This window comes from Haliotis rubra, unplaced genomic scaffold, assembly GCF_003918875.1.
Source record: "Haliotis rubra isolate DU_JTF1 unplaced genomic scaffold, ASM391887v1 Scf203, whole genome shotgun sequence".
NCBI classification, from domain to species: domain Eukaryota; kingdom Metazoa; phylum Mollusca; class Gastropoda; order Lepetellida; family Haliotidae; genus Haliotis; species Haliotis rubra.
In genome coordinates, this window is record NW_025766037.1 from 1,274,804 (window position 1) to 1,342,831 (window position 68,028).

At 44.7% G+C, this 68,028-nt stretch overlaps 3 protein-coding genes across 3 annotated transcripts; all 3 read right to left on the bottom strand.

Moving 5' to 3' along the window:
- Positions 1-946: 946 nt before the first annotated feature.
- LOC124275803 (epidermal growth factor-like protein 7) lies at positions 947-25,890 on the bottom strand. Its single transcript, XM_046711478.1, has 8 exons — positions 25,634-25,890; positions 13,685-13,816; positions 13,063-13,181; positions 7,404-7,499; positions 4,454-4,554; positions 2,779-2,867; positions 1,993-2,194; positions 947-1,311 (listed from the first exon to the last, which is right to left on the bottom strand). Exons 1-7 carry the CDS (start codon positions 25,741-25,743, stop codon positions 2,185-2,187), a joined length of 657 nt encoding a protein of 218 aa, XP_046567434.1. The 5' UTR covers positions 25,744-25,890; the 3' UTR covers positions 947-1,311; positions 1,993-2,184.
- Positions 25,891-33,131: 7,241 nt separating this feature from the next.
- LOC124275844 (1-acyl-sn-glycerol-3-phosphate acyltransferase alpha-like) lies at positions 33,132-41,721 on the bottom strand. Its single transcript, XM_046711524.1, has 6 exons — positions 41,157-41,721; positions 37,884-38,017; positions 36,568-36,747; positions 35,682-35,777; positions 35,029-35,101; positions 33,132-33,501 (listed from the first exon to the last, which is right to left on the bottom strand). The coding sequence occupies exons 2-6, from the start codon at positions 37,932-37,934 to the stop codon at positions 33,353-33,355; spliced, it is 549 nt and encodes a 182-aa protein (XP_046567480.1). The 5' UTR covers positions 37,935-38,017; positions 41,157-41,721; the 3' UTR covers positions 33,132-33,352.
- A 7,548-nt stretch (positions 41,722-49,269) lies between these two features.
- On the bottom strand, positions 49,270-63,213 carry LOC124275845 (1-acyl-sn-glycerol-3-phosphate acyltransferase alpha-like). The gene is made up of 6 exons (XM_046711525.1): positions 62,488-63,213; positions 59,360-59,492; positions 58,967-59,142; positions 54,919-55,014; positions 52,509-52,575; positions 49,270-49,566 (listed from the first exon to the last, which is right to left on the bottom strand). Exons 3-6 carry the CDS (start codon positions 59,132-59,134, stop codon positions 49,442-49,444), a joined length of 456 nt encoding a protein of 151 aa, XP_046567481.1. The 5' UTR covers positions 59,135-59,142; positions 59,360-59,492; positions 62,488-63,213; the 3' UTR covers positions 49,270-49,441.
- Positions 63,214-68,028: the final 4,815 nt, after the last annotated feature.

Sequence of the window (68,028 nt, forward strand, 5' to 3'; positions counted from 1 at the left end):
TACGATGGCATTGGAAATGTGCTGCCACCTGTTGTTGGCTCATTCCTGCTCGAACCATTCCAATGGCTTCATGACGTTGAGCAGATGTTAATCTTGGCATGATGTGCATGTGACTTCTCATGTGGATTTGTGAACGTTTGAATGACCAAAGATCAAGCTTTCGACAGTGACAGCAATTTCAGAATTTCACATGTTGTGTGCAGCTGCACGGGCTGCACGTGCAGTAACACATTGCAAGGCCATAGGCCACCGTCAATGACGTCACATCGCCTGGCACGTGCATGAGCGTTTGATTGTCTCAATTACTTGCTATGTTCACAAATGTAATTATATATAAAGACGCTGTGTGCCTATATTTATATTTTCTATGTGCACAGTTTCTTTATGTGGCTAGTATATATATTCAGAGACTAAGCGGTAGTCTAAAGGCAATCATGAGCATCTGTGTGTGTATGTAGGTCATGTTTGTAACTATAGAGTACGTCAATCATTATACCTGATTTGACTGGAGGGTACGTCACATGGACGTCCAATATTATACATACTTGTGACGGGAGTGGACATGTATGTGACCGATATACAGTCGAACCCCAATGTCTCGAAGTCGGTTGCGACGAATTCTCGGATGTGTCGAACTCATCTCTCGGTCCCTGCCGATTTCCTTATATTTATCATTATTTCTATGCTGACGGATGTGTCGAACACTCGGATAAGTTGAACTGTTCCCTTGGTCCCGACGAGTTCGACACAACAGGGTTTGACTGTACTTGATATTCCAGCACGCGGGTCCAGATTACATCACATAGTGCTCCCCATGCCGACCGTTTCACGGGTACCGAATGAATGAACGAACGAATGAATAAATGAACGGATGAACGCACGGATGAACGAACGAACGGAAATATACTGTGTTATATGCGTATATGATAAAGAACAAACAAATAGCTGAATACAGATATTTACTGTCTAAAACGTTAACGATCACACGTATGAGTCTCTATCAAGGGATGAAGCCTCACCCTCATCAGCAGCCTATAGCATCTCGTGGCAACCTGCGTGCTGAGGTAGGGTTAGATGAGGAAGTATACCAGTCCCCACTGGAGAGGACCCGCCCACACGTTCCATCCACCATGTCCAGCTACTCACTCATCCATTACATTAAGCACCATGACATGGGGACGCGGAGTGGTCAGGAGGGGTGGGGACGGGGGAGTCTGGTCACTGACCCCATCTATCTAACCGTATCGGAGTCTTGACCTCCCCGGAACCCGGACATCGCCGTCATCTTGCCCGACTGTTTGGTGCACGTGCCTGGAAGACGATGGGGTGTACATATGCAGTTCAGAAATTCAGCCAGTATCTACCCATCATGAATTCCTCCACCCACCCATCAATTCATTAAACTATCAATTCGGATATAACAGAACACAGCCCATTTGTCCATCCGCTAAATCACTCATATACCATCCACCTGCCTATCCATTCTTTCTTCAACCCACAAACCGAGTCCCTGTCTGTCTATCCATGAGACAAACCGCCAGCCACCTACCTGTCCACCCATCCATTGACCCATCCTTCAACCCACAAACTACACAACTATCAGTTCATCCATGACCTAACCCACTTACCACCCTCTTACCTGTCCATCCATCCTACAACCCCCATATCTATTTATGTATATAACAGTGCAGCAGTCAGCCATATCCACGAACCCAGACCAAGAAATCTGTACCCGGACTTACAGACATCCAAGATCCGGGTTAGAATTGATCTTCAGTAACCCATGCTTGTCGTAAGAGGCGACTAACGGGATCGGGTGGTCAGGCTCGCTGACTTGGTTGACACATGTCATCGGTTCCCAATTGCGTAGATCGATGCTCATGCTGTTGATCACTGGATTGTCTGGTCCAGACTCGATTATTTACAGACCGCCGCCATATAGCTGGAATATTGCTGAGTGCGGCGTAAAACTAAACTCACTCACTCACTTACAGACATCCAGTCTCTCCTCCAGCATAGCGATCTGTTCGCTCAGTGATGACAGGTAGGTGTTGACGTCCTCAATATTCTGCTCGGGGGTGGGCGTGGCTGAGGTAGGAGGGCGTGGCAGATCCTGTATGGGCGGGGACGTGGGCAATGTTGACAGTGTCCGCAAATCTTTGTGAAGCTTGGTCAAGTTCAGCGTCAGTATGTCCTGGAACGTTAAGCTGTCACTTATTCTGGTAAAATTACCCGTCGTACCTGTTGATGGATACTGCTACTCGACACAAGGTGAAGTCTGTTATCTGCTAAGTAGGATTCAAGCGTTACATATTCGACACAGAGTGACGTCAGGCACGTGCATCAAGGCGTTAACTTACGTGTAGCACGTGTATTACGGGTTGTAACGTACATAGTCTAGCACGTGTACATAAGGTTGTTACATATATCGTCGACATAAAGTGACATATAGCACGTGTAACAAGGCTGTTACTTATATCGTCGACATAAAGTGACATATAGCACGTGTAACAAGGCTGTAACGTACATTGTTGACGTATAGTGACTTCTAGCACGTGTAACAAGCTTGTTACTTATATCGTCGACATAAAGTGACATCTAGCACGCGTAACAAGGCTGTAACTTAACTTGTAGACATATACTGACGTCTAGCTCGTGTATCAAGACTGTAACTTACATTGTCGACATATAGTGATGTCTAGCACGTGTATTAGGGCTGTAACTTACATTGTCAACATACAGTGACGTCAAGCACGTCTATAAAAGCAATAAACTTACATTGTCGACGTGTATGGTGTTGACAGTGTGGGTGAGATGTTTCTGGTCTTGTAACATGGTCGTGAACTCATCCGTGCAGGACAGGCAGACTGAAACATCGACACAAGCATATGGGTTTCTGGGTGTTTGTACCATATGTACCCTGTGTACCCGCAGGTACTACAGAGTCAAACATCAACACAACCATACGGTTTCTGGGTATTTGTACCATATGTACCCTGTGTACCCGCAGGTACAACAGAGTCAAACATCAACACAACCATACGGCTTCTGGGTATCTCTAGGATATGTACCCTGTGTACGCACATATACAACAAAGTCAAACATCAACACGGCCATATAGGTTCTTTGTAACCGTAGTAATTGCATATTCATATATTAACACAATTACAAGGGACTCCCTGTAATCTTTACGAACTAAAGAGTTAAATATTAACATTATCACTGGAGCCTCTGTGTACCCATAATAAATACACATTTAAACAGTAATAAACTGACGCACAAAAGAAAGTAACCACCTGGTGTTTGGGGATTATTTTTCGAAACACAACGTTAATATTTTGTAAAGAGTTTTGTTTGTGACTTACAAGTCATAAAACTTTGGGTACCTGTTGCCAAAGCGCCACAGATATCTTTTACAATGTTGTGCTTAGGATATCAAGAAAATGATGATTTTATTTAAACGGACGTGAATGTTATGCGCCAAAAGTATAAAACACCATCGACTGAGATTGTTAGTGGTATACCTGTTAAAGGCACATTTCCAAATTTGAGTGAGTGAGTGAGTGAGTGAGTTTAGTTTTACGCCGCACTCAGCAATATTCCAGCTATATGGCGGCGGTCTGTGATTAATCGAGTTTGGACCAGACAATCCAGTGATCAACAGCACGAGCATCGATCTACGCAATTGGGATACGATGACATTTGTCAACCAAGTCAGCGAGCCTGACCACCCGATCCCGTTAGTCGCCTCTTACGACAAGCATGGGTTACTGATCAGTTCTAAGCCGGCTGTTCACTGGTTGAACGAGAATGAGCGATTGGAAATATCGCATATTGCTAGGGTGTGAGAGTTTGGATTTACGCCGCTTTTGAGCAATGTTCAAGCAATATCACGGTGGGGAACACCAGAAATGTTACACATTGTACCCAATTGGGGAATCGAACCCGGCCGTATCAGAGGAATGAAACGCGCCATTGACATCTGACAGTCCCAGAACTGGAAGACGGAAAGAAACCTTATGCGCAACCGAATCCTAACAGAGGCGTCATCAACATGAACAGCATCAACAGCGATTGGCCACCGATCAGCAGCAACACAGAGGTGAGACATTGCGTAAGGAACACGAGAAACGCCGGCGACGTGTAAGTCACATTCAAATCACTTTTCAAAATATTTACACTGTTGTTTTCAAAAAAATGATCGTAGCACACCAGATGTGGACTTTCTAATGTACGTCAGATTATTGTTATTTGGTTCCCAACAACACGAACGCACCATTTGGACTAACACACGTAAACATTAAAATGGCCTATGGGTCCGTTTGTAGGGATCAGCAGATGACATTATCAACACAATCGTATGGGTGATCCGTAGCAGTGTGTGGCTGTATATTTACAGTTGAAGGAAAAGTTGGCCTGAAACAAGGGGACCCGACGATGTCCACGTACTCACAAGTGCAGGTGCGACCGTCATCACGGTAACCTGGCAGTCGCAAGCTCCGTCACTGGTGACGCATCTCTGCTCACATGGGCTACTCTGGCATTCGGAAACAACACCACAGAGGGCAGCCTCGTTAAATACTCATGCCAATAATGGTTGTCACCCCTTTTTTTTTAATTGGAGAGGGGTGTGGGATGGGTGTGTGAGGTGTGTTTGGGGTTGGGGTGGGGAGGGGGGTGACAACCATTATTGGCATGAGTATATATCAGAACTTCAGAAACATACAGATACGTTACAGACATGACCTTCAGAAACGTATAAACGCGTTGAAGGCATGACCTTCAAAAACATATAGACATGTTACAGACATGACGTTAAGAATCATACAGATGTGTTACAGACTTGACCTTCAGAAACATACAGATATGTTACAGACATGACATGCAGAAACATAGAGACATGTTACAGGCTTGACCTTCAGAAACATACAGATATGTTACAGACATGACCTTAATTAACATACAGATATGTTGCAGACTTGACCTTCAGAAACATACAGATATGTTACAGACTTGACGTGCAGAAACATACAGATATGTTGCAGACATGACCTTCAGAAACATATAGACACGTTACAGACATGACATTCAGAAACATAAAGATATGTTACAGACTTGACGTGCAGAAACTTTTCGATTGTTCTAAGCGCTAGGCATCTTAGAAACACAGATACGCATTTTAATTAAAAGCACATTATTATTGTATAGAGAAATGAATTAAACACTCGTACACACGCAAACATTTTTAAACTGGAACGTATGATTTTGTAATCAGATGATTCATGACGAATGTACTTGTGAAGATCAGAGTCATAATTGGTCTTCAGCAACCCATGCTTGTCCTAAGAGTTTTTTGGCATGATTTGGTTGTTGAACGCCGCACTCAGCAATATTCCAGCTATATGACGACGTTCTGTAAATTTTGGAGTCTGGACCAGACAATCCAGTGATGAACAGCATGAGCATCATCCTACGAGTGTCGTACGAGGCGACTTTGGGGATCGGATGGTCAGGTTTGCTGACTTGCTTGATGCATGCCATCTCAGTTGCGTAGATCGAAGATCGATATTACTCCTTGGATTATCGGATCTAGATCGATTGTTTACAGACCACCGTTATAGCTGAGTGAGCAGTCAAACAACAAACAAATTTAAACAAAAAAACTTTATTCTTATTCAGGAATTTTCAATCGTTTGATATCTAATCTGTATGTGCTTTAAACGGCACGTGAAATAATGATTAACGGGTTGATATTCCCCACACTATCATATAACTGAGAAGTAAATACCATTGTACTGTTGGAAACGCGAGAAAAATGTTTTTCTGTCTTCATCTAATAGATACGTACACCAGTGAAGATGTGGGTTAGAACTGGTCTTCAGGAACCCATGCTTGTCGTAAGAGGCGACTAACGGGATCGGGTGGTCAGGCTCGCTGACTTGGTCGCCACATGCCGTCGTATCCCAATTGCGTAGATCGATGCTCATGCTGTTGATCATTGGAATAATTGTCTGGTCCAGACTCGATTATTTACAGACCGCCGCCATATAGCTGGAATATTGCTGAGTGCGGCGTTAAACAACAAACAAACGTTTTTCCTTATTCAGGAAATTTCAATAATTTAATATTTAATCTGCATTTGCTTTAAACGACACGTGAGCAATGAATACTAAAGTACAGTCGGAAATGCGAGAAAAATGCTTATCTGGCTTCCTGTAATAAACACGAATAATGAGGCTATGGAATGGTATTAATCAAGATAACACAAAATGCTTTTCGACCCACTAAAATGACCGCTATTTTCCTGACGGTACCAAGGGTGCTTTTCTACAGTAGTAGACTCATTCTTATTCAGCCGGGTTTCCATCAAGGAATATATTCAGGAAGCAGTGACTGCGAGAGGCGATAGTCGTGGCGCGGAGATACGGTGACTTCATTAACTGTATGGAATATTTTTCACCGAAAATTGCTCTGTCATCACCACGTGCAGCGTATCGAAATCCCATCTTAAGTAGAGCAATAATTAAAGTAGCTCGGGGAACATTAATGGTATCTTTAATTTCCTTCCCGAATCTACTACAAGTCTGGGTCAAATTCTCCTCTCGTACATTGTATACCTAATTATACCTCGTTATGAAAGCTGTCAAATATCCGTTCAAATCCCGGATTTGTTTTGATACGTCCCCTTAAGTTTTTGTTATAATTTATCATTCCGTAGACTTGTTGGTATGGAAGCCTAAGGGCCTTGGCAGTTGCGTTTTACACCCAATCTAAACTTACAACTGGCTTCTCTATATCTTTCTCAAGTGTAATGAACTTACCCGTATCCTATTACAGACTCCATGTCGCGAATCTTGGCTGTGGTTGTATGCAAGAGTGATGTAACATGCAATGTTGACAAAACACATGCAGCGTCATTTCATTTTTTTGGATGCATATCTCGAATTTTCTCCCATTAACTTTTTTTTGTGGATTTGACGTTTAAGTGCCGTTTCACTGAAAAACATACATTTTAGTGCCGTTTCTGGTGATCTTGTTTCTGCATATGTTATTGACATATGGCATACATATGTCCTCACGTGGATAGACGCTTAAGTTAGATGAGAACTATGCGTGTTACAGGCCTTTTGATGCGCGGGGTAGCCTAGTGGTTAAAGCGTTCGCTCGTCACGCCCAAGACCCGGGTTCGGTTCCCCACATTGGTTGAATGTGGACCCATTTCTGGTGTCCCCCGCCGTGATGTTGCTGGAATATTGCTAACAGCGGGGTCAAATTTAACTCACTAACTCACTACAGTCCTATACTTTTACGCGATGAAGCTAATTTTGATAATGACCTAAGGCATTGTAAACAGAGTTGTGATGAAGATACGGTTGATGCATGAATCGGCCCGAGGAACTCACCAGACTCACAAGAACTGCCGCTCCATCCGTCCAGACAGTTGCACGTGTTAGGCACGTGACATTTGCCGCCATGTTGACACGCAGGAACGCAGACAGCTGTGGAAAACAGATGAAAAGATTCTTTATTATCCATGTCTTAATATATTCAACTACGTGGTATGTGTACCTGTGTGTGTAGACCTGGGGCATTGAGGCATACATATAAAAATTTGAGTCAACTGAAAAATTTGTTTTGTTCTGATACATTAGTCCTTTGGAAGATGCATACACCTGAGTGAGTGTGTAAGTTGGGTTTTACGCCGCTTTTAGCAATATTCAAGCAATATCATGGCGGGGGACACCAGAAATGGGCTTCACACATTATACCCATGTGGGGAATCGAACCCGGGCGTTCAGGGTGACGAGCGAACGCCTTAACCACTAGGCTACCCCACCGCCCCGGTTACAACTGAGGAACATGCATTAATCACGTACCTAATGTGCATACGTATACAATGCTAGGGAAGGATGCCCATAAGTAACTGTAAATATATGGTCTCAAAAGTTTAAGAACCTTGAAAACGACCCAGTACTGGAGTGAGTGAGTGAGTGAGTGAGTGAGTTGGGGTTTACATCGTTTTTAGCAATATTCCAGCAATATCACAGTAAGGGACACCGGAAATGGGCCATGTGGGGAATCGAGCCAGGGCCTTCGGCGTGACGAACGAACGCTTGAACCACTAGGCTACCCCACCGCCTCCTTGTACTGGAAGGCGTGTCATGTCAACAACACCAGAGGTAATCAGGAAGACCCTCGATATGTTGATGACCGACCGGCGATTGACTCGGGAGCATATTGTCTGTTCAGAAGTCGGTTCCGGGAAGATATTGAGACTACATAACACAGGAAGCTCTAAAAAAACGTGTGTTTTTTCACCAGGAAAAGGGGAAAGTGCTCGAATCTGTCACTGCCACGACTAGAACCCTCGAGAGTGAGATTGAACTCCTCCAGATCATGGGGTATTCGCCTGTTCCATCTGAGACAATATTGTCGCATCTCGCGAGTTTGAGCACAAGATGTCGGTGGGGTATAGTAGCCTTGTGGTTAAAGCGTTCGCTCGTCCCGAAGGTCCGGGTTCGATTCCCCACGTGGGTACAGTGTGTGAAGCCTATTTCTGGTGACCCCGCCATGATATTGCTGAAATATTGCGAAAAGCGGCGAAACACTAAACTCACTAACTCACTTGAGCAAGAGATGTTCCGAAACGTGAAGAAAGGTCCATGCGGTAACCATTTTAACTCGAAGAACGCTCACGTCAAAACTGTGGAAAAACATTTTGAACAACCAAGAGAAGGACTAATCCTTTCAACAACGTTGACAAAAAAATACATCAGTGAGCAGGCTGACTGTTGAAATAAATTTATAAATCAGAATACTGTCGTTGGGTGAAGTCTAGTCCGTTTCAGTCCCTGAACCACATTGTTTCCCCTTTTGCCTAGCCCTCCTAGACTAAGGCTTAGTCTCTGAATATATATAATTTTGATAGTAACAAACAAGCCCATTTATATGAAAAGGAGCCCTAGGGAGACCAGAGATTCAGAACCTGAGGAAATCTAGACTTGCTTTATTTAGAGCTTTAGCACTGCAGAGAGGGCTTGGCAGTAGGGAAATTAATGTGGTTCAGGGACTGTGAGACAGACTATAGCCCTCCCTGCAGTGCTAATTATATAAAGGCCAAAATGAAGCAAGTCTACATTTCCCCAGGTTCTGAATCTCTGGTCTCCCTGGGGCTCCTTTTCAACTTAAATGGGTTTATTTGTCACAATGTTATTATTAAAATTATATGTAAATTCAGAGACTAAGCGTTAGTCTATCACAGTCCCTGAATCTCACCCCCACCCACAATATCACGGCGGGAGACACCAGAAATGGGATTCACACATTGCACCCCTGTGGGGAATCGAACCCTGGTCTTGGGCGTGACGAGCGAATGCTTTAACCACCAGGCTACCCCGCCGCCCCTTATTTTACATTAATGAACCTGTGAATGCATAAGGCACATGTCGATCTGCCAGTATAAGTGTGAACATGGTGTCGTTCTTCAGATGGGAGTGTCAAGTGTCGCTGGTAAGGCAGCTAGCATGGGTCTGCACTGGTGTGTTTGCCAGAGCTTACATATCACTTACTGACACAACATATATTGTTACGTGTGAGACACCACTGCTTAACGTGGATGTGTGATTGCAGAGGCCACTGCGTCCTTGTGTGCTGTGGAATGTGTGCTTGTGCTAATCGTCATTAAGCATCTAATTAGTGTAACGACAACAAACTCTTCTTGACCCTGGCTCATAGCAGGTCACGTGTGCACAACATACATGTGCAGCTCATTAATCAGTATGATTATAATAACATACGTGGCGTTAATTGCCCTCTAAACCCACCACCTAATTCCAGATTCCAAGTCCCCATGCTTACTATCTGACCCGCTCCCCATGTATGCACTGCCACTAGTGAGTGAGTTTAGTTTTACGCCGCTTTTAGCAATATTCCAGCAATATTCTGGGCTTCACACATTGTACCCATGTGGGGATCGAACCCGGCGCTGTGAGGCAGGTTAACCCTACTGTCCTCTTCTCTTGATATGGTCGTGACCCGTGAAGGTCCGGGTTATAACTGATCTTCAGTAACCCATGCTTATCGTAAGAGGCGACTAAGGGGATCGGGTGGTCAGATTCGCTGACTTGGTTGACACATGTCATCGGTTCCCAATTGCGTAGATCGATGCTCATGCTGTTGATCACTGGATTATCCGGTCCAGACTCGATGATTTATAGACCACCGCCATACTGCTGGAATATTGCTGAGCGCGGCGTAAAACTAAACTCACTCACTTGACATGGTCCTAACCCCTGCGCCACCCAACCCACCCAAACACCCTTTGTGTGAGTGATTACGGAGTCACTCCTGCTTGGTGTAGTGGTTACAGCGTCCGCCCGGAGAGCGGAATGCCACGGGTTCGATCCCCACCGCGTCATACCAAAAGACGTTAAAATATGGTACTTGTTGGTCCCTGCCTGGCGCTCGGCATTAATGGGTACAACAAGGACTGGTCGGTTCGGAGTCAGTATAATGTGTCTGAGTGGGGTGTTCATGCTTAACTGCGGCATGGTATCTCAGTGAGCTAGCACTATAAAACTAGCTTAAGTCTGGGCTAGTACAAGCAGCCGCACATACACATACACACGCATGCACATCGTCATATGAGCGAAATATTCTCAAGTACGACGTTAAATCCCATTTCACCTCACCTCCTGTAGATGACCGAGCTGTATTGTGTTGTGAGACACTGACTTACGCCTGTAAATGAACGGGATGAATATCTTGTCTTACACGACACAAACTAGTCCGTCTCGCAATCCCTGGATCATATTATTGTCCCTACAGTCTAGCCTTTCCTGCAATGCTAAAGCCCTCACAAAAGCAAGTCAAAATTTCTCATCTCTGTCTCCCTGGGCCTCCTTTTCAATTTAAATGGGGCGGTGGGGGTAGCCAAGTGGTTAATGCGTTCGCTCGTCACGCCGAAGACCCGGGTTTGATTCCCCACATGGGTAGAATGTGTGAAGCCCATTTTTAGTGTTTCCCGCCGTGATATTGCTGGAATATTGCTAAAAGCGGCTTTAAACCATACTCACTCATTCACTGACTCAATTTAAATGGGTTTATTTGTTACAATCAAAATTATATATATTCAGAGACTAAACATTAGTCTAGACAAGACTTAGTCCTCTAGATGAACCAGGACACAACATGATCACACCTGAACATCAACCAGCTGTACATATTGTGTTGTGTAACATAGGGTCGGTCACTCCAGTCAGAGACCATCGGTATATGGTCTCTGCTCCAGCAGATCAACCAGCTGTACATATTGAGTTGTGTAACATAGGGTCGGTCACTCCAGTCAGAGACCATCGGTATATGGTCTCTGCTCCAGCAGATCAACCAGCTGTACATATTGAGTTGTGTAACATAGGGTCGGTCACTCCAGTCAGAGACCATCGGTATATGGTCTCTGCTCCAGCAGATCAACCAGCTGTACATATTGAGTTGTGTAACATAGGGTCGGTCACTCCAGTCAGAGACCATCGGTATATGGTCTCTGCTCCAGCAGATCAACCAGCTGTACATATTGTTTTGTGTAACATAGGGTCGGTCACTCCAGTCAGAGACCATCGGTATATGGTCTCTGCTCCAGCAGATCAACCAGCTTTACATATTGAGTTGTGTAACATAGGGTCGGTCACTCCAGTCAGAGACCATCGGTATATGGTCTCTGCTCCAGCAGATCAACCAGCTTTACATATTGTGTTGTGTAACATAGGGTCGGTCACTCCAGTCAGAGACCATCGGTATATGGTCTCTGCTCCAGCAGATCAACCTGCTTTACATTGTGTTGTGTAACATAGGGTCGGTCACTCCAGTCAGAGACCATCGGTATATGGTCTCTGCTCCAGCAGATCAACCAGCTTTACATATTGTGTTGTGTAACATAGGGTCGGTCACTCCAGTCAGAGACCTTCGGTATATGGTCTCTGCTCCAGCAGATCAACCAGCTTTACATATTGAGTTGTGTAACATAGGGTCGGTCACTCCAGTCAGAGACCATCGGCATATATATGGTCTCTTCGCTAGTAGATCAACAAGCTGTACATATTGTGTTGCAGGACATTGAGTAACTCATGTACATGAAAAAGCTGTATATATTATGCTGCACCGATGTTTGTAGGTGAACCGGTACAGTTAAAGTTACGCTGCTTTAATAGTGAAGCGCTACATGGTTGACCGACATGACAGCACGAGTGATCTCCCTTGACATAATTCATTCTACAAACATCACCCGAAACAGAACCATTTGCTCCAGTCCGAGATAACCGTGATGCTGGTACAGACCATGGTATTCTTTAGTGAGAAACTAGAACAAGGTACAGGTGGCTGTATCGTCACTAGTTGATAGCGATCCATAAACACATGCTCATGATATAGTTGGAATCGTACACGTGACTGCTTTTTGGAGAGATTTATGGACGTGGAATGGTCTTTAGTTGATTATATCTATTAATGAGGTGACGTGAGGTGAAATTGGGTTTAACGTCGTACTGGAGAATGTTTCGCTCATATGACGATGTGCATGCGTGTGTATGTGCGGCTGCTTGTACTAGCCCAGACTTAAGCTAGTTTTATAGTGCTAGCCCACTGAGATACCATGCCGCAGTTAAGAATGAATACCCCACTCAGACACATTATACTGATTCCGAGCCGACCAGTCCTTGTTGTACCCATTAATGCCGAGCGCCAGACAGGGACCAACAAGTACCATATTTTAACGTCTTTTGGTATGACGCGGTGGGGATCGAACCCGTGACCTTCCGCTCTCCGGGCGGACGCTCTAACCACTACACCACAGGGGCGGTCTCTATTAATGGGAAACCTGCTAGATCGTATAGGATTCTGTCATGTGAAACTCAGTTATGTTTATCCTGGCGTGAGAATCCTGGAAGATCTCATTGTATTCTGTTTTTTCTGTGTTCTGGTATTCTGGCGATTTCACAGTATTTTGTTGTAAGAAAGCTGTACAGGTTATGAACAGATCGTCGCATTATTAGAAACCAGATGACTTACGTTCCAGACAGGCGTTTTTCTGGGCGTCATATCCCGTCCACCCTGGGCAGCAGGCGAAGCGGGTATTGTACTGGGGCCTCATCTCAATCAGTCGCCTCATCTCCATCCTGTAGGACAGTCTACAACAGAAAGTCCCACAACACCACGTATACAACAAGGAGTACGGTCAATAACACAAAGTCCAGTATAATACAGGGAGGTGGGAACTTTCCGTTCTTGACATTTGCATAATTACACACATATTGTACCTTCCATACATGACAGCGACTCGCACTGCTTACAGATTCTCACCCCACTCTTGCGCCCCCCCCTCTCTCTCTCACTCTCTCCATCCCCACCCTCCCTCCCTCCCTCTCTCGCTCTCCCTCCCTCCCCCTCTCTCTATCTTTCTTTCTCTCTCCCTCCCTCTTACTCTCTCGCTCTCTTTCTCTTCCTCCCTCCCCTCTTTCTCTCACTCTCTCACTCTCTCTCCCTCTTACTCTCTACTCTCTTTCTCTCTCTCCCTCCCTCCTCTCCTCTCTCTCTCTCTCTCTCTCTCTCTCTCTCTCTCTCTCTCTCTCTCTCACACACACACACACATGTAGCATCGTTTATTATTTGTTTGGATTGGTTGTCCTCTCACCTGAAATGTGGACAAACTCCCGTCTTGTTTCCTCGACAAGGTAGATAACTCCTTTGGTAATACGGAACACAGACGGATTTTGTTGTGGGTACTGCTTTCATGACAACTGCATCTTGACGACAGATGTGAAGTCTGGGATGAGATAAGTAAAGGGAGACTATCATACAACTTATAGTACCTGCAAACCCAGGACATATTTTCATTTTGGGAGGGTGTTGTACTGGAAGGAATGTATACAGAATGTAGTTTTGAGTGAGTGAGTGAGTTTGGTTTTCCGCCACTTTTAGCAATATTCCAGCAATATCACGGTGGGGGACACCAGAAATGGGCTTCACACATTATACCCATGTGGGGAATCGAACCCGGGTCTTTGGCGTGAGCGATGTAGTTTTGAGTTCATAGCAGCATTTGGAATACCTAGACAACACACGGATGAGTACCTCCAATATTCGCTGAGCAGTTAACCTCTGAAAACGACGGAGGATGAGGTTGTACATCCTAACACTGGCAGAACTGTTAACCTCTTAAGACGACGGAGGATGTGGTTGTACCTCAAAACACATGGACCCGAATTGATCTTCAGCAACCCATACTTGTCGTAAGTGTCAACTAACTGGATCGGGTGGTCAGGTTCGCTGACGTAGTTGACACATGTCAACGTATACCATGTAGATGGATGCTCATGTTGTTGATCACTTGATCGTCGAGTCCAAACTCGATTATATACACACCGCCGACATATAGCTGCAATATTGCCTTAAACACAAACACCCAAAATAATATCAAAACACATGGAGCCACAGTTGGCCTACGAGGGGGGATGTGGTGGTTCCTCCCTCTGAAGTAGTCAATTACGGACCATGTTGTTGCATGGTTTGATAACCGCCGTTTATAGCACGAGTGTCTTAGCACCTGCAGGTTAAAGCTTTAGTTCCGAAAGACGTGACACTGGATATTTTATTAGATCCCTCTCGATTATGAGTCTAACCTAAGCAAGCTGTATATACACTTGTAAACAGTTAAGACCGCAGGCTAGATTGGATGCGTCTATCTGGATGAAGCTGATAAGAAGGAGGCATGGAGGCAGGCATAATTGTCCGCGGAGCAGCATAAACCTGTCTGCCTTTTTCCTGTAGCGGGAATTATGCTTGAATTTATGCCGTACACAAGTTTAGAAAAGCTATTTCAATTACAGTAAATTGCAATTATGCACACCCTTATTTATAGACATGTATTTTATCTGGCAATACAATGCCAGTGACTCGATGTACTGTAGCAGAAAATCTTGGTACAACACCTTGGCGTGTTCTCTCACGTAGTGTACATCTTGGCGCAGACTTGCTACACCCTGGCGAGAACACTTGTGTGATACAACTGACGGACTACACTCACATCCTACACTAAAGTCAGTATACCCACAACCTACACTTAAGTCAGTATACCCACGCTCTACACTTAAGTCAGTATACCCACGCTCTACACTTAAGTCATTATACCCACGTCCTACAATTAAGTCAGTATACCCACACCATACACTTAAGTCAGCACATCTACGCCCTACACTTAAGTCAGTATACCCACGCTCTACACTTAAGTCATTATACCCACGCCCTACACTTAAGTCAGTATACCCACGCCCTACACTTAAGTCATTATACCAACGCCCTACACGTTAGTCAGTATATCCACGCCCTACACGTAAGTCAGTATACCCATGCCCTATACTTAAGTCAGTATATCCACGCTCTACACTTAAGTCAGTACACTCACATCCTACACTTAAGTCAGTATACCCACGCCCTACACTTAAGTCAGTATACCCACGCCCTACACTAAAGCCAGCATACCCACATCCTACACTTAAGTCAGTATACCTACGCCCTACACTTAAGTCAGTATACCCACGCCCTACACTTAAGTCAGTATACCACGCCCTACACTCAAGCCAGCACACTTACATCCTACACTCAAGTCAGTACACTCACATTCTACACTTACGTCAGTATACCCACGCTCTATACTTGAGTCAGTGTACCCACGCCCTACACTAAAGCTAGTATACTCACACCTTACCCTAAAGCCAGTGCACTCACATTCTACACTGAAGCCAGTACACTGACGTCCGACACTTAGGCAAGTGTATTTATGTCCTACGCCAGGTGTTCACAAAACTTGACAGTCAAGAGTGTACTCATCATTAGACATCTGAGAAGACAGGATAATCTTGGTGTAATCAACAACAACAACCAAACACGGCAAGAGTGATGTACTCAATACCAGGGCCTAGATTTTCGAAGCTCTCTTAGGGCTAAGATAGTTGCAAGTTAATGTTAATGAATGGCACTTACGACTATCTTAGCACTAAGAGAGTTTCGAAAATCTAGACCAAGACATCTAAGAAGGACAATGGTGATGCACTCAACACAAGACGTAACAACTGTTTACGCCAAATTAGACATCCAATAGATTAGTTTGGACGCAGCTATTTAGAAATGTTTACCAAGAAGAAAATGAAACCATTATTGCCTTCTTAAATTTTAAAAAGCACTTGACATTACTTCACTGGTATTTCTTGGATTCAGTTGGTTTAAGAGGTGAAAATGACGTTGCCACTTAAAAATAGTTATGTTTTATGGAAAAGCATGTCTAGGATATAATAATGTTTTTTGAGTGCCTAGTTAGTTTAAGACAAGGTTGCGTATTGGGCCATTGGTATTTTCATTTTCCATAAACGAGCTATCAATATTACAATATGGGTATTTATGGAGTTGGACTTTTTCAAGACACGTTAGAAATCCTGCTACTTAAGATTGCTGATGATATCATTTTGTTATCTGATGCAATTTCTGGATTACAGAAGCAACATCTACATTCTTGACACGCAGATGTGTGTGGTCTAACAGTTAATTTAGAACAGACAAATATTGTTGTATGTAGACGAGGTGGACACTAAAAGACAAAAGAACCGTGGTTCATAAAGGGAAGCAAGCGTTATCTTTATATACATGTAAATATTTACGAATTCCTTTCTCTTGGACTCAACGGTGAATATATGCATTGAAGGCGTAGTCGTAAGAGGTAAACGTGCTCTATTGGAAGTACTGCTAATTTAATTTAGTCGAACGTGTATTTTTAATACATGATATACAATTACACCCAGTTGTGGTTTTGATGTGTGTGTTTTATAAAGATACGGCAAAATAAGACATCGACATTTAAAGGCTTGTGGAATCAACACTAGACAGCCAAGAGAGCGGCGATGTACTCCACACTAGACAGCCAAGAGGCAGTGGTTTACTCAACACTAGACAGACAAGATGGCAGCGGTGTACTCGATACTAGACAGCCTTGGGGTAGTGGTGTACTCAACACTAGACAGCCAGGGTGCAGTGGTGTACTCAACATTAGGTAGCCTGGGGGGTAGTGGTGTAGTGGTGTACTCCACACTAGACAGCCAGGAGGGTAGTGGTGTACTCAACATTAGGTAGCCTGGGGGGTAGTGGTGTAGTGGTGTACTCCACACTAGACAGTCAGGGTGCAGTGGTGTACTCAACACTAGACAGTCAGGAGGGTAGTAGTGTACTCAACACTAGACAGACAGGGTGCAGCGGTGTACTCAACACTAGACATCCAGGAGGACAGTGGTGTACTCAACACTAGACATCCAGGAGGGCAGCGGTGTACTCAACACTAGACATCCAGGAGGGCAGTGGTGTACTCAACACTTGACTGACAGGAGGACAGTGGTGTACTCAACACTAGACTGACAGGAGGGCAGTGGTGTACTCAACACTAGACATCCAGGAGGACAGTGGTGTACTCAACACTAGACATTCAGGAGGACAGTGGTGTACTCAACACTAGACATCCAGGAGGACAGTGGTGTACTCAACACTAGACATCCAGGAGGGCAGCGGTGTACTCAACACTAGACAGCTAGGAGGACAGCGGTGTACTCAACACTAGACAGATAGGAGGACAGCGGTGTACTCAACACTAGACAGACAGGGTGCAGCGGTGTACTCAACACTAGACAGTGAGGGTGCAGTGGTGTACTCAACACTAGACAGATAGGAGGACAGCGGTGTACTCAACACTAGACATCCAGGAGGGCAGTGGTGTACTCAACACTAGACAGCTAGGAGGACAGCGGTGTACTCAACACTCTACAGATAGGAGGACAGTGGTGTACTCAACACTAGACAGCCAGGAGGGCAGTGGTGTACTCAACACTAGACAGCCAGGAGGACAGTGGTGTACTCAATACTAGACAGATAGGAGGACAGCGGTGTACTCAACACTAGACAGACAGGGTGCAGCGGTGTACTCAACACTAGACAGCCAGGAGGACAGCGGTGTACTCAATACTAGACAGATAGGACAGCGGTGTACTCAACACTAGACACACATGGTGCAGCGGTGTACTCAACACTAGACAGCCAGGAGGACAGCGGTGTTCTCAACACTAGACAGATAGGAGGACAGCGGTGTACTCAACACTAGACAGCCATAGTGTTAGAGGTATAGTCATCACTAGACATAGTGGAGGGCTGGTAATTGTATCACCGTCCTCTCAGATCTGCAATGGGCGTCAACCAAAGATATGTTCGTGCCTGTTTAATGAGGTCAGGGGTCACGAGAGACACACTTTTTTGGTTCAAACTAATGATCACAGTGTGTTCCTACAATAATTTCCCCGTAGTTCCAAAGTCACGTGACATCAACTTAATCTGTGCATAACCATGTAATGAGGAAGCGTGGCGTAGCTGCCGGCGCCTTGTGCAAATACTGCATGATTATTTAATGTAAAAATCGTGTGCTGCCGTCAAATAAACATGAAAATATGATGCCTCTCATCAGCAGATGTGCTTCGGTTTAGACCTGGAGTTTGTTCGTGTGAAACACTCAGCTAGGTGTGGAGCACAGGAGGGAGAGATAGGAGGGGTGGAGATTTTGCTGATGGGTGGGTGGGGTTGGATGGAATGGGGGTGGGGTACGCTGGTCCTTGGGGATGATGGGTGGGGTCGGGGTGAGATGTGGAGATGTGATTGAGTCATCTGCGAATTTACTTTAATGCTGAGTAGGCCTGGAGTCAACGATCGTGGGAGGAATTTCAAACAATAACACTCCAAGCTACGGCGTGGCTTTCAAGTAAAAAACTGCACCTCAAACGTAAATACATTAAACATAAGTATATAAAACATAAACCATTATTTCAGCAACCCCACGGCGGGGGGACACCAAAAATCGGTTTCACACAATGTATCCATGTGGGATAGTAAACCCAGTATGACAAATGCAGATCCGCTAAATGCATCCTGTCTTCAGGAGGGTGTTCAATTAATACAGGAGAAGGTGGTGTAGCCTAGTAGTTCAAGCGTTCGCTCGTCAAGCCGAAGACCCGGGTTCGATTCCCCATATGGATACAGTGTTTGAAGCCCATCCCCGCCGTGATATTGCTGTAATATTGCTTTAGGCGGCGTAAAACCACACACTCGCTCACTCAATCAGTACAGTTCTGCCCACATATGAAAGGTGACTGAAAAGTTCTGAGCCGAACTACAAGAGTAGTGCAGTAGACCTTAAACATATTGCAAATATGAGTGAGTTTAGTCTTACGCCGCTTTTAGCAATATTCCAGCAACATCACGACGGTGGAACACCAGAAATGGGCTTCACACATTATACCCATGAGGAGAATCGAACCCGGGTCTTCGGCGTGACGAGCGAATGCTTTAACCACTAGGCTACGCCATGGGCCTAACATAGCCAATACAGTTGGCAGCTCTCATGAGCTATTTGTAAACAATCACAGGTTTGAACATTTCACGACGAAGGTTTCAACAAAATGTGTTCGTTTTCTGACTATTATCAGTAATCAAACTCGTTTCACCATCATTCATGAAGACGTTACATCGTCCTGAAGCAGACGATGTTCAGTTTGTTGTGCACTGCCCACATATGTCGACAATACAGTTAAAACACTTCCGCCAAGTGTATTTACAAAGAAGAGACCGAAATCGAAGCTTAATATTGGGAATAAGACGGTTTACATCATGCAACGGTCAGTCAAATTGTTATTTCAGTTGACAGTGATAGTGACAATGAGAATATTTCATATTAGAAGTTTTGAGACTATCCCTGTGTTTTTAGATGTTCTGTTTCTTGTGCATGCCCCCTTAAGCTTGCTACCACAGTAATTAAATCACAAACAATTCTACATGGTCGTTTGTTAAACCTTTCCTTCTCTTTATGCCCATGTCTGAAGTTATAGTGACGAATGTATGGAATTATAGTGACGAATGTATGGAATTATAGTGACGATTGTATGGAATTATAGTGACGAATGTATGGAATTATAGTGACGATTGTATGGAATTATAGTGACGATTGTATGGAATTATAGTGACGATTGTTTGGAATTATAGTGACGATTGTATGGAATTATAGTGACGAATGTATGGAATTATAGTGACGATTGTATGGAATTATAGTGACGAATGTATGGAATTATAGTGACGATTGTATGGAATTATAGTGACGAATGTATGGAATTATAGTGACGATTGTATGGAATTATAGTGACGATTGTATGGAATTATAGTGACGATTGTTTGGAATTGTAGTGACGAATGTATGGAATTATAGTGACGATTGTATGGAATTATAGTGACGAATGTATGGAATTATAGTGACGATTGTATGGAATTATAGTGACGAATGTATGGAATTATAGTGACGATTGTATGGAATTATAGTGACGAATGTATGGAATTATAGTGACGATTGTATGGAATTATAGTGACGATTGTATGGAATTATAGTGACGATTGTATGGAATTATAGTGACGATTGTATGGAATTATAGTGACGATTGTATGGAATTATAGTGACGATTGTATGGAATTATAGTGACGATTGTATGGAATTATAGTGACGATTGTATGGAATTATAGTGACGATTGTTTGGAATTATAGTGACGATTGTTTGGACAAATGACTAATGTTCATGCCATGTAGACGATTTGTTGCTTTCCAATGAATATTTATTTGCCATTTCATCGGTAGGATTTTGCAGCAAACGGACTATGTATAATATTTCTAATAGTATTATGCTCTGTATATAACCAAATTATAGTTAATGCTCTGTATATAATCAAATTATAGTTAATGCTCTGTATATAACCAAATTGTAGTTAATGTTCTGTATATAACCAAATTGTAGTTAATGCTCTGTATATAACCAAATTATAGTTAATGCTCTGTATATAACCAAATTGTAGTTAATGCTCTGTATATAACCAAATTGTAGTTAATGCTCTGTATATAACCAAATTGTAGTTAATGCTCTGTATATAACCAAATTGTAGTTAATGTTCTGTATATAACCAAATTGTAGTTAATGTTCTGTATATAACCAAATTGTAGTTAATGCTCTGTATATAAGCAAATAGTAGTTAATGTTCTGTATATAACCAAATTGTAGTTAATGCTCTGTATATAACCAAATTGTAGTTAATGTTCTGTATATAACCAAATTGTAGTTAATGCCCTGTATATAGTCAAATTATAGTTAATGCTCTGTATATAACCAAATTATAGTTAATGCCCTGTATATAACCAAATAGTAGTTAATGTTCTGTATATAACCAAATTGTAGTTAATGCTCTGTATATAACCAAATTGTAGTTAATGTTCTGTATATAACCAAATTGTAGTTAATGCTCTGTATATAAGCAAATAGTAGTTAATGTTCTGTATATAACCAAATTGTAGTTAATGCTCTGTATATAAGCAAATAGTAGTTAATGTTCTGTATATAACCAAATTGTAGTTAATGCTCTGTATATAAGCAAATAGTAGTTAATGTTCTGTATATAACCAAATTGTAGTTAATGCTCTGTATATAAGCAAATAGTAGTTAATGTTCTGTATATAACCAAATTGTAGTTAATGCTCTGTATATAAGCAAATAGTAGTTAATGTTCTGTATATAACCAAATAGTAGTTAATGTTCTGTATATAACCAAATTGTAGTTAATGCCTGTATATAAGCAAATAGTAGTTAATGTTCTGTATATATAACCAAATTGTAGTTAATGCTCTGTATATAGTCAAATTATAGTTAATGCTCTGTATATAACCAAATTATAGTTAATGCCCTGTATATAACCAAATAGTAGTTAATGTTCTGTATATAACCAAATTGTAGTTAATGCTCTGTATATAACCAAATTGTAGTTAATGTTCTGTATATAACCAAATTGTAGTTAATGTTCTGTATATAACCAAATAGTAGTTAATGTTCTGTATATAACCAAATTGTAGTTAATGCTCTGTATATAAGCAAATAGTAGTTAATGTTCTGTATATAACCAAATTGTAGTTAATGCCTGTATATAACCAAATTGTAGTTAATGTTCTGTATATAACCAAATTAATAGTTAATGCCCTGTATATAACCAAATAGTAGTTAATGTTCTGTATATAACCAAATTGTAGTTAATGCTCTGTATATAACCAAATTGTAGTTAATGTTCTGTATATAAGCAAATAGTAGTTAATGCTCTGTATATAACCAAATTATAGTTAATGCTCTGTATATAACCAAATTGTAGTTAATGTTCTGTATATAACCAAATTGTAGTTAATGTTCTGTATATAACCAAATTGTAGTTAATGCTCTGTATATAACCAAATTGTAGTTAATGCTCTGTATATAACCAAATTGTAGTTAATGCCCTGTATATAACCAAATTGTAGTTAATGCTCTGTACACATCCATACAGCAGTTTTATATTCTGTACATACCAATATCGTGGTATAATGTTCTGTATATATCCAAAGTGTAGTTGATGCTCTGTACACACCCATATAGTAGTATAATGTTCTGTACATATCCAAAATGTAGTTGATGCTCTGTACACACCCATATAGTAGTATAATGTTCTGTATATATCCAAAGTGTAGTTGATGCTCTGTACACACCCATATAGTAGTATAATGTTCTGTATATATCCAAAGTGTAGTTGATGCTCTGTACACACCCATATAGTGGTATAATGTTCTGTATATATCCAAAGTGTAGTTGATGCTCTGTACACACCCATATAGTGGTATAATATTCTGTATATATCCAAAGTGTAGTTGATGCTCTGTACACACCCATATAGTAGTATAATGTTCTGTATATATCCAAAGTGTAGTTGATGCTCTGTACACACCCATACAGTAGTATAATGTTCTGTATATATCCAAAGTGTAGTTGATGCTCTGTACACACCCATATAGTGGTATAATATTCTGTATATATCCAAAGTGTAGTTGATGCTCTGTACAACCCATATAGTAGTATAATGTTCTGTATATATCAAAGTGTAGTTGATGCCTGTACACATCTATATAGTAGTAAAATGTTCTGTATATATCCAAAGTGTAGTTGATGCTCTGTACACACCCATATAGTAGTATAATGTTCTGTATATATCCAAAGTGTAGTTGATGCCTGGTACACACCCAAATAGTAGTATAATGCTCTGTATATATCCAAAGTGTAGTTGATGCTCTGTACACATCTATAAAGTAGTAAAATGTTCTGTATATATCCAAAGTGTAGTTGATGCTCTGTACACACCCATATAGTGGTATAATATTCTGTATATATCCAAAGTGTAGTTGATGCTCTGTACACACCCATATAGTAGTATAATGTTCTGTATATATCCAAAGTGTAGTTGATGCTCTGTACACATCTCTATAGTAGTAAAATGTTCTGTATATATCCAAAGTGTAGTTGATGCTCTGTACACACCCATATAGTAGTATAATGCTATGTATATATCCAAAGTGTAGTTGATGCTCTGTACACACCCATATTGTAGTATAATGCTCGGTACACACCCATATTGTAGTATAATGCTCTGTATATATCCAAAGTGTAGTTGATGCTCTGTACACATCTATAAAGTAGTAAAATGTTCTGTATATATCCAAAGTGTAGTTGATGCTCTGTACACACCCATATAGTGGTATAATATTCTGTATATATCCAAAGTGTAGTTGATGCTCTGTACACACCCATATAGTAGTATAATGTTCTGTATATATCCAAAGTGTAGTTGATGCTCTGTACACATCTCTATAGTAGTAAAATGTTCTGTATATATCCAAAGTGTAGTTGATGCTCTGTACACACCCATATAGTAGTATAATGCTCTGTATATATCCAAAGTGTAGTTGATGCTCTGTACACACCCATATTGTAGTATAATGCTCGGTACACACCCATATTGTAGTATAATGCTCTGTATATATCCAAAGTGTAGTTGATGCTCTGTACACACCCATATAGTAGTATAATGCTCTGTATATATCCAAAGTGTAGTTGATGCTCTGTACACACCCATATAGTAGTATAATGTTCTGTATATATCCAAAGTGTAGTTGATGCTCTGTACACACCCATATAGTGGTATAATGTTCTGTATATATCCAAAGTGTAGTTGATGCTCTGTACACACCCATATAGTAGTATAATATTCTGTATATATCCAAAGTGTAGTTGATGCTCTGTACACACCCATATAGTAGTATAATGTTCTGTATATATCCAAAGTGTAGTTGATGCTCTGTACACACCCATACAGTAGTATAATGTTCTGTATATATCCAAAGTGTAGTTGATGCTCTACACACATCCATATAGTAGTGGTATAATATTCTGTATATATCCAAAGTGTAGTTGATGCTCTGTACACACCCATATATAGTAGTATAATGTTCTGTATATATCCAAAGTGTAGTTGATGCTCTGTACACATCTATATAGTAGTAAAATGTTCTGTATATATCCAAAGTGTAGTTGATGCTCTGTACACACCCATATAGTAGTATAATATTCTGTATATATCCAAAGTGTAGTTGATGCTCTGTACACACCCATATAGTAGTATAATGCTCTGTATATATCCAAAGTGTAGTTGATGCTCTGTACACATCTATATAGTAGTAAAATGTTCTGTATATATCAAAGTGTAGTTGATGCTCTGTACACACCCATATAGTAGTATAATGTTCTGTATATATCCAAAGTGTAGTTGATGCTCTGTACACACCCATATAGTAGTATAATGTTCTGTATATATCCAAAGTGTAGTTGATGCTCTGTACACACCCATATATAGTAGTATAATGTTCTGTATATATCCAAAGTGTAGTTGATGCTCTGTACACACCCATATAGTAGTATAATGCTCTGTATATATCCAAAGTGTAGTTGATGCTCTGTACACACCCATATAGTAGTATAATGTTCTGTATATATCCAAAGTGTAGTTGATGCTCTGTACACACCCATATAGTAGTATAATGCTCTGTATATATCCAAAGTGTAGTTGATGCTCTGTACACACCCATATAGTAGTATAATGTTCTGTATATATCCAAAGTGTAGTTGATGCTCTGTACACACCCATATAGTAGTATAATGTTCTGTATATATCCAAATGTAGTTGTACACACCCATATAGTAGTATAATGCTCTGTATATATCCAAAGTGTAGTTGATGCTCTGTACACATCCATACAGTAGGTTGATATTCTGTACCCACCTATATCGTAGTATAATGTTCTGTAGTTATTTTTTATACGTTACCACGTTGTAGATGATGTTCTGTTGTTGTCGCAATTGTTTGTTGTTTTACGCCGCACTCAGCAATATTCCAGTCATAAAGAGGCGGCCTGTAAGTAATCGAGTCTGGACCAAACAATCCAGTGATCAACATCATGAGATACCATGACATGTGTCAACCAAGTCAACGAACCTGACCACCGGAACCCGTTTGTCGCCTCTAAGGCAAGCATGGGTTGCAGAAGATCAATTCTAACCCGGATCTTCACGGTTTTATGGTCTACAGATATCCTGCTGGTAGAATAATGTTGTGTACATACCCAGGTCGAAGTATATTCCCATGTGTAGGTCGTGGTATTGCGCTCTGGTTCAACGTTGTCACTAACACTACTTCGGCCACAAACGACAGCATCCACGTGGTGAAAATCATGCCGATTTGTATGGTCACACTCAGTGAATACAGGGAACAGGAATTGTCATCACAGACATCTCTCGCATCTACCGTGAAAAAACCATCCTCACATTAAATACATCCCCCTGCCTACTCCAAGCGTCAGCCTGCATCGACTGTGCACGGCAAAAGCAGCGAGTCAAATGTGTGCATTAACTTCTGTTCACTGTCGAGAGGCAGACACTAACTATTGTGAAAACGTCGCTGACAAAATATGGATTTCAACATCATCTTCTCAGTCCCTACTGTCCGCTTGATACCTCAGTCACCATCCCTACTGTCCACTGTCCTCCTGACTGTCCCATCCCCCTGTCCACCTCAGTATGACCATCCCTACTGTCCACTGTCCGCCTGATGTCTGATGTCTCAGTCACCATCCCTACTGTCCACTGTCCGCCTGATGTCTCAGTCACCATCCCTACTGTCCACTGTCCGCCTGATGTCTGTACACCATCCCTCAGTCACCATCCCTACTGTCCACTGTCCGCCTGACAGTCACCATCCCTACTGTCCACTGTCAGCCTGATATCTCAGTCCCTACTGTCCACTCCCTGATATGTCTCAGTCACCATCCCTACTGTCCACTGTCCGCCTGATGTCTCAGTCACCATCCCTGATGTCTCAGTCCATCCCTACTGTCCTCCTGATGTCTCAGTCACACCATCCCTACTGTCCACTGTCCGCCTGATGTCTCAGTCACCATCCCTACTGTCCACTGTCTCAGTCACCATCCCTGTCCACTGTCCGCCTCGCCTCCATACCATCCACTGTCCACTGTCAGCCTGATGTCTCAGTCACCATCCCTACTGTCCACACTGTCCGCCTGATGTCTGTCCACTGTCCGCCTGATATCTCCCTACTGTCCACCGTCCGCCTGATATCTCAGTCACCATCCCTACTGTCCACTGTCCGCCTGATGCCTCAGTCACCATCCCTGTCCATTGTCCGCCTGAGTCACCATCCCACTGTCCACTGTCCTGATGATCTCAGTCACCACTGTCCACTGTCCGCCTGATGTCTCAGTCACCATCCCTACTGTCCACTGTCCGCCTGATGTCTCAGTCACCGTCCCTACTGTCCACTGTCCGCCTGATGTCTCAGTCACCATCCCTACTGTCCGTCCGCCTGATGTCTCAGTCACCATCCCTACTGTCCACTGTCCGCCTGATGTCTCAGTCACCATCCCTACTGTCCACTGTCCGCCTGATGTCCGCCTCTCAGTCACCATCCCTACTGTCCACTGTCCGCCCAGTCCACCATCCCTACTGTCCACTGTCCGCCTGATCTCAGTCCCTACAGTCCACTGTCACCTGATCCTCAGTCACCATCCCTACTGTCCACTGTCCGCCTGATGCCAGTCACCATCCCTACTGTCCACTGTCCGCCTGATGTCTCAGTCACCATCCCTGTCCGCCTGATGTCTCAGTCACCATCCCTACTGTCCACTGTCCGCCTGATGTCTCAGTCACCATCCCTACTGTCCACTGTCCGCCTGATGTCTCTCATCCCTACACCACTGTCCGCCCAGTCACCATCCCTACTGTCCACTGTCCGCCTGATGTCTCAGTCACCATCCCTACTGTCCACTGTCCGCCTGATGTCTCAGTCACCATCCCTACTGTCCACTGTCCGCCTGATGTCTCAGTCACCATCCCTACTGTCCACTGTCCGCCTGGTGTCTCAGTCACCATGTTTATGGTGTGATTTTGGGCAATGTCTTCTGCAGTGGATGATGGTGTGTGTTTCAGAACGTCTTCTGCAGTGTTTGTTGAAGTGTGTTTTAGACTGTCTTCCGGCTTGTATAATATCTTCTGACCTATACAATCGTATGCGCTGTGGACTTGATCTGTACGTATGTTGTGAAGTGTCTTCTTCAGTTTTTGACCTGTGTGTTGTGTTTGTCAACGCCGAAAGTGTAGAAACAATTGTTGCTAATCGTATTTTTCAGTTTGTCACTATGTAGACATTTCAAAAAGTATCGCAACGATTACGAGTTTAACCCCCATATAGCCATTCATATTTATGTCACTTGTGTTTGAAGCAAGCTATTGTTTAGGACCCTCAGCGCTCAGGTCGACCGGGAGTGGCAACTTCTAGGGAAGATACAGCTCTTCTCAGAATCGCAAGACTTCATCCGTTCATGTCAAGTAGCGTGTTCAAAAACAAAATGGCTTCCATATCGTCGTTTGTCCAACGGATGGTCCGATACTCAAAGTACCATTTGGCGGAGATTCATTTACGGTGCGGAGTGTCCCCCACGTGACTGTAAACTTGACCTTATGACGATCAGACAAAATCTGAATAGACAATGGTAATCATTGATATCCTAGACAGTGTTGTACCACCATTTCAGAACATAAGGCCTATCGTCATGAACGGCTACACAACGAAACATCATGCAAAATGCGGTAGCAATTCCCCCTTGGCCCTCCAGGAGTTCAGATCACAATCCCAGAGAACATGTTTGGGACATAGTGGGTCGAGGAACCGTCCAGTACAAAATCGTGATGTAATGAGACAAGCTCCCCATAAAGAAAGGGAAAGCAATACCTCAACGTCAAATCCAACGTCTGATACAGTCAATGAGGAGGATGGTCAGGGATGTTATTCCAGTTGTGCTCATGTGGGGAATCGAACCCGGGTCTTCAGCGTGACGAGCGAACGCTTTAACCACTAGGCTACCCCACCGCCCCTGATGAGCGTGTTATTTTAGGAGGATTGTATGCCAGAATCTTGAGAATGGACGCATTTATTAACGCCATACGACTGTAGGTATCAGCACAACAAAATGAGTTAATTCATTGCCTTGCTTGCTTCTCTCAAATACAGGTTTTCGTTCTTTTTTTTTAGATTTGGCATTTTGTTATTCCTTAAGGGTCAATATATCCACATAATATGTTAATTTTAGGTTTGAATAAGTTCCTTTGTTACGGTTAATGGTAACATTGTGGTACTATGTAAATATTGGTTGTTGCGATACTTCTTTCCATGTGTATATGTTGGCGCGTGTCTTGTGTACATGTAGCGAGTATTTGCTGAGTGTGTTCAAAGCTGATGCAGCACGGCAGGCGACGGAATCAAGTGGAGGTTCCTGTTGCTAAACTGTGCCACTCTTTCATCTGGCAGCCGTGGAATTTATAAAGTCTTTGACACGTCCGTCATTGCCTCTGAGCATTTCCTGGTCCAATACTAGGGCTGGGTTTACACAGTGGGATATGCTTGATAACATGTAGTTCTACATCGTTCTATCCTTGTTTTGACGGTCATCGTTTTGTTGAAACGTCAGACCGCTTGTCAGCCAACATGGTCTACTGTGTTTAGCGGCAATGTGTGGTGAAGGGAGACATGGACAGGGATGGGATTCGGCAATGTGTGGTGAAGGGAGACACATGGTCTGGGATGGGATGCTGCAATGTGTAGTGAAGGGAGACACGTGGTCTGGGATGGGATCCGGCAATGTGTGGTGAAGGGAGACACGTGGTCTGGGTTGGGACACGTGGTCTGGGATGGGATGCGGCAATGTGTGGTGAATGGGAGACACGTGGTCTGGGATGGGATTCGGCAATGTGTGGTGAAGGGAGACACGTGGTCTGGGATGGGATCCGGCAATGTGTGGTGAAGGGAGACACGTGGTCTGGGATGGGATCCGGCAATGTGTGGTGAAGGGAGACACGTGGCCTGGGATGGGATGCGGCAATGTGTGTAGTGAAAGGGAGACACAGGGCCTGGGATGGGATCCGGCAATGTGTGTGGTGAAGGGACACGCATGGCCTGGGATGGGATGCAATGTGTGGGAAGGGAGACAGGGCCTGGTATGGGATCCGGCAATGTGTGGTGAAGGGGAGACGCATGGCCTGGGATGGGATGCGGCAATGTATGGTGAAAGGAGACGCATGGCCTGGGATGGGATCCGGCAATGTGTGGTGAAAGGAGACATGGCCTGGGATGGGATCCGGCAATGTGTCGTGAAGGGTGCCTGGGATGGGATGCGGCAATGTGTGGTGAAGTGGATACAGGGCCTGGGATGGGATCCGGCAATGTGTGGTGAAGGGGGAGACAGTGGCCTGGGATGGGACGCGGCAATGTGTGGTGAAGGGAGACACATGGCCTGGGTTGTGATCCAGCAATATGTCGTGAAGGGAGACATGGCCTGGTATGGGATTCGGCAACGTGTGGGGAAGGGAGACATGGCCTGGGATGGGATCCGGCAATGTGTGGTGAAGGGAGACATGGTCTGGGATGGGATTCGGCAATGTGTGGTGAAGGAGACACGTGGTCTGGGATGGGATTCGGCAATGTGTAGTGAAGGGAGACACGTGGTCTGGGATGGGATTCGGCAATGTGTAGTGAAGGGAGACACGTGGTCTGGGATGGGATTCGGCAATGTGTGGTGAAGGGAGACATGGTCTGGGATGGGATCCGGCAATGTGTGGTGAAGGGAGACACGTGGTCTGGGATGGGATTCGGCAATGTGTAGTGAAGGGAGACACGTGGTCTGGGATGGGATTCGGCAATGTGTAGTGAAGGGAGACACGTGGTCCCTGGGATGGGATCCAGGGGCAATGTGTAGTGAAGGGAGACACGATGGTCTGGGATGGGATCCGGCAATGTGTGGTGAAGGGGAGACACACGTGGTCTGGGATATGGATCCGGCAATGGGCACGTGTGGTGAGTGAAGGGAGATGTGGTGAAGGAGACACGTGGTCTGGGATGGGATCCGGCAATGTGTAGTGAAAGGAGACACGTGGTCTGGGATGGGATTCGGCAATGTGTGGTGAAGGGAGACATGGTCTGGGATGGGAAGGGAGCAACGTGAAGGGAGACTGGTCTGGGATGGGGATCGGCAATGTGTAGTGAAGTGGGGGAGACACGTGGTCTGGGATGGGATCCGGCAATGTGTGGTGAAGGGAGACACGTGGTCTGGGATGGGATTCGGCAATGTGTGAAGGAGACACGGGGTCTGGGATGGGATTCGGCAATGTGTGGTGGGGAGGGAGACACGTGGTCTGGGATGGATCCGGCAGCAATGTGTGGTGAAGGGAGACACGTGGTCTGGGATGGGATCCGGCAATGTGCAAGTGAAGGGAGACACGTGGTCTGGGATGGGATCCGGCAATGTGGTAGTGAAGGGAGACACGTGGTCTGGGATGGGGATCCGGCAATGTGTGGTGAAGGGGAGACACGTGGACCCTGGGATGGGATCGGCAATGTGTGGTGGAAGGGAGAGACACGTGGTCTGGGATGGGGATCCGGCAATGTGTAGTGAAGAGACACGTGGTCTGGGATGGATTCCGGCAATGTGTAGTGAAGGGAGACACGTGGTCTGGGATGGGATCCGGCAATGTGTGGTGAAGGGAGACACGTGGTCTGGGATGGGATTCGGCAATGTGTAGTGAAGGGAGACACGTGGTCTGGGATGGGATCCGGCAATGTGTAGTGAAGGGAGACACGTGGTCTGGGATGGGATCCGGCAATGTGTAGTGAAGGGAGACACGTGGTCTGGGATGGGATTCGGCAATGTGTGGTGAAGGGAGACACGTGGTCTGGGATGGGATTCGGCAATGTGTGGTGAAGGGAGACACGTGGTCTGGGATGGGATCCGGCAATGTGGTGAAAGGGAGACACGTGGTCTGGGATGGGATCCGGCAGTGTGTGGTGAAGGGAGACACGTGGTCTGGGATGGGGTCCGGCAATGTGTAGTGAAGGGAGACACGTGGTCTGGGATGGGAGTCCGGCAATGTGTGGTGAAGGGAGACACGTGGTCTGGGATGGGATCCGGCAATGTGTAGTGAAGGGAGACACGTGGTCTGGGATGGGGTCCGGCAATGTGTAGTGAAGGGAGACACGTGGTCTGGGATGGGATCCGGCAATGTGTAGTGAAGGGAGACACGTGGTCTGGGATGGGATCCGGCAATGTGGTGAAAGGAGACACGTGGTCTGGGATGGGGATCCGGCAATGTGTAGTGAAGGGAGACACGTGGTCTGGGATGGGGTCCGGCAATGTGTAGTGAAGGGAGACACGTGGTCTGGGATGGGATCCGGCAATGTGTGGTGAAGGGAGACACGTGGTCTGGGATGGGATCCGGCAATGTGTGGTGAAGGGAGACACGTGGTCTGGGATGGGATCCGGCAATGTGTGGTGAAGGGAGACACGTGGTCTGGGATGGGGTCCGGCAATGTGTGGTGAAGGGAGACACGTGGTCTGGGATGGGGTCCGGCAATGTGAAGTGAAGGGAGACACGTGGTCTGGGATGGGATCCGGCAATGTGTAGTGAAGGGAGACACGTGGTCTGGGATGGGGTCCGGCAATGTGTAGTGAAGGGAGACACGTGGTCTGGGATGGGATCCGGCAATGTGTGGTGAAGGGAGACACGTGGTCTGGGATGGGGTCCGGCAATGTGAAGTGAATGGGGAGAAATGTGGTGAAGGGAGGATGGGGTCCGGCAATGTGTAGTGAAGGGAGACACGTGGTCTGGGATGGGGTCCGGCAATGTGTAGTGGTGAGGGAGACACGTGGTCTGGGATGGGTCCGGCAATGTGTAGTGAAGGGAGACACGTGGTCTGGGATGGGGTCCGGCAATGTGTGGTGAAGGGAGACACGTGGTCTGGGATGGGGTCCGGCAATGTGTAGTGAAGGGAGACACGTGGTCTGGGATGGGGTCCGGCAATGTGTGGTGAAGGGAGACACGTGGTCTGGGATGGGGTCCGGCAATGTGTGGTGAAGGGAGACGTGGCCTGGGATGGGATGGGGTCCGGCAATGTGTGGTGAAGGGAGGTCTGGGAAGGGTCCGGCAATGAATGGTGAAGGGAGACGCCAGGGATGGCATCCGGCAATGTGTGGTGAATGGAGACGCCAGGGATTAAGACACAGATCCTGGTGTTGGGTCTGCCAATGTGAGGTGAGTTGAAATTTGCTTGAGAATATTTCGCTCATATGACGACGTGCATGCATGTGTATGTGTAAGTGTAAGTGCGGCTGCTTGTACTAGCCCAGACTTAAGCTGGTTTTATAGTGCTAGCCCACTGAGATACCAGGCCGTAGTGAAGCATGAATACCCCACTCAGACACATTATACTGACTCCGAGCCGACCAGTCCTTGCTGTACCCATTAATGCCGAGCGCCAGGCAGGGACCAACAAGTACCATAGTTTAACGTCTTTTGGTATGACGCGGTCGGGTATCGAACCCGCGACCTTCCGCTCTCCGGGCGGGCGCTCTAACCATTACACCACGGAGGCGGTCGGGTCTGCCAATGAGTGGCAAAGGGAGACATATGACCTGGGTATTTGATCTGGCTGGGAGACACACAGTTTTGAAAGGGTCGCCCAACGGCTGATAATAAATCTAATACGAGCAAACACTCACAAGCCATGGAAGTATTTATTACATGGACAGTATGTACACAGTTCATTTTTTCCCCAGGTACGACCCAACCTCGCATGGCCTAGTCATGTGTTCATTCCAGGCCTCGCTTTCATTCTATCCCAAATGGGAACGGTAGCCACCCGTCTTGTGGAATTCGGGTCATGTTAGAAACACCAAACAACATAAAATTAGTTCAACTTCCGCAGAACTTCCGCAGAACTATCAGTGCGAGCTGCCACCAGATGGAGCTGGTGACGTCCGGTTATAAACCTCCAACATCCGGTTATAGATTTTGTCTGTCAGCCCCGCGACATCATCTGACGTCATCCCGGTAGTTTGGACGGGAGGCAGGCACGTGATGGTGAACCGCCCTGTTGGGAGGAGGTCAGAGGAACTTGGTCAGTGAGTGAGTGAATTTAGTTTTATGCCGCACTCAGCAATATTCAAGCTTCATGGCAGCGGTCTGTAAATAATCGAGTCTGGACCAGACAATCCAGTGATCAACAGCATGAGCATCGATCTGCGAAATTGGGAACCGATGACATGTGTCAACAAAGTCAGCGAGTCTGACCACCCGATCCCGTTAGTCGCCTCTCTACGACAAACATGGGTTACTGAAGATCAATTATAACCCGGACCTTCACGGGTCTTGGTCAGTGACATAAAGCAGGACTAAAATCACGAAATGGAGCTCTGGAGCATAAATATACACAACACCACATTCTACACAAGTCAGTGAGTTTAATTTTGCTTTAAGCAATATTCCATCAATATCACGTCGAGGGACACTAGAAATGGTCTTTTCGCATTGTACCCATGTGGGGACTCGAATCCCGGTCTTTGGCGTGACGAGCGCACGCTTTAACCACTAGGCTACCCCACCGCCCCTTCTACACAAGACATCAACACTCAACACAACATGATTCTAAGATGTGATAAATACTGTGACCTTGACACATACTCACCTGGTGTTCTATATGTGACCAAGAGATACTCACCTGGCGTGTTATATGATGTGACTAAGACACATACTCACCTGGTGTGCTATATGATGTGACCAAGACATACTCACCTGGTGTGCTATATGATGTGACCAAGACATACTCACCTGGCGTGTTATTTGATGTGACCAAGACATACTCACCTGGTGCGCTATATGATGTGACCAAGACATACTCACCTGGTGCGCTATATGATGTGACCAAGACATACTCACCTGGCATGTTATTTGATGTGACTAAGACACATATTCACCTGGTGCGCTATATGATGTGACCAAGACATACTCACCTGGCGTGTTATTTGATGTGACCAAGACATACTCACCTGGCGTGTTATATGATGTGACTAAGACACATACTCACCTGGTGTGCTATATATTACGGTCGTGAGTAAGTGAGTTACTTTTTACGTCGTTTAAGCAATAACCCAGCAATATCATGGCAGGGGTATCAGAGGTTATGACCATGACATATATTGACCTGGAGTGTCATGATGGTGGCTATGAAGGATATTGACCTGATGTGTTATGAGACATGGCTGATGTATTTACATCTCTGAGATTTTTTAAGGGGATTGAGAGATCTCTCTGAGGGTTGAGGGATTAAAAAAGGCCTCTGAGATGACGTGGATGGTTACAGCGAGGTCTCTAAGAGGGTGCAGAGGGATTATTGAGAGGATTTTGGGAAAAAGGAGAAGATTATATCTGGAGATGTTTAAAAGAATTCAGGGTGAGTATGGAGCTATCTGTAAGATGGTGGAGACGGTGTATTGGGAGATCCTTGATATGGGTGAAAAGCGAGTATGGATTGATTTTGTCAGGGCGAAAGTGAGGTATTCTGAGACCTCTGAGAGGGGGAGCAGGAGTATTGAACAGAAACAAAGTACTGAGAACTTGCCCGTGTCAAAATGCTTCTTCTTCTTGTCATAGAATCCAGAGTAGGAGGAGAAGACCACGGGGACTATAGGCACCTGCATGGACAGAAGGTTGACACTTACTACATGTCTCATCCTCGATAATCTCCAGGGTATACGCTACGATAACTCTCCACTACGATAACTCTCCACTATACCCTGGATGCATCCACGGCGTGGGGCGATGATTTTATTACCTCCCTTGGCTGGCTCCGCATTCTCACAGTAGCCAATCAGCTAAGCCGCCGTTACAGCCGAGCTTGCCAGTGTCAACAAAGACAACAGTCGCAGTCGCAAAGTTTGTTCGCAGTGCCACACAGATTTTTGGGAAATAATAAAGACAAATTCACAGATATGAAACTTTAAAAACTATATGAAAGAGCTCCTTCTACTTCTTTCAGAGTACCTCTGCATCAATTGTGTTGCCAAGTTTAAACGGTTAGATAATTTGAGTAGTGAAAGTGAGTTTTGATTGGTTCGCTCAACTTCCCAGCGTAGGCACTTGCATCCAGGGTATAGTGAAGAGTTATCGTAGCGTATACCCTGGAGATTATCGAGGATGTACATGTCTAAGCATAATTGACAACCCTCTAATGTTCTTGTTCTCATGCGATAGGTATTTCCCTACTCTCCCTACCTTTGCCTGTACTGCCAGATGGAACGCCCCCTTCTTGAAGGGCAGCAGGGATCCCCCATGGTTCCTCTTGCCCTCGGGGAAGATCCACACCTTGCACTGTAGTGGAGGACATGAATAACATTGTCTTTATAAACTGCATGTATGAGCATTCATCATAATAGATGAATCCGCCTTTCATCAATTACCATATACGTTCTTCACTGGTCCCTCGGTGGAACATGGGTAGATGTACCCTCTGTGTTTATTTATCTTCCCTGAGCTCGAAGGAACCTAAGAACAACGTATTCATCTTACAGAACACCTCAATGTTAATTTTGAACTGTTTGAAGCACGGGCACTGGATCATAATAAGGAGTACCGGAGTTAGGCAACAGCCCAAACGCAACTAACCAAAACGAATTCCCACAGTTCGGCATTTCCAGCGGGTAACATGGAAAATGTTACTCGCTTGTAAGCGGGGTACATTGATTGGCTCGGCCAATCAGAAAACGACATTTATGAGTGAGGTAAGACCATACATAATGTACACTTTTTGTAGCGCTTACTGGGGGCTGCTTAGATGGCCCTGTACATCAGCCTGCACCTATATTGCCTGTACGTAACCTCGCCCTATATAGTCTCTACGTCACTTCTGACCTCTACCGTATTTGTACGTTACCTCTGAAAAAAAGTTTCTCCGTACCTTGTCCCTGACCTGCATTGTCTTCGACCTGGGGCGGTGGGGAGGCCTAGTGGTTAAAGCGTTCGTCGTCATGTCGAAGGCCCGGGTTCGAGTCCCCACATGTGTACAATGTGTGAAGCCCATTCCTGGTGTCCCCTGCCGTGATATTGCTGGAATATTGCTAAAGCGGCGTAAAACTAAACTCACTCACTCACTTTGACCCACCTTATTTTTATTGATGATGTCGGCTGTCTTCGCCATGGTAGACATGGCTTTCTCCTTGTCCAGGCGGTCGATAAAAATGCCCCCGCTCAACCAGATCGCCAGTCCGAAAGGTCCTGCTGCATATTTGATCTCCTTCTTTGCCAAACACGTACAGTTCTGGGGGCTTGATAACAGCCATTCCTGGGTAAACATACAGTTCCAGGTCACTCAACACGTCACTTTTTGGATTCACAAGTGTGGTATCTGTGACCTGAATCAGTTCGGGAGTTCAACCACATTAAAGTGACATGCCCCGACTTGCATACGGTCAAAGGCGACGCTTAACCTAACTCGCAAACTCGCATCTCCTACATGCAATATTTTACGAGCGCTTTACACTTCTGCCTAAAAGTTCATTCCCCTCACACTAGACTAAGGCTTAGTCTCTGAATATATATAATTTTGATAGTAACAAACAAGCCCATTTATATTGAAAAGGAGCCCTAGGGAGACCAGAGATTCAGAACCTGAGGAAATCTAGACTTGCTTTATTTAGGGCTTTAGCACTGCAGAGAGGGCTTGGCAGTAGGGAAATTAATGTGGTTCAGGGACTGTGAGACAGACTACCCTCACACGCGTTCAGATGGTTTGGTTGGTACTTTTTATGTTGTTTTTTTGTATTGTATTTTTAAGTTAGCACTAATTGGCTGCATGGCATTATATTTTATGCAAACCAGAAAGCCAGTTGTACATTCGCAAAACTCTTTAAAAAAAATTCAGAATGTTCCGTGTGCGATCAATTTATCAGGCATCAATGAGATAAACAAGATATGTTATTCATCTGTGACATCCAGGGAGCTGTGAGTTCGCATGAGACCCCGAGATGTGTGTGACTCACAAATAAGATCTTGGGAGCTCAGTGACTCAGACATAACACCCAGAAAGATCTGAGTCAACCATGAGATCCAGGGAGCTCTTTGAGTCAACCATCAAACCCCGAGAGCTCCTTGACTTATACATGAGATCCAGGCAGAATTGTAATTTACACATAACATCGAGGGAGATCTGACTCACCCATAAGAGTAGCAAGCTCAGTGGGTCAACCATCAAAACAGGAATATTTTATTACTGAGACATGAGATCCAGGGGGATCTGCCTCACCCATAAGGCTAGGGAGCTCAGTGGGTCAACCATCAAAACCTGAGTATTATTTTTACTTACACATGAGATCCAGGGGGATCTGATTCACCCATAAGGGCTAGGGAGCTCAGTAGGTCAACCATCAAACCCCGAGAGGTCTTTGACTTACACATGAGATCCAGGGAGATCTGACTCACCCATAAGGTCGAGGGAGCTCTGGTGGTTGGATACAAGGATGTATGGTTCATCTGAATGGAGGTTTTCCACGTCAATCACTTCAGTGTGGATGCCAAACGCCTTCCGCACCAGGTTGAACGCCACAGCAGCATAGCTACACAAACCTTGTAGATATGATGTACATGTACCCGGTGCGACATGTCGTCATTTAATATACCAACGAACTATTAACTACTAATTGTTACAGACACTCTTTACACTTTTACAACACCCATTACCTCCTTCTACAACAGATTACACACACCTACCCACTGGTACAACAGATGACACACACCCACCCACTGGTAAAACAGATGACACCCACCACCCACTGGTACAACAGATTAAACACACTATCCACTGGTACAACAGACAACACACACTACCCACTGGAAAAACAGATGACACCCACCACCCACTGGTACAACAGATTAAACACACTATCCACTGGTACAACAGATGACACACACTACCCACTGGTAAAACAGATGACACCCACCACCCACTGGTATAAAAGATTAAACACACTACCCACTGGTACAACAGACAACACACACTAACCAGTGGTACAACAGATGAAACACACTACCCACTGGTACAACAGATGACACACAAAACCCACTGGTACAACAGATGACACAAACTACCCACTGGTACAACACATAACACACACAACCCACTGGTACAACTGATAACACACACTACAAACTGGTACAACAGATGACACATACTACCCACTGGTACAACAGATGACACACACTACCAACTGGTACAACAGATGACACACACTACCCACTGGTACAACAGATAACACTTTGCCCACTGGTACAACAGATTACACACACTACCCACTGGTACAACATATTACACACACTACCCACTGGTACAACAGATAACACACACTACCCACTGGTACAACAGATAACACACACTACCCACTGGTACAACAGATGACACACACTACCCACCGGTACAACAGATACACACACTACCCACTGGTACAACAGATGACACACACTACCCACTGGTACAATCTGATAACACACACTACCCACTGGTACAACAGATAACAAACACTACCCACTGGTACAACAGATAACACACACTACCCACTGGTACAACAGATGACACACACTACCCACTGGTACAACAGATGACACACACTACCCACTGGTACAACAGATAACACACTACCCACTGGTACAAATGATAACACACACTACCCACTGGTACAACAGATAACACACACTACCCACTGGTACAACAGATAACACACACTACCCACTGGTACAACAGACACACACACTACCCACTGGTACAACAGATAACACACACTACCCACTGGTACAACAGATAACACACACTACCCACTGGTACAACAGATAACACACACTACCCACTGGTACAACAGATAACACACACTACCCACTGGTACAACAGATAACACACACTACCCACTGGTACAACAGATGACACACACTACCCACTGGTACAACAGATGACACACACTACCCACTGGTACAACAGATGACACACACTACCCACTGGTACAACAGATAACACACACTACCCACTGGTACAACAGATGACACACACTACCCACTGGTACAACAGATGACACACACTACCCACTGGTACAACAGATGACACACACTACCCACTGGTACAACAGATAACACACACTACCCACTGGTACAACAGATGACACACACTACCCACTGGTACAACACATAACAAACACTACCAAGTGGTACAAAGAATAACAAACACTACCCACTGGTACAACAGATAACACACACTACCCACTGGTACAACAGATAACACACACTACCCACTGGTACAACAGATAACAAACACTACCAACTGGTACAACAGATAACAAACACTACCAACTGGTACAACAGATAAAACACACTACCCACTGGTACAACAGATAACACACACTACCCACTGGTACAACAGATAACAAACACTACCAAGTGGTACAAAGAATAACAAACACTACCCACTGGTACAACAGATAACACACACTACCCACTGGTACAACAGATAACAAACACTACCTACTGGTACAACAGATAACAAACACTACCTACTGGTACAACAGATGACACACACTACCTACTGGTACAACAGACAACACACACTACCAAGTGGTACAACAGATAACACACACTACCCACCAGTTCAACAGACAACACACACTACCCACTGGTACAACAGATGACACACACTACCCACTGGTACAACAGATAACACACACTACCCACTGGTACAACAGATAACACACACTACCCACTGGTACAACAGATAACACACACTACCCACTGGTACAACAGATAACACACACTACCCACTGGTACAACAGATAACACACACTACCCACTGGTACAACAGATAACACACACTACCCACTGGTACAACAGATGGTACACACACACTACCCACTGGTACAACAGATGACACACACTACCCACTGGTACAACAGATAACACACACTACCCACTGGTACAACAGATAACACACACTACCCACTGGTACAACAGATAACACACACTACCCACTGGTACAACAGATAACACACACTACCCACCAGTACAACAGATAACACACACTACCAACTGGTACAACAGATAACACACACTACCCACTGGTACAACAGATAACACACACTACCAAGTGGTACAACAGATAACACACACTACCCACCAGTTCAACAGATAACACACACTACCCACTGGTACAACAGATGACACACACTACCCACTGGTACAACAGATAACACACACTACCCACTGGTACAACAGATAACACACACTACCCACTGGTACAACAGACAACACACACTACCCACTGGTACAACAGATAACACACACTACCCACTGGTACAACAGATAACACACACTACCCACTGGTACAACAGATAACACACACTACCCACTGGTACAACAGATAACACACACTACCCACTGGTACAACAGATAACACACACTACCCACCAGTACAACAGATAACACACACTACCCACCAGTACAACAGATAACACACACTACCAAGTGGTACAACAGATGACACACACTACCCACTGGTACAACAGATAACACACACTAGCAAGTGGTACAACAGATAACACACACTACCCACTGGTACAACAGATAACACACACTACCAAGTGGTACAACAGATAACACACACTAGCAACTGGTACAACAGATAACACACACTACCTACCAAGGTTGGTGTGGTTTACATACCTGAAATTGTTGAGGTCTTTAGGTTTGAAGAGCGACAGAATTGTGACTCCTGAGCCTATTGCCGTCAAGAACACGTAGTAGATGGTGAACTTGACGTAGTATTTGACGGTGTGGCTGATCTGGAGAAGTACTGGGAGAACCAGTAGGAAGACCAGCAGCACCACCCACAGATACATCCCGGGGGGTCGCGACTGCTGTCAGCACGAGTGGCACACAGAACTGGTTCCACGCGAAACACGTTACTCCAGGTGAATGGCTGATTCGCCTGTTTTCAGTTCCTTTTTCTACTTTCGTTTTCACTCCGGTTTGAGATCAGTTATGGTTTCCCAGCCTGTCCAGTCCTAGTACAAACATGGGTGAGGACTGCGGGTCACCGCACTCGACAACATCGCTATGTGGGTCACGTGACAGCACGCTCCACGAGGCGGATGTTTGTTTGTGTGCAGCACGTGAATCTGTCGCAGGAGGAAGTGAGATGCGGTTGCAGTGGCGTTGAGTAACGGGTGAGATGCGGCGGTGGTTACGGCGGAAGGAGCCCGCGATTTGATGGAGATGACAATTTGTTAGTTAGGTCGTGATGACCTTCGTTAAGCGTGCACGGGCCAAGCACTGATATATGACATGTGTCAAGTGTACGAGAATGTACGATAGATATCGGCTATCAGATGATAGCTCATGGCCAGGAACATAAATAACATTGGCCTTCTGGAAACAGGGATGTGTGCTGCAAGGGACAAAGAGGTCAAAATGGCGGGGCTGGCGGCTGGTGGGGTGGGGTGGGGTGGCGAAGGGGGTATAGCAAGGGTCAAACACACTGGAGGGCGGGGGTCACAGATAAAGAGATGATTGTAGCAAGGGATATAACACTTGGAAGGGCGAGGTCACAAGTAAAGGGATGTGTGTAGCAAGGGATATAACACATGGAAGGGCGGGGTCACAAATAATAGGATGTGTGTAGTAAAGGGATATATAACACTTGGAAGGGCGGGGTCACAAGTAAAGGGATGTGTGTAGCAAGGGATATAACACTTGGAAGGGCGGGGTCACAAGTAAAGAGGATGTGTGTAGCAAGGGATATAACACTTGGAAGGGCGGGGTCACAAGTAAAGGGATGTGTGTAGCAAGGGATATAACACTTGGAAGGGCGGGGTCACAAGTAAAGGGATGTGTGTAGTAAGGGATGTATCACTTGGAAGGGCGGGGTCACAAGTAAAGGGATTTTTGTTGCATGGGATATAACACTTGGAAGGGCGGGGTCACAAGTAAGAGGATGATTGTAGCAAGGGATATAACACTTGGAAGGGCGCGGTCACAAGTAAGAGGATGTGTGTAGTAAGAGATATAACACTTGGAAGGGCGGGGTTACAAGTAAAGGGATGTATGTAGCAAGGGATATAACACTTGGAAGGGCGGGGTTACAAGTAAAGGGATGTGTGTAGCAAGGGATATAACACTTGGAAGGGCGGGGTCACAAGTAAAGGGATGTGTGTAGCAAGGGATATAACACTTGGAAGGGCGGGGTTACAAGTAAAGGGATGTATGTAGCAAGGGATATAACACTTGGAAGGGCGGGGTCACAAGTAAAGGGATGTGTGTAGCAAGGGATATAACACTTGGAAGGGCGGGGTCACAAGTAAAGGGATGTGTGTAGCAAGGGATATATCACTTGGAGGGGCGGGGTCACGACTAAAGGGGTGTGTGTAGCAAGGGATATAACACTTGGAAGGGCGGGGTCACAAGTAAAGGGATGTGTGTAGCAAGGGATATATCACTTGGAGGGGCGGGGTCACGACTAAAGGGGTGTGTGTAGCAAGGGATATAACACTTGGAAGGGCGGGGTCACAAGTAAGAGGATGTGTGTAGCAAAGGGATATAACACTTGGAAGGGCAGGGGTTACAAGTAAAAGGGATGTATGTAGTAAAGGGATATAACACTTGGAAGGGCGACGTCACAAGTAAAAGGGGAAGTATGAAGCAAGGGATATAACACTTGGAAAGGGCAGGGTTACAAGTAAAAGGATGTGTGTAGCAAAGGGGATATAACACTTAGGAGGGCAGGGTCACGAGAGTAAAAGGATGTGTGTAGTAGGGATATAACACTTGGAAGGGCGGGGTCACGACTAAAAAGGGATGTGTGTAGTAAGGGATATAACACTTGGAAGGGCAGGGTCACAAGTAAAAGGATGGTTGTAACAGGGGATATAATACTACAAAGGGGTGGGGGTCACAAATAAATTGATGTGTGTTAACATTGATATAATACTTGGAAGGGCAGGGGTCACAGAAGTAAGAGGATGTGTGTAGTAAGGGATATAACACTTGGAAGGGCAGGGTCACAAGTAAAAGGGATGTGTGTAACAAAGGGATATAACACTTGGAAGGGCAGGGTCACAAGTAAAAGGGATGTGTGTAGCAAGGGATATATTACTTGGAGGGGCAGGGTCACGACTAAAGGGATGTGTAGCAAAGGGATATAACACTTGGAAGGGCAGGGGTCACAAGTAGGAGGATGTGTGTAGCAAGGGATATATCACTTGGAGGGGCAGGGTCACGACTAAAGGGGTGTGTGTAGCAAGGGATATAACACTTGGAAGGGCGGGGTCACAAGTAAGAGGATGTGTGTAGGAAGGGATATAACACTTGGAAGGGCGGGGTTACAAGTAAAGGGATGTATGTAGCAAGGGATATAACACTTGGAAGGGCGACGTCACAAGTAAAGGGAAGTATGAAGCAAGGGATATAACACTTGGAAGGGCGGGGTTACAAGTAAAGGGATGTGTGTAGCAAGGGATATAACACATAGGAGGGCGGGGTCACGAGTAAAGGGATGTGTGTAGCAAGAGATATAACACTTGGAAGGGCGGGGTCACGACTAAAGGGGTGTGTGTAGTAAGGGATATAACACTTGGAAGGGCGGGGTCACAAGTAAAGGATGTTTGTAACAGGGGATATAATACTTGGAAGGGCGGGGTCACAAGTAAAAAGATGGTTGTAACAGGGATATAATACTTGCAAGGGGGGTGGGGGGTCACAAGTAAATTGATGGTTGTAACATTGATATAATACTTGGAAGGGCGGGGTCACAAGTAAGAGGATGTGTGTAGTAAGGGATATAACACTTGGAAGGGCGGGGTCACAAGTAAAGGGATGTGTGTAGCAAGGGATATAACACTTGGAAGGGCGCGGTCACAAGTAATAGGATGTGTGTAGTAAGGGATACATCACTTGGAAGGGCGGGGTCACAAGTAAGAGGATGTGTGTAGCAAGGGATATAACACTTGGAATGGCGGGGTCACAAGTAAGAGGATGTGTGTAGCAAGGGATATAACACTTGGAAGGGCGCAGTCACAAGTAAGAGGATGTGTGTAGTAAAGGGATATGCTGCTTGGAAGAGCAGGGTCTAGAAGTAAGAGGGATGTGTGTAGTAAAGGGATGTATCACTTGGAAGGGCAGGGAGTCACAAGTAAAAGGGATGTGTGTAGCAAGGGATATAACACTTGGAAGGGCGGGGTCACAAGTAAAGGGATGTGTGTAGCAAGGGATACAACACTTGGAAGGGCGGGGTCACAAGTAAGAGGATGTGTGTAGTAAGGGATATAACACTTGGAAGGGCGGGGTCACAAGTAAAAGGGATGTGTGTAGCAAGGGATATAACACTTGGAAGGGCGGGGTCACAAGTAATAGGATGTGTGTAGTAAGGGATATAACACTTGGAAGGGCGGGGTCACAAGTAAGAGGATGTGTGCAGTAAGGGATACATCACTTGGAATGGCGGGGTCACAAGTAAGAGGATGATTGTAGCAAGGGATATAACACTTGGAAGTGGCGCGGTCACAAGTAAGAGGATGTGTGTAGTGTAGTAAGGGATATAACACTTGGAAGGGCAGGGTCTAAAGTAAAGGATGTGTGTAGTAAAGGGATGTATCACTTGGAAGGGTGCACCCAGTCCACAAGTAAAAAGGGATTTTGTTGCATGGGATATAACACTTGGAAAGACGCTGGTCACAAGTAAGAGGATGTGTGTAGTAAAAAGGGATATAACACTTACTTGGAAAGGCAGGGGTCTAAGTAAAGGGATGTGTGTAGTAAAGGGTCTTATCACTTGGAAGGGCAGGGTCACAAGTAAAGGGATTTTTTGTTGCATGGGATATAACACTTGGAAGGGAGGGGTCACAAATAAGAGGATGATTGTAGCAAGGGATATAACACTTGGAAGGGCATGATCTAAGTAGAGAGAGGATGTGTAGTAAGGGATATAACACTTGGAGGGCATCACAAGTAAGAGGATGTGTGTAGTAAGGGATATAACACTTGGAAGGGCGGGGTCACAAGTAAAAGGGATGTGTGTAGTAAGGGATATAACACTTGGAGGGGCGGGGTCACAAGTAAAGGGATGTGTGCAGTAAGGGATATAAGACTTGGAAGGGCGGGGTCACAAGTAAACGGATGGTTGTAACAGTGGATATAACACTTGGAAGGGCAGGTTCACTAGTAAGAGGGTGTGTGTAGTAAAGGGATATAACACTTGAAGAGGCATGGGTCACAAGTAAGAGGGAATGTGTAGCATGGGCTACTATAACACTTGGAAGGGCTGGAGTCACAGTAAAAGGGAAGTGTGTAGTAAGGGATATAATACTTGGAAGGGCAGGAGTAACAAGTAAAAGGGATGTGTGTAGCAAGGGACATAACACTTGGAAGGGCAGGGGTCACAAGTTAAAGGGATGTGTGTAGTAAGGGATATAACACTTGGAGAGGCAGGGGTCACAAGGAAAAGGACATGTGTAAGTAAAGGGATATAACACTTGAAAGGGCGGGGTCACAAGTAAGAGGGTGATTGTAGCAAGGGATATAACACTTGGAAGGGCGCGGTCACAAGTAAGAGGATGGTTGTAACAGGGGATATAACACTTGGAAGGGCGGGGTCACGAGTAAAGGGAAGTGTGTAGTAAAGGGATAATACTTGGAAGGGCAGGGGTAACAAGTAAAGGGATATGTGTAGTAAAGGAGGATATAACACTTGGAAGGGCAGGGGTCACAAGTTAAGGGATGTGTGTAGTAAAGGTCACTATAACACTTGGAAGGGCAGGGTCAACGGAGAAAAGGACATGTGTAGTAAGGGATATAACACTTGGAAGGGCAGGGGTCACAAGTAAGAGGGTGATTGTAGCAAGGGATATAATACTTGGAAGGGCGGGGTCACAAGTAAAGGGATGTGTGTAGTAAGGGATGTAACACTTGGGAGGGCGGGGTCACAAGTAAAGGGATGTGTGTAACAGGGGATATAACACTGGGGAACGCGGGGTCACAAGTAAAGGGATGTGTGTAGCAAGGGATGTCACACTGGGGAACGCGGGGTCACAAGTAAAGGGATGTGTGTAGCCATCTGGACGGGTGTAACCATACTCAGACCTTTGGACCAAACTTGGTTATAAGGGGTGACATGTACACTATATAGGTCAGAGCAACATACCACCACAAGGCGAATCAATTCGAAGGAAGGGAAATTTGTGAGGGCACATTTGGAGCCCTGCCCCAACCCGGATGCTGAACCTGACTGTTGCTTCAGAACACATGGATATTTGTCGATAGAGCCTTCAGTTCACGTATGACTAAATGACTAAATACTGACTAAACTACTGTCGGAAATAGAAAAGAAACTGTCTTTACACATATATATCTACAATTTATTAAGTTAAAATGTGAAAGTGTGAAATATCTGTGAAACTACGTTCGGCCTAACTACAGTCCCAGTGGTAGGGAGATAGGAAACGTAAAAAAAGGACTTAGTGCAGAAATGAGCAATGCGGGTGTTTTCTAAGTCCACAGCAACTTATTTAGAACAGACCATGGCTTTATGCAAATTAGTGTGCGATGATATTGTATTTCAAAGGACACTTTTAAATGCCTATTTTGAAACTAGACTTAGCTTCATTATAAACGACAGATGACGTAAAAAATACTAACTTTAATACTGAAACTATTAAGGATGTAGCTGCCATGGAGCTAGACTAAGACTTAGTCTCTGAATATATATAATTTTGATAGTAACAAACAAGCCCATTTATATTGAAAAGGAGCCCTAGGGAGACCAGAGATTCAGAACCTGAGGAAATCTAGACTTGCTTTATGTAGGGCTTTAGCACTGCAGAGAGGGCTTGACAGTAGGGAAATTAATGTGGTTCAGGGACTGTGAGACAGACTACCATGGAGCCTCACTGTCACTATAAAAGGAAACAGCTAGGAGGGGTCGTCTCAAAAGCAAAACCAGGAGGGGTGTTGCGGACGGTGGTTGGGGTCGTACTGGGGGATAGAGATATCAGCTACGATAAGATAATCCTTTAGGGGAATTAAACAGGGGGAAGTAAACGGCATGTCTTAACAATAATATCCAGTCCTGTCGATCTTGGGGTGGTCTTGCCACCTATATATTTTGAGACATTTAATACGATAGTTGATTTAAGCTTTTCTATGGGTTTCATATTCTTTTACACATCTCAACATAAACGTTATGAAAGACAGATGATAATCAATAGATGAGACATATGCAATACACATGAAAAAAGCATAAAGTATCTTTGAGATGACCCCTTGTGCCTGTAGGCAGCACGTGCATTTCATGCCAGGTGAGTCGACGGTCCGTCGTCATATCTGGTTGAGCGACCTAATTGCCATCTACAGCGTGATCTATTGTTTTCGGCAGCTATTCGTATTTTTTCTAAGTTTTGCCCTATTTTACGAGTAAACATGCACTTCTTGATATCCTATTACACATCCCACTGAACGCCCAGTTTAGGGATACAGAGTAACAGCTTAAAAACAGTTTTTTACTATTTCCGACAGTACTTTAGGTTGTACTGGTATAATTTAATGTGAACCAGCTGCACAGAGAGAGAGAGAGAGAGAGAGAGAGAGAGAGAGAGAGAGAGAGAGAGAGAGAGAGAGAGAGAGAGAGAGAGAGAGAGAGAGAGAGAGAGAGAGAGAGAGAGAGAGAGAGAGAGAGAGAGAGAGAGAGAGAGAGAGAGAGAGAGAGAGAGAGAGAGAGAGAGAGAGAGAGAGGGAGAGAGAGAGAGAGAGAGAGAGAGAGAGAGAGAGAGAGGAGAGGGAGAGAGAGTGGGGTCTACTAAGCTCACCATTGTCCAATAGAACAGTACTCGTGTGGCCAATGAATAACATTTGTTGTCAGAAGTGTCTCCTTTCTGTGTGGTGATTATGCTAGGTTATCAAGTGGAAAATACATCAACCCTTTGTTCTCCTCAGACACAAAGTCGGTAGATACAACCATAAATGGCGACATTGAAATATGATAATATATGATGGGAAATAAATAAAATAAAAATTGGAATGGCGGCCAATTCTTAAAACCTATGTGGTCACCATATGGTTTTCCTTGTTACAGTTGATTACAATTCCTTAATACAATTTCATAAAGAAAATACTTCACACTACTCCCGATACAAAAGTGAGTGAGTGAGTTGAGTTTTACGCCGCACTATATTCCAGCTATATGGCGGCGGTCTGTAAATAATCGAGTCTGGACCAGACAATCCAGTGATCAACAGCATGAGCATCGATCTGCGCAATTGGGAACCAATGACATGTGTCAACCAAGTCAGCGAGCCTGACCACCCGATCCCGTTAGTCGCCTCTTACGACAAGCATAGTCGCCTTGTGTGGCAAGCATGGGTTGCTGAAGACCTATTCTACCCCGGATCTTCACGGGTCCCGAACCGCCTCCGTGGTGTAGTGGTTAGAGCGTCCGCTCGGAGAGCGGAAGGTCGCGGGTTCCATCCCCGACCGTCTCATACCAAAAGACGTTAAAATATGGTACTTGTTGGTCCCTGCCTGGCGCTCGGCATTAATGGGTACAACAATGTGTCTGAGTGGGGTATTCATGCTTCACTGCGGCATGGTATCTCAGTGGGCTAGCACTATAAAACCAGCTTCAGTCTGGGCTAGTTCAAGCAGCCGCACATACACATACACACGCATGCACGTCGTCATATGAGCGAAATATTCTCAAGTACGACGTTAAACCCAATTTCACCTCACCTCATGGGTCCCGATACAAGATATAACAGATTTTTTTCTGAAGTGAACAATCAGTAGAAAAGTATTTGACGTTGGAAAGGGTGTTTATTCTATACAAAACTTGGACATAACGACCTTGACCTTGTAAATAGCGCCGTTTGTTGAAAGTGCAGGCGGCACCTTGTAACTGTCCCATTGCATTGTTTACCGCCACAAGTTACATCGTGAGGTTATACATATCTCGACGCATGAGGATGCTACGACGTTGTTTTATTGTAAACATCCAGCATCTGTTGTCGTATATCTTCAGTGAGGGCGCCGACGTCGTCCACCGTCATCCCCGCTGTAGACACCGGCGGAAGCGCTGTGATTGTGAAACTTCCTGGAGAGATAATAACACACCCTCAAAAGTCTCCGATGATATTAATAAACAGATATTAATAAATGTTTAGTTTTCAGTTTTTTACTTTCATCCATTATGCGATCGATGCAGTTTCTACTGATTACCCATGTACAGGTTTAGTGGACAAACATAACTGGGGGTCTTCGGAGTGAAAGCTTTGTGACGGAACCGTTTCTCCCAGAGGTGAAGTGTAAATAGTGAACAACTCAGGTCCCAGGACAGAACCTTGAAGGAGACCGTACGGTAGTAAATAGTGAACAACTCTGGTCCCAGGACAGAACCTTGAAGGAGACCGTACGGTAGTAAATAGTGAACAACTCTGGTCCCAGGACAGAACCTTGAATGAAACCGTACGGTAGTAAATAGTGAACAACTCTGGTCCCAGGACAGAACCTTGAAGGAGACCGTACGGTAGTAAATAGTGAACAACTCTGGTCCCAGGACAGAACCTTGAATGAAACCGTACGGTAGTAAATAGTGAACAACTCTGGTCCCAGGACAGAACCTTGAATGAGGCCGTACGGTAGTAAATAGTGAACAACTCTGGTCCCAGGACAGAACCTTGAATGAGGCCGTACGGTAGTAAATAGTGAACAACTCTGGTCCCAGGACAGAACCTTGAATGAGGACCGTACGGTAGTAAATAGTGAACAACTCTGGTCCCAGGACAGAACCTTGAATGAGGCCGTACGGTAGTAAATAGTGAACAACTCTGGTCCCAGGACAGAACCTTGAATGAGGCCGTACGGTAGTAAATAGTGAACAACTCTGGTCTCAGGACAGAACCTTGAATGAGGCCGTACGGTAGTAAATAGTGAACAACTCTGGTCCCAGGACAGAACCTTGAAGGAGACCGTACGGTAGTAAATAGTGAACAACTCTGGTCTCAGGACAGAACCTTGAATGAGGCCGTACGGTAGTAAATAGTGAACAACTCTGGTCCCAGGACAGAACCTTGAATGAGGCCGTACGGTAGTAAATAGTGAACAACTCTGGTCCCAGGACAGAACCTTGAAGGAGACCGTACGGTAGCTGAAACTGTCCTGTATTATGAATACCCCTTGACCATGTAAATCTGGATCTTTATCACGCAGTGTTACGCTTGCATTCCGTTAGTCAACTAAACTATGACCTGTATCGTTTCAACATGAACGATTCTACATCTTCTAAACCCGGTAATGCTTGTGAACATGTACCGCTCTTCCTATTAGAATGAAAACTGTATTACATTCAAAGACATACATTACTGTTAAATTTTAAAAGTGTTGTAAAACGTGACTCTCCAGTCACATTGCCATTAATGTTACTTGGAAGTTCAAAAATGACTATTCAACAGAATGAATATGTTTATAAGAGTGTACAAGCTTTTATTCATCAATCAAAATGTTTTGAGTGATCACATCAGTTGTGTCCCTTCCTCTCTGCTCTCTTTGCCGTATACGCCTATGCTTTAATTCCATTCACTCCTAAGATGTATAACCGCCTCCGTGGTGTAGTGGTTAGAGCGTCCGCCCGGAGAGCGGAAGGTCGCGGGTTCGATCCCCGACCGCGTCATACCAAAAGACGTTAAAATATGGTACTTGTTGGTCCCTGCCTGGCCATCGGCATTAATGGGTACAACAAGGACTGGTCGGCTCGGAGTCAGTATAATGTGTCTGAGTGAGGTATTCATGCTTCACTGCGGCATGGTATCTCAGTGGGCTAGCACTATAAAACCAGCTTCAGTCTGGGCTAGTACAAGTAGCCGCACATACACATACACACGCATGCACGTCGTCATATGAGCGAAATATTCTCAAGTACAACGTAAAACCCAATTTCACTTCACCTCACCTAAGATGTATAATATTGAATATGCACGTATGTAACTATCAGTAACAAGTTTTATAACTTGTCCCCAATCCCTTTAACATTTGTGAAAAAATATGTTTATATCAAATCACTGGATTGTCTGGTTCAAGGCGCCAGGCTAGTAATCCAGCGAGGTTGAGGTGCCGAGATCGAGCCCACCTGTGACCGGGTGTAAAACCTTGGAGTCAATTTTGTATGGAGACTCTTTCAGTGTTGTCACAACCCCTAGTGTACAATATACAACCCTGTGCACTTAAAAGAACCCGCGAATCCGTTGGTAAATGACCAGATGGTGGCCACATAAGAACGTGCAAACACCTAGTTGCGGGTACAGCAACGTGCAGTAGACTTGGACAAAGTACAGTGACTATGTGTCCCAGTCCACCCAGCTGTGAATGGGTACCTCGTCAGGATGGAAAAGCCATATTAACTCGGTGCGGCTTGTGGCTGCAAGAGTAGTAAGTTCCCAAGGGAGTTGAGATTGATACTATAATGTGCCGTTTGAGATTGACATCCAATGATCGAGGGAAAAACAACTTTCGAAGCGCAGAATACACAGAGTCGTTCAAAAAGTATTCGGACACTTGACGTCATTTCCATAGACTTACATGCTATTTCAGTGTAGCATAAATACTTTTTGTGAAGTGAGTTTCAGTATTTAACTAATGACATCACATTTATGAACTTACATATGGTTCCACAAAGCAAAATCCCATAGCCCGCCATTGTAAAGGGGTTCACGGCTCTGTACATATGTTGATTAAATTGTTGCCATTCGATAAATAAGCAGCGGAAAATTAATCAGAAATTATGGAATTGTGGGTAAGATGATTCCTCACAAATGTACAAAATTTGACTTGGATCTGACGAAAATTAAATTCAAGAAAATTATTTATGCTTCACTAAATTTACATGCAAGTCTATGGAAATTACGTCAAGTGTCCGAATACTTTTTGCACGACTCTGTAGAAGTAGTTCAAATAGGGCGCTATGGAAACATGGACATATAGCTGGGATACTGCGGCGTTACAAATCAATCAACCAACCACTATGGCACCACCACTACTCACCTGCGTCAAGCCGTTTCTTCTTTTCATAGAAAGGGTAGCCTGAAAACACCACGGGGACGACTGGCACCTGCCAAGAAACATGCAGATTTAACCAGGTGAACGCTAATTGACGTATACAAGACTGCTGGTCTCAACTGTGATGTACTTCTAATAATGATTGCCAAGTTTCTTACCTGTACTTTTACTGCTTCCACATTTCTCACCTGTGCATACAATGTTGATCTTATGTCATCTGTCCCTATGTTGATTCACCTATCTCACTTGTCTTCGTATCATAACTATCAGTTCCCCATATCTCACCTGGCCTTGTATCATTCCCCATGTCTCACCTGTCATTGTATCATTTCCCCATATCTCACCTGTCATTGTATCATTTTCCAATATCCCACCTGTCCTTTTATCATTTCCCCATATCTCACTTGTCCTTGTATCATTTCCCCATATCTCACCTTTCATTGTATCATTTCCCCATATCTCACCTTTCATTGTATCATTTCCCCATATCTCACCTGTCATTGTATCATTTCCCCATATCTCACCTGTCATTGTATCATTTCCCATATCTCACCTGTCCTTGTATCATTTCCCATATCTCATCTGTCCGTGTATCATTTCCCCATATCTCACCTTTCATTTTATCATTTCCCCATATCTCACCTTTCATTGTATCATTTCCCCATATCTCACCTGTCATTGTATCATTTGCCCCTATCTCACCTTTCTTTGTATCATTTCCCCATCCTTCACCTTTCATTGTATCATTTCACCATATATCACCTGTCCGTGTATCATTTCACCATATCTCACCTGTCATTGTATCATTTCCCCATATGTCAACTACCCTTGTATCATTTCCCAATATATCTCACCTGTCATTGTATCGTTTCCCCATATCTCACCTGCCCTTGTATCATTTCCCCATATCTCACCTGCCCTTGTATCATTTCCCCATATCTCACCTGTCCTTGTATCGTTTCCACATATCTCACCTGTCATTGTATGCTTCCCCTATATCTCACCTGTCCTTGTATCGTTTCCCCATATCTCACCTGTCACTGTATCCTTCCCCTATATCTCACCTGCCCTTGTATCATTTCCCCATATCTCACCTGTCCTTGTATCGTTTCCCCATATCTCACCTGTCATTGTATGCTTCCTCTATATGTCACCTGCCCTTGTATCATTTCCCCATATCTCACCTGCCCTTGTATCACTTCCTCATATCTTACCTGTCATTGTATCATTTCCCAATATCTCACCTGCCCTTGTATCATTTCCCCATATCTCACCTTCCATTGTATCATGTCCCCATATCTCACCTGTCATTGTATCATTTCCCCATGTATCATTTCCCCATATCTCACCTGTCATTGTATCATTTCCCCATATCTTACCTGTCATTGTATCATTTCCCAATATCTCACCTGTCCTTGTATCATTTTCCCATATCTCACCTGTCCTTGTATCATTTCCCCATATCTCAACTTTCATTGTATCAAGTCCCCATATCTCACCTGTCATTGTATCATTTCCCCATATCTCACCTGTCATTGTATCATTTCCCCATATCTCACCTGTCATTGTATCATTTCCCCATATCTCACCTGTAATTGTATCATTTCCCCATATCTCACCTGTCATGGTATCCTTCCCCTATATCTCACCTGTCATTGAATCATTCCCCCATATCTCACCTGTCCTTGTATCGTTTCCCCCTATCTCACCTTTCATTGTATCGTTTCCCCATATCTCACCTGTCATTGTATCATTTCCCCATATCTCACCTGTCATTGTTTCCTTCCCCTATATCTCCCTGTCATTGAATGATTTCCCCATATCTCACCTGTCATTGTATCCTTCCCCTATATCTCACCTGTCATTGAATCATTCCCCTATATCTCTACTGTCATTGTATCGTTTCCCCATATCTCACCTTTCATTGTATCATTTCCCCATATCTCACCTGTCATTGTTTCCTTCCCCTATATTTCGCCTGTCATTGTATCATTTCCCATATCTCACCTGTCCTTGTATCATTTCCCCATCTCACCTGTCCTTGTATCATTTTCCCATATCCCACCTGTCCGTGTATCATTTCCCCATATCTCACCTGTCATTGTATCCTTTCCCCATATCTCACCATTCATTGTATCATTTCCCCATATCTCACCTGCCCTTGTATAATTTCCCCATATCTCACCTGTCCTTGTATCATTTCCCCATATCTCACCCACATGTCACCTGTGCTTGTACTGCTGTCACATGTATCGCACGTATACATGTGTTCCACGTATTTGTACTGTGTCGGGATATCTCTCACCTGTGCTGGTACTGTTTCTTTATTTCGCACATGCACTTGTACTATTTCGTCATAATTCACCGGTGTCTGTATCATTTCCCTATATCTCACCTGTGCTTGTACTGCTAAGTGAAATGCTCCTTTCTTAAATGGTTGCAGTCCTTTCTTAGGATTGCGTTTTCCTTCAGGGAAAATCCAGACGATCACCTAAAACAAACAACTAAATGTTCACTGATCGATAAGTTGAAAGTACAGTCTTCCTCTCAGTTCTGTGAGGGTTAGGATGAGTGAGGGGTAAATCATGTTGATGTCACTAGTCACACATTCTTCCTCTCGGTTTTGTGAGGGTTAGGGTGAGTGAGGGGTAAATCATGTTGACGTCATCAGGCACACGTTCTTCCTCTCGGTTCTGTGATGGTTAGGGTGAGTGAGGGGTAAATCATGTTGACGTCACTAGTCACACATTCTTCCTCTCGGTTCTGTGAGGGTTAGGATGAGTGAGGGGTAAATCATGTTGACGTCACTGGTCACACATTCTTCCTCTCGGTTCTGTGAGGGTTAGGATGAGTGAGGGGTAAATCATGTTGACGTCATAATGCACACATTCTTCCTCTCGGTTCTGTGAGGGTTAGGGTGAGTGAGTGAGGGGTAAATCATGTTGACGTAAATCATGTTGTCACACATTCTTCCTCCTCGGTTCTGTGAGGGTTAGGGGTGAGTGAGGGGTAAATCATGTTGACGTCACAATGCACACATTCTTCCTCTCGGTTCTGTGAGGGTTAGGGTGAGTGAGGGTAAATCATGTTGACGTCACTAGTCACACATTCTTCCTCTCGGTTCTGTGAGGGTTAGGGTGAGTGAGGGGTAAATCATGTTGACGTCATCAGGCACACATTCTTCCTCTCGGTTCTGTGAGGGTTAGGGTGAGTGAGGGGGTAAATCATGTTGACGTCACTAGTCACACATTCTTCCTCTCGGTTCTGTGAGGGTTAGGGTGAGTGAGGGGTAAATCATGTTGACGTCATCAGGCACACATTCTTCCTCTCGGTTCTGTGAGGGTTAGGGTGAGTGAGGGGTAAATCATGTTGATGTCACTAGTCACACATTCTTCCTCTCGGTTCTGTGAGGGTTAGGGTGAGTGAGGGGTAAATCATGTTGACGTCACAAGGCACACATTCTTCCTCTCGGTTCTGTGAGGGTTAGGGTAAGTGAGGGTAAATCATGTTGACGTCACTCAGTTCACACATTCTTCCTCTCGGTTCTGTGAGGGTTAGGGTGAGTGAGGGGTAAATCATGTTGACGTCATCAGGCACACATTCTTCCTCTCGGTTCTGTGAGGGTTAGGGTGAGTGAGGGGTAAATCATGTTGACGTCACTAGTCACACATTCTTCCTCTCGGTTCTGTGAGGGTTAGGGTGAGTGAGGGGTAAATCATGTTGACGTCACTAGGCACACATTCTTCCTCTCGGTTCTGTGAGGGTTAGGGTGAGTGAGGGGTAAATCATGTTGACGTCACTAGTCACACATTCTTCCTCTCGGTTCTGTGAGGGTTAGGGTGAGTGAGGGGTAAATCATGTTGACGTCATCAGGCACACATTCTTCCTCTCGGTTCTGTGAGGGTTAGGGTGAGTGAGGGGTAAATCATGTTGATGTCACTAGTCACACATTCTTCCTCTCGGTTCTGTGAGGGTTAGGGTGAGTGAGGGGTAAATCATGTTGACGTCATCAGGCACACATTCTTCCTCTCGGTTCTGTGAGGGTTAGGGTGAGTGAGGGGTAAATCATGTTGACGTCACTAGTCACACATTCTTCCTCTCGGTTCTGTGAGGGTTAGGGTGAGTGAGGGGTAAATCATGTTGACGTCACTAGTCACACATTCTTCCTCTCGGTTCTGTGAGGGTTAGGGTGAGTGAGGGGGGTAAATCATGTTGACGTCACTAGTCACACATTCTTCCTCTCGGTTCTGTGAGGGTTAGGGTGAGTGAGGGGTAAATCATGTTGACGTCACAGGCACACATTCTTCCTCTCGGTTCTGTGAGGGTTAGGGTGAGTGAGGGGTAAATCATGTTGACGTCACAAGGCACACATTCTTCCTCTCGGTTCTGTGAGGGTTAGGGTGAGTGAGGGTAAATCATGTTGACGTCACTAGGCACACATTCTTCCTCTCGGTTCTGTGAGGGTTAGGGTGAGTGAGGGGTAAATCATGTTGACGTCACTAGTCACACATTCTTCCTCTCTCTCGGTTCTGTGAGGGTTAGGGTGAGTGAGGGGTAAATCATGTTGACGTCATCAGGCACACATTCTTCCTCTCGGTTCTGTGAGGGTTAGGGTGAGTGAGGGGTAAATCATGTTGACGTCACTAATCACACATTCTTCCTCTCGGTTCTGTGAGGGTTAGGGTGAGTGAGGGGTAAATCATGTTGACGTCACTAGTCACACATTCTTCCTCTCGGTTCTGTGAGGGTTAGGGTGAGTGAGGGGTAAATCATGTTGACGTCATCAGGCACACATTCTTCCTCTCTCGGTTCTGTGATGTTGAGGGTTAGGGTGAGTGAGGGGTAAATCATGTTGACGTCATCAGTCACACATTCTTCCTCCTCGGTTCTGTGAGGGTTAGGGTGAGTGAGGGGTAAATCATGTTGACGTCACTAGGCACACATTCTTCCCTCTCGGTTCTGTGAGGGTTAGGGTGAGTGAGTGAGGGGTAAATCATGTTGACGTCACTAGTCACACATTCTTCCTCTCTCTGTGAGAGGGTTTCTGTGAGTTGGTTAGGGTGAGTGAGTGGGGTAAATCATGTTGACGTCACCTAGTCACACATTCTTCCCTCTCGGTTCTGTGAGGGTTAGGGTGAGTGAGGGGTAAATCATGTTGACGTCACTAGTCACACATTCTTCCTCTCGGTTCTGTGAGGGTTAGGGTGAGTGAGGGGTAAATCATGTTGACGTCATCAGGCACACATTCTTCCTCCTCTCGGTTCTGTGAGGGTTAGGGTGAGTGAGGGGTAAATCATGTTGACGTCACTAGTCACACATTCTTCCTCTCGGTTCTGTGAGGGTTAGGGTGAGTGAGGGGTAAATCATGTTGACGTCACAAGGCACACATTCTTCCTCTCGGTTCTGTGAGGGTTAGGGTTGAGTGAGGGTAAATCATGTTGTGGGGTACAATCATGTTGAGTGAGGGGTCATGTTGACGTCACACACATTCTTCCTCTCGGTTCTGTGAGGGTTAGGGTGAGTGAGGGGTAAATCATGTTGACGTCATAAGGCACACATTCTTCCTCTCGGTTCTGTGAGGGTTAGGGTGTGAGTGAGGGGTAAATCATGTTGACGTCACTAGGCACATTCTTCCTCTCGGTTCTGTGTGAGGGTTAGGGTGAGTGAGGGGTAAATCATGTTGACGTCACCAGGCACACATTCTTCCTCTCGGTTCTGTGAGGGTTAGGGTGAGTGAGGGGTAAATCATGTTGACGTCATAAGGCACACATTCTTCCTCTCGGTTCTGTGAGGGTTAGGGTGAGTGAGGGTAAATCATGTTGACGTCACAAGGCACACATTCTTCCTCTCGGTTCTGTGAGGGTTAGGGTGAGTGAGGGGTAAATCATGTTGATGTCACTAGTCACACATTCTTCCCTCTCGGTTCTGTGAGGGTTAGGGTGAGTGAGGGGTAAATCATGTTGACGTCACAGGGATATCGAACGTTGACGAGTGTCGACGTAAAGCGAATGAGGCCACACATGGACACATTTCCTCTCGGTTCTGTGAGGGTTAGGGTGAGTGAGGGTAAATCATGTTGACGTCTGACAAGATGCACATTCTCCTCTCTTCCTGAGTGAGGGGTTCTGTTGAGGCGTCAACCATGCACACATTCTTCCTGTCGGTTCTGTGAGGGTTAGGCGGTGAGTGAGGGGTAAATCATGTTGACGTCATTAGGCAGGCCACATTCTTCCTCTCAGTTCTGTGAGGGTTAGGAGTGAGTGTAAAATCATGTTGACGTCACTAATACACATTCTTCCTCTCGATGGTTCTGTGAAGGTTAGGGTGAGTGAGGGTAAATCATGTTGACGTCACTAGTGCACACATTCTTCCCTCTCGAGTGTCGACGTAAAGCAGTGAGGGCTTAAGATGTGATGATAGTGCATTGATTCAAGCTGGCTCACATTCTTCCTCTCGATGGTTCTCGCGATGTCAACCATGGTGGAGATGGCGCTGTCGTGGTGCACGCGGTCGATGAAGACACAACCACATAGCCAACACGCCAGGCCGAACGGACCGGAGTAGAGCAGCTCCTTCTTCGCAAGGAATGTACACCCGAGGGGAATCATCATGGCCACACCTGGAATACAAGTACACAGTATCTTCGTGAGTTCGTTCGTGAATTCGTTCGTGAGTTCGTTCGTGAGTTCAGTGAGTGATTTCGTGAGTGAGTGAGTGGGTGAGTGCCCATGTGGGGAATCGAACCCAGGGCTTCGGCGTGACAGGTGAACGCTTTAACCACTAGGCTACCCCACCGTCCCCAACTGGCATGGTGGCGTGAGCTGCGCAGAACATACCTAGGAAGTCCAGCGAGCTCTGGTGGTTGGACACGAGGATGTAGGGCTTGTCTGACTTCAAGTTGTGTATATCTTTCAACTCTGCACGGATACCAAACAAACCACTACAGATGTTGAACCCGGGATCAGATATCTGAAAGACATATACTGAATTCTTAAAGAAACGCGAATATTACTAAAGGTTGAAGTTACATGAAAAAAGATTTAAATGAAGGCGAAGAGGTGTGTGTTTGATGCTCAAATAGTGATTCCCGTCAGTTGCATGTTCTAGTGCTACTACCCGTGAAGGTCCGGGTTAGAATGAACCTTCAGTAACCCATGCTTGTCGTAAAAGGCGGCTAACGGGATCGGGTGGTCAGGCTCGCTGACCATTCTATCCTACACAGACCTCTGTACAGACCTCTACACACTACTCTATCCCACACAAACCTATATACACACTATTCTATCCCACACAGACCTCTGTACAGATCTCTATACACACTGTTCTATCACACACAGACCTCTGTAAACGTCTCCATACACACTGTTCTATCCCACACAAACCTCTATACACACTACTCAGACAGACATCTGTACAGATCTCTATACAAACTACTCTATCCCAGACAGACCTCTGTACAGATCTCTATACAAACTACTCTATCCCACACAGACCTCTGTACAGATCTCTATACAAACTACTCTATCCCACACAGACCTCTGTACAGATCTCTATACAAACTACCCTATCTCTATCACAAGACCTCCCACACAGACCTCTGTACAGATCTCTACAGACCTCTGTACAGATCTCTATACAAACTACTCTATCCCACACAGACAGATCTCTGTACAGATCTCTATACAAACTACTCTATCCCACACAGACCTCTGTACAGATCTCTATACAAACTACTCTATCCCACACAGACCTCCATACAGATCTCTATACAAACTACTCTATCCCACACAGACCTCTGTACAGATCTCTATACAAACTACTCTATCCCACACAGACCTCCATACAGATCTCTATACAAACTACTCTATCCCACACAGACCTCTGTACAGATCTCTATATCCACACAAGACCTCTGTACAGATCTCTATCTATCCCACACAGACCTCTGTACAGATCTCTATACAAACTACTCTATCCCACACAGACCTCTGTACAGATCTCTATACAAACTACTCTATCCCACACAGACCTCCATACAGATCTCTATACACACTACTCTATCCCAGACAGACCTCTGTACAGATCTCTATACACAACTACTCTATCCCACACAGACCTCCATACAGATCTCTATACAAACTACTCTATCCCACACAGACCTCTATACAGATCTCTATACAAACTACTCTATCCCACACAGACCTCCATACAGATCTCTATACACACTACTCTATCCCACACAGATGTTTATACACACTACTCTATCAAACACATATCTCTATACACACTACTCTATCCCACATAGATCTCTATACACACTACTCTATCAAACTCATGCCTCTACAATCACTACTCTATCCCACACAGATGTGTATAGTCACTACTTTATCCCACACATATCTCCATACACACTACTCTATCAAACACAGGCCTCTATACACACTACTCTATCCGACACAGATCTCTATACACACTACTCTATTCCACATATATCTCTATACACACTACTCTATCCAACACAGATCTTTATACACACTACTCTACTCCACGCATATCTCTATACATACTACTCTATCCGACAGAGATCGCTATAGTCACTACTCTATCAAACACAGATCTCTATAGACGCTACTATATCCCACAGAGATCTCTATACAGACTACTCCATCCAACACATATCTCTATACACACTACTCTATCAAACACAGATCTCTATAGTCACTACTCTACCCCACACTGATCTCTATACACGCTACTCTATCAAACACAGATCTCTATACACACTCCTCTATCCCACACATATCTCTATACACACTTATCTATACACACTATTCTATACACACTACCTCTATCCCACACAGATCTCTATCCCACACTACTCTATCAAACACAGATCTCTATACACACTACTCTATCAAACACAGGCCTCTATACAGATTACTCTATACACACTATCTCTCTATCCCACACAGACCTCCATACAGATCTCTATAGTCACTACTCTATCCCACACAGATCTCTATACACACTACTCTATCAAACACAGGCCTCTATACACTCTACTCTATCAAACACAGATCTCTATACACACTACTCTATCCCACACATATCTCTATACACACTACTCTATCCCACACATATCTCTATAAACGCTGCTCTATGCCACACAGATCTCTATGCACACTACTCTATCAAACACAGGCCTCTATACACACTACTCTATCCCACACATATCTCTATCCACACTACTCTTTCCCACACAGATCTCCATACACACTACTGTATCACACACAGATCTACATACACACAGTTCTATCCCACACAGATCTATATACACACTACTCTGTCCCACAGACACCTCTGTACACGCTACTCTATCAAACACAGATGTCTATACACACTACTATACCCCACAAAGATCTCTATACACACTACTCTAACCCACACAGATCTCTATACACACTACTCTATCCCACACATATCTCTATACACACTACTCTATCAAACACAGATCTATATACACACTATTCTATCACACGCAGATCTATATACACACTACTCTGTCCCACACACACCTCTGTACACGCTACTCTATCAAACACAGACCTCTATACACACTACTCTACCCTCACAGATCTCTATACACACTACTCTATCCCACACATATCTCTATACACACTACTTTATCAAACACAGATCTCTATACACACTACTCTATCCCACACATATCTCTATACACACTACTCTATCCACCACAGATCTCTATACACACTACTCTATCCCACACAGATCTCTATACACACTACTGTATCTCACACAGATCTCTATACACACTATTCTATCCCACTTAGATTTCTGTACAGGTTTGCATAAAATATATTTTATCCAACGAAGATTTCTTCACAGGTCTCAACACACGATATTTTATCCAACCCAGATCTTCACACATACAATCATCGTTCACCTGAGGTTGTTGACGTTACCGGGACTGAACAACGACAGCAACATCACCACGACAGCAGCTGTTGACATGACGGTGTAGTACGTCGTGAACTTTACATACAACTGGAACTTTGAGTTCAGTTTACATAGCAACAGCACCCCACTAAACAGGCCTAGCCCCACCAGCCACATGATGCTCTGTTTGGTGCGGATGGAGGAACTGTTGTCGTGGTATCCGCCGACAGCAACGAAGTGTAGTATTGTCGTGGTATCCGCCGAGAATGTTGTGCTGTTGTGCTATCCAAGCGGACGCCGATGTGTTGAGATATCGTGGTATCCGCGACGAAGGGTTGTGCTGTCTTGTTACCTGCGTCGAAGTGTTGTTCTGTCTTGTTACCTGAGACGAAGTGTTGTTACCTCCGACGAAGTGTTGTGCTGTCTTGTTACCTGAAACGAAGGGTTGTTTTCCTTGTGTCAATAGAAAACAACGACTTGTCGTTGTAGCCCTCAAGAGCGACAACGTGTTGTGTTGTCGTGATGTCGTCCGACAACGACGACTAGTGTACCGGTGGTATCCGACGGCAGCGACGACGCGTGTCAGGGCGATAACGTCTACAGCCAAGAGGGAGACCTCCACAAGAAAGAGGGCTTCTTCAAACAGAGGACGACAAAAGTGGTCCAAGTAGCATCGCGCCTTGAGAGGAAACCCTTCGACAGATAGCGAATAATAGTCATAGAGTTCATAGTCTAGCGACCGTGTGTGACCTGCTGCCCCGTATATCTCGACAGGCACGCATATCTGCTTCAGGTAATCTCCCGGTCACTCTGCTATCTCTCACAATAGTCAAACTATGTGACAAAAACGCGCCATGCAAAGTCCGACCATATTAATCAGTGTAATAGTGAGAAGGTGAGTAAGGTTTTACGCCGGATTACGCAATATTCCAGAAATATCATGGCGGGGGACACCAGAAATGGGTTTCATGCATTATACCCATGTAAGGATTCGACACCGGGACTTCGGCGTGACGAGCGAACGCTTTAACTACCAGCACAGAGCCAAAAGCTGGAACGTCACCATTGAAAAAAACAGAATGTAGGAAATGCATTCCATGACCAGATTTACGTATATATTTCATGCAATGCTATAACCCGTGAAGATCCGGGTTAGAAGTGATCTTCAGTAACCCATGCTTGTAAGAGGCGACTAACGAGATCGGGTGGTCAGGCTCGCTGACCTGGTTGACACATGTCATCGTACCCCATTTGCTTAAATCGATGCTCATGCTGTTGATCACTAGATTGTCTGGTCTAGACTCGATTATTTACAGACCGTCGCCATGTAGCTGAAATATTGCTGAGTGCGGCGTAAAACTAAACTCTTTCACTCACTCACTCACTACAATGCTATACCTTTGAAACATACGCTCATCATATATTTTCGTATGCACCGAGAACAACGAAGTGTTGTGTTGGGCTATCCAGGGGCGGATACAGCTTCTTGAGAAACGGGGGGTGCACACTATTCAGAGGTGAGGTGAGGTGAAATTGGGTTTAACGTCGTGCTTGAGAATATTTCGCTCATATGACGACGTGCATGCGTGTGTATGTGTATGTGCGGCTGCTTGTACTAGCCCAGACTAATGCTGGTTTTATAGTGCTAGCCCACTGAGATACCAGGCCGCAGTGAAGCATGAATACCCCACTCAGACACATTATACTGACTCCGAGCCGACCAGTCCTTGTTGTACCCATTAATGCCGAGCGCCAGGCAGGAACCAACAAGTACCATATTTTAACGTCTTTTGGTATGACGCGGCCTGGGATCGAACCCGCGACCTTCAGCTCTCCGGGCGAGGACAAAGAGACAGCGCATCGCCATTTGTTCACCACCGAACCTGTAAAACTCGGCGGCGGGGGACACCAGAAATTGGCTTCACACATTATTCCCATGAGGGGAATCGAACCCGGCTCTTCGGCGTGACGAGCCAACGCTTTAACCACTAGGCTACCCCACCGCCCCTGATGATGTCAAAGGCGGGTGCATTGAATGGCGGCATGTGGTCTCTGGTCATACCATAGGGATATATGACCCGTGAAGGTCCGGGTTAGAACGAACCTTCAGTAACCCATGCTTGTCGTAAGAGGCGACTAACGGGATCGGGTGGTCAGGCTCGCTGACTTGGTTGACACATGTCATCGGTTCCCAAATGCGCAGATCGATGCTCATGCTGTTGATCGCTGGATCATCTGGTCCAGACTCGATTATTTACAGACCGTCGCCATATAGTTGGAATATTGCTGAGTGCGGCGTTAAACAGCAAACCAACCAGCCCACCATGGCTACACAGCGTGTAAGTTGAATATTGGATCTTACAACAGTTTTCTAGCGTGGGAGAAATTCAGAAATAGGTATACATTTATATGGTCTTGAAAAACCAAAAAGCATTTAGGGGGCATGTTTCGATCCTCAATTTTGATAGAAATAGATAACTCCCGGTTCGTTTATACTGAATTAGCCCGAGTGAGTTCGGAGATTCAGAACCATTGGGAGTCTATAGGCTGGCTTCATTTTGGACTATTGCATTGCAGAAAGAGTGTGGGGGATTCCGGCAAGTTTGGAGTATGAGACAGACTACTGTCTAAGGCCCAAGCGATACAGAACGAATGTGTCTCGAACAAAGAGGAAAGCGCATTTTAAAAAACCTAATCGCCAAGTAAATATTAGTATTCGTATTTTGAAAAATAAATATATAGATCTGGACAAGTAGAAGATACCCTTCATTTGACACAGGCTCTGCTGACCACAGCTGGTGCCTTCATAATGTCTGCTGGAACAATGCAGTTGAGGACAGCTGGCTTGGTAGTGTTCATCAGGGCGAGGTCTGTCAATATTTTAGGACTGACGTTGTATTTTTGACGTTCATCAGCTGATGAAGATAGTGATTCACATGAGCCAATTCCATGATGCACTAACCATTGTCAATTCATGCATCACTGCTTGACTGACAACGTAGTCAGTCGACATACTGAAATCCATCTCGACGAGGTCACCCAATACTGTCAACATGTGTATACGATTTCAAGGTCTACCGCGCAAAACCTATTTCTAGTGCATCAAACTCATGTTATTATTTATTTATTTTATTTTCTATTTTTGCATTACAAATGACATAACACCAAACAATGCAGTTACCTTTTTCCAGGTAGTAGCTTGACAACGGTGTAAGAATCTACACGGAAACGTCACCCTATGTAATAAACAAGAATTTGTCATCCATGCAGTCGTATGCTTCATTAATGACACCAGCTTCTAGAAAGTCGATCAAACAATTAGACAATCAAGTAAGTGAGTGAGTTTAGTTTTACGCCGCACTCAGTAATATTCAAGCTGTATGGCCACCGTCTGTAAAAAATCGAATCTGGACAAGACAATCCAGGTATCAACAGCATGAACATCGATCTACACTGACTGACTGAGTTTTGGTTTCACGCCGTTTTTAGCAATATTCCAGCAACATCACGGCGGGGGACACCAGAAATGGGCTTCACACATTGTGCCCATGTGGGGATTCGAACCCGGGTCTTCGGCGTGACGAGCCAACGCTTTAACCATTAGGCTACCCCACCGCCCCTCGATCTACACAATTGGGAACCGATGACATGAGTCAACCAAGTCAGAGAGCCTGACCACCATATCCCGTTAGTCGCCTCTTGCGACAAGCATGAGTTACTAAAGATCAATATTCTAACCCGGAACTTCATGGGTCAGACAATCAAGTGATTGATGGACAGGAAACCCAGTTTCATAATTTGTAATAGCTTGAAAACTACGAAAGCCTAATGTTGCCACTTTTGTAGAATAAAATATGTTTTCAGCGACATTTCTCGTTGCTTCGAGTATTTTCTCGTTACTTCAAGTTTCTTTCAAAATCTTGAAATTTCGAGCAATTAATCGTTCCCGCGAGTATCGTTACTTCAAATATTCTTTCGTTGCTTCCATAATTTCTCACTGCTTCGAGTATTTTCTCGTTGCTTCAAGTTTCTTTCCAAAACCTGAAATTTCGAGTATTTACTCGTTCCTTACATTTTTTTCTCGTTACTTCAAATATTTCATCGTTGCTTCATTCAATTTCTCGTAGAACACGGTGTAAGACTCTACACGGAAACCTTGCTCTATGCAATAAACAAGATTTTGTTATCCATGAAGTCGTATGCTTGCTTCTTTATTGTCTCACTAACTTCTAGAAAACCGATCAAACAATTAGACAATCAAGTGATCGATGGACACGGAAACCCAGTTGCATACCTTGTAATTCTCAGAGATTCCGATGCTTATGCGTGAAGAGAAACGTTGGGGAATAAGATCTGTTTCATAACACAAAGAGGGTCAGTTTTAATGTCTCCGGCCACACATTTCTTTTGCAGTTGACTCGGTACACGTAATGTTGATAGTAACAAATATACTTGAAAAGGAGCCCCAGTGTGTTGGGAGATCCTGAACCTGGGGAAATCTAGACTTGCTTCATTTAGGGCTTTAGCATTGCAGTGAAGGCTAGGCAGTAGGGAAAATAATGTGGTTCAGGGTCTGTGAGACAGACTAGACACTTAAATATGCTATCGAGCTTATGATGAATCTCGGGAGCTTCAGTCCACCAGCAGAAACCTCGACCCAGTTGAATTAGATAGACAACGTCAGTGCAAAAGAAAATTAGTCCAGTGCATTGACATTCATCACTTGTGTAAACTCGACCTAAAATATTCATACCAGTTCTATTTGAAAATTCATTACCGAAGCACTGTGGTCGGTTAGAAGTGGACTTCAGTAACCCATGCTTGTCCAAAGAGGCGACTAACAAGATCGGGTGGTCAGGCTCGCTGATTTTTTGACACATGTCATCGTATCCCAATTGCGTAGATCGATGCTCATGCTGTTGATCACTGGATTGTCTGCTTCAGACTCGATTATTTACAGACCGCTGCCATACAGCTGGAATATTATTATGTGCGGCGTTAACCAACCAACCAACCAAAAATTGAGACCAACAAGAATTATAAGAACTGTTGTTGTTTTCTGTTTGAATGACAACATTTAGCTATTTCATCAGCAAAAGAATATTGAAGGTGCTAAAATCTTACATCTGTTGAGAAGTTTTGATTCAAAGTATCCGTCAACAAAATAGGTATAAATGCCTTACATAATAACATGTAGCGACTATTTATTGGTTCTACACTTTTCGATGTCTGTGGGATATTGTTAGGGGAGGTAATTCTATTTGTCCGTTTGACAACTGGCACAAACTCAACCGTCACTTTCGACAGCATCCTCGATAATCTCCAGGGTATAGATCTACGTTACGATTACTCTCCACTAAACCCTGGATGCATCCACGGCTTGGCTCGATGATTTTATTACATCCCTTGGCTGGCTCCGCATTCTCACAGTAGCCAATCAGCTAAGCCGCCGTTACATCCGAGCTTGCCAGTGCCAACAAAGATAGCGGTCGCAGTCGCGAAGGTTTGTTCGCAGTACCACTCAGATTTTTTGGGAAATAATACAGAC

Coding starts and splice junctions, on each gene's coding strand:
- LOC124275803 (XM_046711478.1), bottom strand. CDS start 25,743: ATGATTTTCACCACGTGGATGCTGTCGTTTGTGGCCGAAGTAGTGTTA. Junction 13,817..25,633: donor GGGAATATACTTCGACCTGG/GTATGTACACAA, acceptor ATCTCATCCCAG/ACTTCACATCTGTCGTCAAG. Junction 2,868..4,453: donor TGACGGTCGCACCTGCACTT/GTGAGTACGTGG, acceptor TCGATGTTTCAG/TCTGCCTGTCCTGCACGGAT.
- LOC124275844 (XM_046711524.1), bottom strand. CDS start 37,934: ATGAACCATACATCCTTGTATCCAACCACCAGAGCTCCCTCGACCTTA. Junction 36,748..37,883: donor GAGCTCCCTCGACCTTATGG/GTGAGTCAGATC, acceptor ATGTTTACCCAG/GAATGGCTGTTATCAAGCCC. Junction 33,502..35,028: donor GAAGAAGCATTTTGACACGG/GCAAGTTCTCAG, acceptor TCCTCCCAACAG/GGCGGTTCACCATCACGTGC.
- LOC124275845 (XM_046711525.1), bottom strand. CDS start 59,134: ATGATGATTCCCCTCGGGTGTACATTCCTTGCGAAGAAGGAGCTGCTC. Junction 55,015..58,966: donor GAACCATCGAGAGGAAGAAT/GTGAGCCAGCTT, acceptor TGTTTGTTTTAG/GTGATCGTCTGGATTTTCCC. Junction 49,567..52,508: donor GAAGAAACGGCTTGACGCAG/GTGAGTAGTGGT, acceptor TTATCTCTCCAG/GAAGTTTCACAATCACAGCG.